The sequence below is a fragment of the Salmo salar genome, chromosome ssa05 (assembly GCF_905237065.1).
Source record: "Salmo salar chromosome ssa05, Ssal_v3.1, whole genome shotgun sequence".
NCBI lineage: Eukaryota > Metazoa > Chordata > Actinopteri > Salmoniformes > Salmonidae > Salmo > Salmo salar.
Window position 1 is genome coordinate 61,945,672 of NC_059446.1, and position 51,009 is coordinate 61,996,680.

The 51,009-nt window shown below is 42.9% G+C and overlaps 2 protein-coding genes across 4 annotated transcripts; one reads left to right on the forward strand and one right to left on the reverse strand.

The window, feature by feature from the left end:
• Positions 1 to 889: 889 nt before the first annotated feature.
• On the reverse strand, positions 890 to 22,688 carry LOC106605449 (ankyrin repeat domain-containing protein 34A-like). Its single transcript, XM_014201119.1, has 2 exons — positions 22,410 to 22,688; positions 890 to 4,280 (listed from the first exon to the last, which is right to left on the reverse strand). The coding sequence occupies exon 2, from the start codon at positions 4,184 to 4,186 to the stop codon at positions 2,588 to 2,590; it is 1,599 nt and encodes a 532-aa protein (XP_014056594.1). The 5' UTR covers positions 4,187 to 4,280; positions 22,410 to 22,688; the 3' UTR covers positions 890 to 2,587.
• A 5,153-nt stretch (positions 22,689 to 27,841) lies between these two features.
• polr3gl (polymerase (RNA) III (DNA directed) polypeptide G like) lies at positions 27,842 to 37,679 on the forward strand. 3 transcript variants are annotated; one of them, XM_014200931.2, is made up of 8 exons: positions 27,842 to 28,344; positions 34,090 to 34,251; positions 34,552 to 34,681; positions 35,038 to 35,106; positions 35,564 to 35,620; positions 36,181 to 36,278; positions 36,503 to 36,619; positions 36,982 to 37,676. In XM_014200931.2, the coding sequence occupies exons 2-8, from the start codon at positions 34,126 to 34,128 to the stop codon at positions 37,066 to 37,068; spliced, it is 684 nt and encodes a 227-aa protein (XP_014056406.1). In that variant the 5' UTR covers positions 27,842 to 28,344; positions 34,090 to 34,125; the 3' UTR covers positions 37,069 to 37,676.
• Positions 37,680 to 51,009: the final 13,330 nt, after the last annotated feature.

The following is a 51,009-nucleotide window of genomic DNA, read 5'->3' on the forward strand; positions in this document are numbered from 1 at the left end:
CAATTCAAACCACAGGTTTTCAATGGGATTCAAGTCCGGAGACAGAGATGGCCAAAACAGGGGATCCAAAAATGTTGACCACTTTCTTTTTAGATTTTTTTAAATTACTTGTTAAACAAAATCGCTTTCTTTCTCTGAGCAATTGTATTAGTATAAAATAATATACTTTTGCCATTTATATGAGCATACAATATAACTCAGTATTGTATTATTATTATTTTTGTATTTTTTTGCTATTCTTTATCAAGGGATCCATTGACTTTGGACCCCACTGTAGTAGAACGTTTGTCACTTTCACAAAACATACTTTATTAATCTATTAACCATGTCCAAAGTTATGCTTTTATGGAGATTAAGTCTACCTCACCAAATGACTCCTTCTTTATCCATTGCAGTGTTAGTGTATGTTATCTCATGCTTAGCCTATGATGACGCAATCTAAAGTCCCTTCTCCAAGCCTTTGCCAAAGAAGACATCTTCCACCTGTGCTGCATCTTGTTTAACAGATGAATGTGTGGTGGTCCCTTCTGGCTAAAATAAATACTTTGTCTTCCCGCAATAGGCAGCAGAGTCAGGCAGGCTTCTAATCAATATTGGTCGTGGTGGATATTTTACTAAATTAAGAGATGATTTTGTCATTCAGGCTGGCTAATAATCTCAAACCTGTACTGAACACCCAATACCTAAGACTAGTATGGAAAATATGTTGCACCCTGTGGTTCTTGCCATCACAGAAAATTAAGCATATCATTTTTTTGAACAAATATGCAAATTAATGGAGATTGGTTGATTCTTGATACTGAAAGTACAGTATTATCAATTTTATGAATACATTTCTTATATCAAATTGACATGACAAATCTCATATTAAAGACACATGACAAATAAAGGTTGTTATAATTCACTTACGAACATTTAACAAATATTTATTTCACAATCAAATTACAATCCAGTTCAAACGTGAAAATAGATTACATATTAGAATTGACTTTGCTATTTCCTAACAGGCATACAAAAATATGTATTTTTTGTTTGTATTTCTCTTAAACTTCAAGTAACCTACATACAGTTCAATCAACAGGAGGTCAATATTAAACCTTGTAGCACATAAACATTATTTCTTTAAAGACAGAAATATTTCAAATGGAAGCGGGACAAGCGGTCACATTGTAAGCTTGGTAAACATTTTTTTCTCTTAAATCTCACAATATACAAATGGGAATTATTTATAAGTGACAATCTAAATGTGTAAGTAACTGTAAATGTTAGTTCTGTGAGCGTTAAAGTCTCCCTTTCGGCAAATCTGTGTACAGTAAATGTTAAGAAGTGCTTCAGATTGCTTTCAATGTACAATTTGTAAAGACAACTTCACATCCACCATAGATGAAGGAAATCCATTGACATTACAGTACAACATATTTCACATGGACATATTTCATAAGCAAATTAGGTTTGTCTTATCTTTACATTATTTACAGTTAATATGTGCTAGGAGCTCTTTCCATATGGAAAGGCATAGCACCAATGTACAATTATTTTAGGTTAATTCTTCTAAAAGCCATCTTACAGTATTCACACACTCTAATGTAAACAAACATGCATTCATGGGATTTCTTTGGAATTTTGTATGAAATTAATTGCACTTCAATTGACTTTTTTTTAAATCAATTGATAATAACATTATTACAGTGTGATACTCATAAAGGGTCCCACATGTTGATAGTTGTCAGGGTAAGTCAGGCGTGTGGTTAGACCATATAGCCAAATAGCTCTCGAAAACACAAAATCTCAAGTGATTAAAAGGTAAAGGCAAATAAATACAGTGAAAGTAGATAACAGCAACAATACAATGACAGTGAAATCTTCAAGAAATATGTCTTGAAAGCTATTTCATGGAATGCAGCATCATTCTCCCCCAAACAAACCCATCAACATGAGAGCATTTTAGGGTTGAAGTTTGACGTTTTAAAGCAGCTAACGCAATAATTGAAAATCGGGAAGACAGGGCATTCAGAATGACAATTCAGGGTAAGCTGTTGCTAGCATCTCTACTGTAAGTCGCTCTGGATAAGAGCGTCTGCTAAATGACTTAAATGTAATGTAAATGTACTGTTGATTTCTTCTTTCGACTTAAAGTGTCATAGATAGATAGGGTGACTGATTTCAGAGGGGACAAAAATGTATTCAGCACACTTAACAATAGTCATGACATTGGTGCACATTTTGCAGTGTGTAAACATCTAAAAACACAGAAACACGTTTCTATTTCTGTTGACTGCAAATAGTATATTAATAAATCATTTGAGGAGAAATGAAAAGAACATCTGCTGTAAACCATATTACTCAATCAACCAGCTTTCTGTGACAGCACAGAAAGGAAACAACAAATTAAAATAGGTCACCTAAAAATAAAAATAACCATCTGCACTCGACACAGAACAAGGATGGGACTGAGGTCTCACTCTGAATGAGCCAAATTCCTGTTAGTAGTCCTGGTTTAAGCACTGGTTGAGGATAATGATGGACTAATTAGATAGATGTGATCCACCACTGTACCCCAACTTGCCCTCATATGTCCTTTTAAGTCTCAGTCCCCATTGGACTCAATGACCTTCTCTGTCAGGATCTCCTGGAAGGTGGAGAGCTGCTTCATCTGTTCCGTCTGCATGGAGTGCCTCCTCATCAGTTTCTTCTTCATCTTGAAGTCTGGGCCTCTCTTGGGTGAGGCAGGGGCAACTGGAACCAGGATCTTGGGACCAGAGTGGACAGGGGAAGTGGGCTTGCCATTGGCCCGGATATCTGGGATGGGCCGGTGGGGGTTGACATTGAGTGGGGGCAAGAACCCGGGGCGGGTGTGGGAGATGTGGTCCAAGAGGAGGGTGCCTGAGCCTCTGCGCTCCAGGAGGCCGGGGGGCCGTCTGCGCATGGTGATGGGGGAGACAGAATTGGGGATGCTCTCAAGGGACTCCCGGGAGGAGGTGGTGAGCAGAGAGAGGGGCGAGGCGTTGTACTTCCTCCGCTCCACCGACATGCGCCCCGAGTCTGGAGATCCAGGGATGGACTCAGGACACAGGTGTGTGTCTGACTCATAGTGCTCCATACGTGTAAGTTTGGGGTGAGCCAGGGTGTGTGAAGCCACCGCCCCTGGTCCGCCTGTATTTTCCTGAGACTCCGGCGCGGTGTTCCTGCGGTACAGGATCTGGTGCTGTTGGACCTTGTCGGCCCAGGAGGAGCTACAAAGGGCTGCGCAGTCCTCTGAGCAGGATCGGTCAATGAGTTTGGGCGAGCAGGGGTCATGTGTTTCGATGCTGTGCCGACGAGACAGGAGAGGCCTGCCAGGACCCGAGATTGACAGACCATTCATCTCAGTGATGATCCTACCCCCACCTTCCTCTTCCAGTCCACCATCAACCCCCTCCTGTGGGACCCTGCTGAGCACTGAGGGTGCTACCAGCCCCCAAGGCTCAGAGTTGAGCCTCTTCAGGAGTTTGCGGGGAGGCGGCCTTTTCTCCCCTAGGGTTCTAGTGGAGGGTAGGGGTAAGGCTGATGTCAGCGCAAAGCTGAAGATACTGTCCTCCTCCTCAACCTTCTCTGCTGCTGGGGAATTGGAGGTCCGGATTGCCACCTCTGAGGGCGACATGCAGGCCACGGGCGAGAGCTTGTCCACCACCCCTGGTGATGGGGGGGAGTTGAGGTACTGCTTGGTCTTCTTGGTGCCCGAGGGTGACGTGTCGGTGGTGATGATGATCACCTCCTTGCCCTTGGCCTTGCAGGCATCCAGCAGGACCTGGAGGGTGTCTCGGTCACCTCTGTTGATGGCATGGACCAGGGCGGAGGAGCCTGTGTAGTCCTTGAGGCTGGGGTCAGCTCCATTCTCTAGGAGCAGGGACACCACCTCTTTGCCCGCCTGCTCGAGACAGGCATGCATCAGGGCGGTCCGCCCAGACTTGTCTGGGATGTTGGGATCGGCTCCTTTCTCCAGGAGGTAGCGCACCATCCTCTGGCGGCTCTGGGGGTCCTCGTAGCCAGCCAGGCAGGCAGCAGAGATGGGGGTCTCGCCCCGCTCGTTGCCTTCGTTGATGTAGGCACCCCCTTCCAGGAGGAGCCGGGTCAGTCGCAGCTTGCCCTGGAAGACGGCTTTGAGGAGGGCGTTCCCCTCCGTATGGAGGGCTCCTCCATCTCCCATGGTGCCTCTGGCACCTCTTCCTCCAGTCAAATCTGGTACACCCAGCTAGTTAGCTTAGCGCTGACTGGCCATCTTGAAGAGGAAGCTGGTGAACCTGTGATGAAAAAGAAAGTGATGTCATAGAATTCTAAACGTACAGTACAGACAGGCAGTGCTAAAAGGTGGTTAAGATGGTTAGTTTGGTTGGTCTACGCATCTAATGCCTAGTATGCAGCGGTACAACAGTTATACTGCATTACCAATGCAATCTCAGAGTGACTGCAATTGAAGCCTTTGATATGAAGTGTGGCTGTAAGAGCAAGACAGGGAGTGTCTGGATAGCCATCTCATGAGGTGAAATGACAAAAAGATGCAGGTCCCATCTGGTGTAACAAAAAACATTTTAGACAGTCTTTTTCAAAGGGAAAGCGTTTTTTCTCCTTCAAGATTGACAAGATCTCTGCCATGATTGGTGAATGCATGGTACTGGTCCTTGACCACACTATGCTAAAATTGGATTATTTTACTAACTTTCCTAGTATTCCTAAACTATAACTATGCAGAGTTGAATAAAGTTTGACTTTGCAGAGAATTAACTATGCATGACTTGGACTTTTTTGCCTTCCCATCAGCAAAAGAGCAACTTCCTGCTGCAGTAATATGGTAATATGTTAAACATAGTGAATAATTAATAATTTGGTGCTTGAAAGTGAGATTATCTCAAAATCTGCAAGTGTGAGATACAGAAAGATGAGGCAATGACTCAAAAATGTTTTTGCTGATATCCAACAGGATGTGATAAGGTGAATTGACTTGTCTAAACTTTTAAATGACTACTCATACTGATTTAATTATTATTATATTTTTTTCTGTGACTGAAAATCAACATAATGATGTTCATGGAATATTAATTCTACCAAACCTTCCTCTAAGTAATCTATTTGAATGATCTCAAACAATTGATTATTATCCATCAAATAGACAACAACAACAAAAAATCCATCCACAGCTTTCACCGTGACCCAAGAGGAGGAGGGACTGGCTGCCTGTGGCTCACCAGTGGGTCCCGACCCACCTTATGGGATCTAGTGATCTATTTGGATGGAGAGAAGGAGATGCATCTTGTGCAGAGAGAAATAAACAGCTGTCTTGCTATGAATGAGCTTCCCCCATATGTCAACTGGGATATTTACTTCTATGCTAAGGTGATTCAACGTGCCCTGTTCAGGGTAATAAACAACTGTATTTCATAACACAGGTGAACAACGAGCATGGGGACAGACAGTGGCTATACAAACTGAAACACAGAGTGTAATCATCTAGGTATAGTAGAGAAGTAGTTAGTGGTGGTTGTGGGGAAGGGAGTTGGGGAGCCAGAATGAAGAGGGAAGATATTATTTGTCTATTTCTGTTCTTCATTCCCCCTGAGTGTAGCAATATATCCAACAACCTCACATGAAATAGGTTGAGAGACTCGTGACTTCTGTTACAACAATATTATAAGCCAGAGTCTTTCTTTGGCTGTGTTGAAACACATATTGAGATTTCTAACTAACCATCCCTAAGCATGCATATTATAATACACACTGTAAAAATAGAATGTCTCAAAACACCATGATTGTGTAATGAAACCATGAAAAGTAATGCACCTAAGCTGAGATCAGGTGTTTGAAAGGGTGTTTGAATGTAAACCCAATGTAAGTGTTTCAATACACAGAATGTGTTTGACACATTGTTTTAGAGAGAGGAAACGGCACCAAAAGAGAAGGTATCTAATTCTGCACTAAACAGGACTCGAAACAAAAAAATAGTGTTTTCAATCTTTTCTGTTAGGGCTCCCAGTCCCTGGCAAAGTGTTGCACAACACTTGATTAAGTGGTGTTACAACACACCATGTTATGTTTCAAAACATCTCAGGATGATGTGTTTCAATACTCCTGCAAAGTTAAGGTTTCGTGTCCTTCAAGTTGGTGGCAGCTCAGTTGCCACTAGTTTTGGTGTTACAAAGCACTTCATTTTAATAGTGCTGCATTTACAAACACAGCTTAATTTGAGTGAGTCGGAGGAAGTCCTTACAATGGCTATGGCTCTGTCTTTCTTTCATTTAGACTGTGATCAATACACTCAATTACATTTAATCCATCCACCCCTTTTTATTATTGCCTATTTGCATAAATAATTCTGTTGGGAATCAATGGCAGTTTAATAACAGTTGTTACTTTGTCATTACTGGCTCGCTGCCAGGGGACTCCGTGGGTGGAGTGGGAAGCAGTTGACAGGTGCTGAGTTGAGATGGGCTGAGGGAGAGGCTCTCTATCCTGAGAATGTGGCTACGAGGCTGCCACGTACAGCTCTCTCTCTCTCTGTGTGTGTGTGTGTGTGTGTGTGTGTGTGTGTGTGTGTGTGTGTGTGTGTGTGTGTGTGTGCGTGCGCACGTGCGCACGTGCGTGGGCATCGGTGGGTCTGACACTAGTCTGCCCATGCTAAAGACCCAATCTGTCGACTGGGGCAGAAGGCAACTTTACGATCCACAATGATCTGCATCAAAGTGGATGACGATCCACAATGATCTGCATCAAAGTGGATGACGATCCACAATGATCTGCATCAAAGTGGATTGATGCCTTTGAAACAATGTAGTAAAGTATTATTACAGTTACTGGATTAACCACCATTATAGATTATTAGTGTTTCAGAATTACAGAGAGAGAGACTCTCCTTTCTCTATATATTGTTCCTTTACAATACCAAATAAATACATCAATAAATTGCTGAAGACTCCAGCCACCCAGGTCATAGACTGTTCTCTCGGCTATCGCATGGCAAGCGGTACCGACGCACCAAGTCTGGAACCAACAGAACCCTGAACAGCTTCTACCTCCAAGCCATAATACTGATTAATAGTTAGTCTATCACATACGCTGCTGCTACTGTTTACTATCTGTCACTTTAGTCTTTGTTATATGTGCATATCTACCTCAATTACCTCGTACCCCTGCACATTAACGGGTACTGGTAGTCCTTGTACAGCCAAGTTATTATTACTCATTATGTATATATCTACCTCAATTACCTCATACCCCTGCACATTAACTGGTACTGGTAGTCCTTGTACAGCCAAGTTATTATTACTCATTGTGTATATATTATTACTTTTATTATTACATGTTTTACTTTTCTAGTATTTAGCTATTTTCTTTCTCTCTGCTTTGTTGGGAAGTAAGCATTTTACTGTTAGTCCACCCCTGTTGTTTACAAAGCATGTGACGAGTAAAATGTGATTTGATTTGATACTACTGTATACATACAGATGTAGGATGTTAATTTGAGCCAGTTTGCTACCGCAGTAAAATAATCCTGCAGCAATAGGAAATGTTAATTATTATGCAGATTATAATTAATGGACATTTTTGTGGGGGTTGATACATTTTTCGTTAAGGCAAATCACGTTTGAAATTTCAAAGTGGAAATTACAAACGTTAGAAGCCTTTTTAATACTCAAATACATTACAAGTTTGCATATTTTCTGAGTAACCTAAATATTGAGTGGCTTTCGTCAAGCTGTCCACTCAAGAAAATGCTTCAAACTGTAACCAGTGTCTGCAACCTGGTTCAGGTTATCAGTCAACCTATCAGAGTATTCACAAACAGAACAGGAACTAAATCATCCACTTGTATTGATCACATCTAATGCTGCAGAAATCTGCTCGAAGGCAGTATCCACACCCATCGGATGTAATGATCATAATATAATAGCCATATCTAGGAAAAACAAAGTTTCAAAGATCACCTAAAATAGTGTATAAGTGATCATACAAGAGGTTTTGCAATGATTCCTATGTTGAAAATGTGAAATATATTTGTTGGTCTGATGTGTGTAATGAGGAACATCCTGATTCAGCACATAAATAATTTACGAAATTGCTTATTCCAGTTACTAATAAGCAAGCACTCATTAAGAAAATTATTGTAAAAACTGTTAAATACCTGTGAATTGATGAGGAATTGTGGTTGAGGGGGATGAGGCAAAAGGAATGGCAAAATGTCTGGCTGCACAGACGAGTGGCAAACGTACTGTAAATTGGGAAATCACGTGACTGAACTTAACAAAAAGAAGAAAAAATTACTATGAAACAAAAATAAATTATATAAAGAATGATACCAAAAAGCACCTTAAATAAAATGTTGGGCAAAAAGGCAAACTCAGCTTCATCATTCATTGAATCAGATGGCTCATTCCTCAAAAAACCCATTGATATTGCCAACTACTTGAAAGATTTTTTCATTGAAAATTCAGAAATGACATAACAACAACAAATTATGAACCTACACCTCCATGCACCTCCTGACCAGATTATGAAAGGCAAGTATTATCATTTTGAATTCTGTAAAGTAAGTGTGGAAGAGGTGAAATAAATATTGTTTTCTATCAACAATGGCAAGCACCCTGGGTCTGAAAACTTGGATGGAAAATTACTGAGGATGATAGTGACTATATTGCCACTCCTATCTGCCATCTATTCAATCTAAGCCTACAGGAACATTTGTGCCCTCAGGCCTGGAGGGAAGCAAAAGTAATTTCGCTACCCAAGAATAGCAAAGCACCTTTTACTGGCTCAAACAGCCGACCAGAGTAAGTCTGTTAACATCCCGTAGTAAACTTTTAGAAAAAAATGTGTTTGACCAGATACAATGCTATTTACCAGAAAAAAAACAACAACAGACTTGAAGCATGCTTACAGGGAAGGGCATTCAACATGTACAGACGGCACTTACACAAATGACTGATGATTGGCTGAGAGAAATTGTTAATAAGAATCTGCTGCTGGAAAAACGTATATGTTATGGCTTTACATCCCCTGCTATATTGTGGATCGAGACTTACCTGTCTACTCTCTCCTCTTCCATCCTATCATCTCTTCCCTCTGCTCAAACCTTCTCCAACCTATCTCCTGATTCTGCCTCCTCAACCCTCCTCTCCTCCCTTTCTGCATCCTTTGATTTTCTCTGTCCCCTATCCTCCAGGCCGGCTCGGTCCTCCCCTCCTGCTCCGTGGCTCGACGACTCACTACGAGCTCACAGAACAAGGCTCCGGGCAGCCGAGCGGAAATGGAGGAAAACTCGCCTCCCTGCGGACCTGGCATCCTTTCACTCACTCCTCTCTACATTCTCCTCTTCTGTCTCTGCTGCTAAAGCCACTTTCTACCACTCTAAATTCCAAGCATCTGCCTCTAACCCTAGGGAAGCTCTTTGCTACCTTCTCCTCCCTCCTGAATCCTCCTTCCCCCCCCCCCTCCTCCCTCTCTGCGGATGACTTCGTCAACCATTTTGAAAAGAAGGTTGACGATATCCGATCCTCGTTTGCTAAGTCAAACGACACCGCTGGTCCTGCTCACACTGCCCTACCCTGTGCTTTGACCTCTTTCTCCCCTCTCTCTCCAGATGAAATCTCGCGTCTTGTGACGGCCGGCCGCCCAACAACCTGCCCACTTGACCCTATCCCCTCCTCTCTTCTCCAGACCATTTCCGGAGACCTTCTCCCCTTCCTCACCTCGCTCATCAACTCATCCTTGACCGCTGGCTACGTCCCTTCCGTCTTCAAGAGAGCGAGAGTTGCACCCCTTCTGAAAAAACCTACACTCGATCCCTCCGATGTCAACAACTACAGACCAGTATCCCTTCTTTCTTTTCTCTCCAAAACTCTTGAACGTGCCGTGCTTGGCCAGCTCTCCTGCTATCTCTCTCAGAATGACCTTCTTGATCCTAATCAGTCAGGTTTCAAGACTGGGCATTCAACTGAGACTGCTCTTCTCTGTGTCACGGAGGCTCTCCGCACTGCTAAAGCTAACTCTCTCTCCTCTGCTCTCATCCTTCTAGACCTATCTGCTGCCTTTGATACTGTGAACCATCAGATCCTCCTCTCCACCCTCTCCGAGTTGGGCATCTCCGGCGCGGCCCACGCTTGGATTGCGTCCTACCTGACAGGTCGCTCCTACCAGGTGGCGTGGCGAGAATCTGTCTCCGCACCATGCGCTCTCACCACTGGTGTCCCCCAGGGCTCTGTTCTAGGCCCTCTCCTATTCTCGCTATACACCAAGTCACTTGGCTCTGTCATATCCTCACATGGTCTCTCCTATCATTGCTATGCAGACGACACACAATTAATCTTCTCCTTTCCCCCCTTCTGATAACCAGGCGGCGAATCGCATCTCTGCATGTCTGTCAGACATATCAGTGTGGATGACGGATCACCAGCTCAAGCTGAACCTCGGCAAGACGGAGCTGCTCTTCCTCCCGGGGAAGGACTGCCCGTTCCATGATCTCGCCATCATGGTTGACAACTCCCTTGTGTCCTCCTCCCAGAGTGCTAAGAACCTTGGCGTGATCCTGGACAACACCCTGTCGTTCTCCACTAACATCAAGGCGGTGACCCGATCCTGTAGGTTCATGCTCTACAACATTCGCAGAGTACGACCCTGCCTCACACAGGAAGCGGCGCAGGTCCTAATCCAGGCACTTGTCATCTCCCGTCTGGATTACTGCAACTCGCTGTTGGCTGGGCTCCCTGCCTGTGCCATTAAACCCCTACAACTCATCCAGAACGCCGCAGCCCGTCTGGTGTTCAACCTTCCCAAGTTCTCTCACGTCACCCCGCTCCTCCGCTCTCTCCACTGGCTTCCAGTTGAAGCTCGCATCCGCTACAAGACCATGGTGATTGCCTACGGAGCTGTGAAGGGAACGGCACCTCCATACCTTCAGGCTCTGATCAGGCCCTACACCCAAACAAGGGCACTGCGTTCATCCACCACTGGCCTGCTGGCCCCCCTACCTCTGAGGAAGCACAGTTCCCGCTCAGCCCAGTCAAAACTGTTCGCTGCTCTGGCACCCCAATGGTGGAACAAGCTCTCTCACGACGCCAGGACAGCGGAGTCAATCACCACCTTCCGGAGACACCTGAAACCCCACCTCTTTAAGGAATACCTAGGATAGGATAAAGTAATCCTTCTAACCCCCCCCCTTAAAAGATTTAGATGCACTATTGTAAAGTGGTTGTTCCACTGGATATCATAAGGTGAATGCGCCATTTTGTAAGTCGCTCTGGATAAGAGCGTCTGCTAAATGACTTAAATGTAATGTAATGTAACAGAACACATAGGGTGTTCTTTAATGGAAGCATCTCCAACATAATCCAGGTAGAGTCAGGCATTCCCCAGGGCAGCTGTCTAGGCACATACTTTTTAAAATCTTTACCAATGACCTGCCACTGGCACTAAGTAAAGCCTGTGTGTCAGCTACCACAGCAAGTGAAATCACTGCAACACTTAACAAAGAGCTGCAGTCAGTTTCAGAATGGGTGTCAAGAAATAAGCTGGTCCTAAATATTTCAAAAACTAAAAGCATTGTATTTAGGACAAATCATTCACTAAATCCTAAACCTCAACATAATCTTGTAATGAATAATGTGGATATTGAGCAAGTTAAGGAGACTAAACTGCTTGGTGTGACCATGGATTGTAAACTGTCATGGTCAAAACATATTGATGCAACGGTAGCTAAGATGGGGAGAGGTCTGTCCATAAAGCACTGCTATGCTTTCTTGACATCGCTATCAACAAAATAACTACTATAGGCCCTTGTTTTGTCGCACCTGGACCACTGGCCAGTCATATGGTCAAGTGCCACAAAGAGAGACATAGGCAAATTACAATTGGCCCAGAACAGAGCAGCACGGCTGGCCCTTAGAGGTACACGGAGGGCCAGCATGGCAATCTCTCCTGGTTCAGGGTGGAGGATAGATTGACTGCATTACTGCATGTCTTTGTGAGAGGTATTGACATGTTGAAATCACAGAGCTATCTGTTTAAGCAACTAGCGCACAGCTCAGACACCTACGCATACCTCACAAGACATGCCACCAGAGGTCTCTTCACTGTCCCCAAGTCCAGAACAGACTACGGGAAATGCACAGTACTACATAGAGCCATTACTACATGGAACTCTATTCCACATCATGTAACTCAGTCAAGTCGTAAAATCTGATTTAGAAAACTGATAAAACTACACTTTATGGAACAGTGTGGACTGTGCAGGCACACACACAGCATTCACAAACATGTGCTAACACACGCACTCTACACACACATACATTTTAATATTGTTATTTTGCTGTATTATTAAATCAAATCAAATGTTATCTGTCACATGCGCCAAATACAGCATGTGTAGACCTTACAGTGAAATGCTTACTTACAAGCCCTTAACCAACAATGCAGTTTTAAGGAAAAATAAGTGTTAAGTAAAAAATAGATAAGTAAAATTTTTTAATAACAAATAATTAAAGAGCAGCAATAAAATAACAGTAGCGAGGCTATATACAGGGGGTACCGGTACAGAGTCAATGTGCAGGGGGAACAGGTTAGTCGAGGTAATTGAGGTAATATGTACATGTAGATAGAGTTAAAGTGACTATGGATAGATAATAAACAGACAGTAGCAGCAGCGTAAAAGAAGGGTTGCGGGGGTGGACAATGCAAATAGTCTGGGTAGCCATTTGATTAGCTGTTCAGGAGTCTTATGGCTTGGGGGTAGAAGCTGTTAAGAAGCCTTTTGGACCTAGACTTGTCACTCCGGTACCGCTTGCCGTGCGGTAGCAGAGAGAACAGTTTATGACTGGGGTGGCTGTAGTCTTTGACAATTTTTAGGGCCTTCCTCTGACACCGCCTGGTATAGAGGTCCTGGATGGCAGGATGCTTGCCCCCAGTGATGTACGTTCGCACTACCCTCTGTAATGCCTTGCGGTCGTATTGTAGATATGTTATGGTAGAGTAGTGTGTAATAATGTGTTGTGTTATGTAATTGTGATTGAACTCCCGGAAGAGTACCTGCTGCCTTGGCAAATTAAGATCCTACATCTGAATGCAACCTGCGGCTCTACTCAGTATTTCTCCAGTGAATTTATCTGTCAAGCACCTCTGAAGAAGTAATGTGTGACCATAAACATCTCTGTAGTGCTGAAGAAAAGAGGCAGACAGTATGTATCTCCTGGTCCTTGACAGTATGGATTCACTACAACAGGAGATGAGGCAGAGCAGACATGGCCTTTTCCATTTACATCTGGGATACTCTTGACAACTCAAGGATACAATCGTAGAGGTACTGTTGATGATCCGTCGTCATTATTGTGAAATAATTATAATGTTATTAAGGTGAGATTTTAATAGAGAAAGCTGACCCGAGAGCAGAGCTCACTTTCTTTCGATCTTATCAGTGTCGACACATGCTCCAACGACACACTCTGCGTGGTGTTTTGGGAAACGCATGTTACATATTTGGCTGCATCATTAAAACACTCATAAAACTAAATTCCATCGCTGTTGGTAAACTGGGCCCAGGTGTATTGTGTGGGTCTGAGCAGAGTTTTTCCCACAGCAGATGAGGGAGAGAGAGCTGTCTTGTCTAAGATCTATGGAGTCCAGCTCAGAGGCACTAGTCATTTCTGCCAAGATGGACCAGGAAAACAGGCGCAGTGTGAGTGCTCCAGTCCAGTGTTGCCAACTTAGCGACTTTGTCGCTATATTTAGCGAGTATTCAGACCCCTCTAGCGACACATTTTTTTTAAAGCGACTAGCGACAAAACTAGCAACTTTTTCTGGTGTTATTGGAGACTTTTGGTGACTCTGACGTGAAAGCACGTATCGTTCTTACTCTTCTCAACGAGCAGCGGGTGCTGCCGTGGGCCCCACCCCGTCCCAAAGCACTCACAGGAGGCTCAGTCCTCTCGCAGCAGTCCCTCCCAGCTGCAGTCAGAGCAGGAGATGTTCACCCTTCCGCGTCCAGACTGCAAATGAATCGCGCATGTGGGAAGCCGCTGGCTGATCCCGCCCTGGCTTACATAAAAAAAGCAATTAACCTGAATTAGGGCCAGACTAGTTACCATAATTTTCTCACATTGCCATTGACAGTTTTTTCTATTGTCTCTTTTTGGTCCATTTAGATTGTTAATGTAGATTGTATACTACATTTTTGTGGACCATAAGGTTAAAAACCAAACCAAATTAAGAAAACTAAACTAAAAAACAAAAAACAAAAAAATAACAAATAATAAAATAAAAAACGAAGTAACTTCGCCAGAGTGTCTCTTTTGGGTCACTTTTGCAGGACCCAAGCCCGGATAAAGGAGGTGGGTTGGAAAAGTGAAATAAAAAAAAAACAAGAATCGACAGAAGAAAGTTAATTTATAGTTCTAAACATATTTAGGGTGTTTTTTTACTCACTTTTTGTCTCTCCCACGACATTATTCCTCTCTCCTACAGCATCCATCACAATTACATGCACATGGCCAATTATGCAAATTAGGTGATGACGTCATTTAGCAACTTTTAGGACAGCCAATAGCTACTTTCCTTACTGAGGAGTTGACAACACTGCTCCAGTCAGATAACGATGCTCAGCGGCCTTCATGGAGCTGCTAATCCAATATAGTTGCAGCATACGAATCCCGACACAGATTCCTTCCCTGAGATCTCTCAATGATTCACACCAAATGTTTTCTTCCCTGTCATACTGTGTTTATCTAGCCATGTCAAATGAGAAGTTTTCATTTTTCCAACCAAATCAACAACAAAAAATTGTGTAAATGATATATTGCAGAAGGATCCAGACAATTTTTTCTTGATTTCATATGTTTTAGAGTCATTTACCCCAAACAGCAAATCACTTCCTCATCCTTGATGTGTAGTATTGGGCCCCCCCAAAAAAACATGAATGGCTCCAAAAACGCCCAAATACGTCAAACTGCAAAGCGCTCAGTCTAGTGATGCAGGTCTTTAGATGTCATACACATGAAATTGTGTCATTTCGAATTTTATCCGCAACGTTAGGCTATATTCCATTTTGTTGCGACTCGAGCAATACCTCCAAAGTCAATTTGGCCTAACTGCCTAAATAAAGTAAACACTTGAGTAAATGAGGGATACAATTTATATTGAAAGCATGGGGTGGTCGCCCAAAAATTAAGACACTATATGTTAGTACAGTAGTACAGTATTTCCTTTTTTTGGAAGTTACCTGTAGCAGCAGGCTACACGGAAAATGGAACTGCTTGAGAAGGCTTGAGTCACAAAAAACGGAATATAACATTGCGGATACATTTCGGAATGACACAACTTCAGGTGTACAACATCTAAAGACTTGCATTACTATACTGAGAGCTTTGCTGTTTCTAAAATGATGTATTTGGGTGTTTTGATCATTTTTTCAGGGCCCCCAAAATACACGAGGATGAGAAAGTGATTTGCAGTTTGGGTTAAATTCCTCTAAAACATGTGAAATCACAAAAGAAATTGTATGGACCCTTCCATAACATTCCATTTTCCTAAAATATAGAGATTTGGTTGTGAAAAAATTATTCAGGTAGTACCTGCTGCAGCTGCAAACACACAAACGCCAACTCACACAGTGGTGTCATGATTGTCGCCGCCTCTGAGCGTCCCAGTTTGACCCCTTGCTCTGGGCTGTGGAAAGGACAGGAGCGACAGAGGGGTTGACATCGATCCACCCGCAATTTTCCAACCAGACTCCCACTCTGATAAGGGAGGCAGTAGAAGCTATTTCTGGCTGGGTAGTTTCAGCTATAGAATGACATTTATCATCCTAGCTGCTATCTATCACTGCAGTTTCAACTGACATAATGACTTAATCTAGGTAGATAGCGCATCCACTAATCCACTAAAACCTCATATTGTTAGCGCGTTAAATCTTGATCATCTATTGGCAAAAACAACATATTTCATGCATAGCACAACAGCAAAAGGTAATTGATAAGCAGTTGATTTATTTTTTATTTCATACTGTTGTTGTATTGAGTACCAACAATAGGTCTGCAGTAACTGTTTATTGATATCCCTCTTAAAACATATTTCAGGCTACTCAGTCTGTTGAGTAGATTGCTATCCTTTGTGTCCAAGGACAAGTCTTTAGTCCCTAATATATCAGAGTCTGTGCTTTTCCATACCAATTTCTTTCCCCATCTCTCGACAGGTCTCTTCATTATTGCTCTTCCTCTCTGACTTTCCGTTTATAACATCTCTGTTGTTTGGTTTACACACATTATCTGTGTGACTCTGGAAAAAAGGTAACCTCTCAAGGCTGGGTCTGTCTGGGTTTCTAAAACAGAGTGTGCATCTGACTGCCTTTGGAAAGTATTCAGATCACTTGACTTTTTCCACATTTTGTTACGTTACAGCCTTATTCTAAAATTGATTAAATAGTTTTTTTCCCCTCATCAATCTACACACAAAACCCCATAATGACAAAGCAAAAACCTTTTTTTTTTTTAAATGTTTGCCAATTTATAAAACATTAAATATCACATTTACATAAGTATTCAGACCCTTTAGACAGTACTTTGTTGAATCACCTTTGGCAGTGAATACAGCCTTGATTCTTCTTGGGTATGATGCTTGGCATACCTGTATTTGGGGAGTTGTTTCTATTCTTCACTGCAGATTCTCTCAAGCTCTGTTAGGTTGAATGGGGAGTGTCACTGCACAGCTATTTCCAGGTCTCTCCAGAGATGTTTGATTGGGTTGAAGTCCAGGCTCTGGCTGGGCCACTCAAGGACATTCAAAGACTTGTCCCAAAGCCACTACTGCGTTGTCTTGGATGTGTGCTTAGTGTTGTTGTCCTGTTGTAAGGTGAACCTTCGCCCCAGTCTGAGGACCTGAGCTCTCATTCATCTTTCCCTCGATCCTGACTAGTCTCACAGTCCCTGCCGGTGAAAAACATCCCCATAGCATGATGCTGCCACCACCATGCTTCACCGTAGGGATGCTGCTAGGTTTCCTCCAGACGTTACGCTTGGCATTCAGACCAAATAGCTCAGTCTTGGTTTCATCAGACCAGAAATGTTGTTTCTCATGGTCTGACAGTCTTTAGATGCCTTTTGGCAAACTCCACGCAGGCTGTCATGTGCCTTTTACTGAAGAGTGGCTTCCATCTGGCCATTCTACCATAAAGGCCTGATTGGTGGAGTGCTGCAGAGATGGTTGTCCTTCTGGAAGGTTCTCCCATCGCCACAGAGGAACTCTAGAGCTCTGTCAGAGTGACCATCGGAATCTTGGTCACCTCCCTGACCAAGGCCCTTCTCCTCCGATTGCTCAGTTTGGCCGCGCGGCCAGCTCTAGGAAGAGTCTTGGTGGTTCCAAACTTCTTCCATTTAAGAATGATGGAGGCCACTGTGTTCTTGGGGACCTTCAGTGCTGCAGAAATGTTTTCGTACCCTTCCCCAGATCTGCGCCTCAACACAATTGTCACGTCCTGGCCAGTATAAGGGTTAATTGGTATTGTAGTTTGGTCAGGACGTGGCAGAGGGTATTTGTTTTATGTGGTTCAGGGTGGTGTTTTGGGAGAAGGGCGTTTGATTTAGTATTTCCCGGGTTTTTGGGTTATGATCTATGTTTAGGTAATTCTATGTCTAGTCTAGGTAGTCTGTGTTTCTATGTTTGATTAATTGGGGTTGGGACTCTCAATTGAAGGCAGGTGTTTTCTCTTTGCCTTTGATTGAGAGTCCCATATATTAGGGTGTGTTTGTGTTTGGGATTGGTGGGAGATTGTTTTTGCATTGCGTGTTTTGTAGCCTGTAAAACTGTTGCACTATCGTTGTTTATTGTTTTTTTGTATCGTGTTCACGTTAGAGATTTATTAAATTCAAAGATGAACACGACCTCCGCTGCGTATTGGTCTACCTTTTCTGACGAGGACTTTTCCATTTCTTCTGAAGACGATGAATGCTGTGACAGAATCTCCCACCACTCCAGGACCAAGCAGCAGAGGAAGGAGCAGAGGGACTTCGAGTTGGACTGGCGGGAGAAGTGGACCTGGGAGGAAGTGCTGGACGGGGCCGGACCTTGGCACCAGGCTGGGGATTATCGCCGCCCGCAGTGGGAAATTGAGGCAGCCAAGGCAGAGAGGCGGAGGTACAAGGCCATGGACGTGCTGAGGGTGAAGCACGAGAGGCACCCCCAAGAATTTTTTTTTTGGGGGGGGCACACGGGTAGTTTGGCTAGGCATAGGAAGAGCCGGAATCCAGCTACCCGTGGTTATATGGAGGAGCGTATGGGGTGGAGAGCGCCATGTTTCGCTGAGGAGCGCACTATCTCACCCATACGCACGCACAGTCCGGTGCGCGTTGTTCCAGCCCCTCGCAGGTGCCGTGCTAGAGCGGGCATCCAGCCTGGTAGGAGGATGCCTGCGCAGCGCATCTGGTCGCCGGTACGCCTCCGAGAACCAGGCTACCCAACTCCCGCTCTACGCACGGCTACCATCAGGCCCCTGCACAGCCCAGTCTGCCCTGTACCAGCACCCCGCTCGTACAGGGCTACTAGTTCCATCCAGCCAAGACGGGTTGTGCAGGAGGTAAAATCAAGACCGACTGTGCGCCTCCATAGCCCTGGGTTTCCAGCTGTCTCTCGTGCGGACCCGGAGGTGCGTCAACCCAGTCCGACTCGTCCTGTTCCCGCTCCCCGCACTAGCCTTCAAGTGCGTAAACCCAGCCACGCCAGTCAACAGTCGTCGGAGCTGCCCGCCAGTCAACAGTCGTCGGAGCTGCCCGCCAGTCAACAGTCGTCGGGGCTGCCCGCCAGTCAACAGTCGTCGGAGCTGCCCGCCAGTCAACAGTCGTCGGGGCTGCCCGCCAGTCAACAATCGTCGGGGCTGCCCGCCAGTCAACAGTCGTCGGAGCTGCCCGCCAGTCAACAGTCGTCGGAGCTGCCCGCCAGTCAACAGTCGTCAGAGCTGCCCGCCAGTCAACAGTCGTCGGAACTGCCGGAGTGGCCAGACTGCTCTGAACTGCCGGAGTGGCCAGACTGCCCTGAACTGCCAGAGTGGCCAGACTGCCCTGAACTGCCGGAGTGGCCAGACTGCCCTGAACTGCCGGAGTGGCCAGACTGCCCTGAACTGCCGGAGTGGCCAGACTGCCCTGAACTGCCGGAGTGGCCAAACTGCCGGAGTGGCCAGACTGCCCTGAACTGCCGGAGTGGCCAGACTGCCCTGAACTGCCGGAGTGGCCAGACTGCCCCGAACTGCCGGAGTGGCCAGACTGCCCCGAACTCCGAACTGCCGGAGTGGCCAGACTGCCCCGAACTGCCGGAGTGGCCAGACTGCCCCGAACTGCCAGAGTGGCCAGACTGCCCCAAACTGCCAGAGTGGCCAGACTGCCCCGAACTGCCGGAGTGGCCAGACTGCCCCGAACTGCCGGAGTGGCCAGACTGCCCCGAGTTGCCAGACTGATTTAGTATTTCCGGGTTTTTGGGTTATGATCTATGTTTAGGTAATTCTATGTCTAGTCTAGGTAGTCTGTGTTTCTATGTTTGATTAATTGGGGTTGGGACTCTCAATTAAAGGCAGGTGTTTTCTCTTTGCCTTTGATTGAGAGTCCCATATATTAGGGTGTGTTTGTGTTTGGGATTGGTGGGAGATTGTTTTTGCATTGCGTGTTTTGTAGCCTGTAAAACTGTTGCACTATCGTTGTTTGTTGTTTTTTTGTATCGTGTTCACGTTAGAGATTTATTAAAAAAGATGAACACGACCTCCGCTGCGTATTGGTCTACCTTTTCTGACGAGGACTTTTCCATTTCTTCTGAAGACGATGAATGCTGTGACAACAATCCTGTCTCGGAGCTTTCTGCACAATTCTTTCGACCTCATGGCTTGGTTTCTTCTCTGACATGCACTGTCAACTGTGGGACCTTATATAGACAGATGTTTTCCTTTCCAAATCATGTCCAATCAATTGAATTTACCACAGGTGGACTCCAATCAAGTTGTAGAAACATCTCAAGGATGATCAATGGAAACAAGATGCACCTAAGCTCAACTTTGAGTCTCATAGCAAAGGGTCTGAATACTTATGTAAATAAGGTATTTCAAAATTTCTAACAACCTGTTTTCGCTTTGTCATTATAGGGCATTGTGTGTAGATTGCTGAGGATGTTTTTTTTCATCCATTGTAGAATAAGGCTGTAATGTAACAAAATGTGGAAAAGGTCTTGGGGTCTGAATACTTTCCAAATGCACTGTATGAGTGTCTTAGTTAGTGTGTAAAAGCTTGTGTGAGTACATGTACATCAATCTGTGTGTGTGTGTGTATTTGTACGTGTAGGCGGGCAACATTATTAAAATCCCCCCACCCCCATCCCAAAGAGCTTATCGTTCATCATCAGACCTCTTTCTCACACTCTCTCTTTCCCTCTCTTTCTCTTTCTCTTTCTCTCTCGCTCTCTTTCTCTCTCTCTCTCTCTCTCTCTCTTTCTCTCTCTCTCTCTCTCTCTCTTTCCTTCACTATCAGCTCACTGACTCCTTATCAGCTAAAGTCATGCATTTCCATCTGCTCTCTAGAGTGGAATAGAATATTCCTTCTATGACATGTCTGTCCCCTGGTGTACAGCTGCACCGTGTCAAGAACTGACATCACCCCAACACCCATTACTATAATTGGCCCTGTTGTACCCCCTGATCTGCCATCCTGGTATTCCACCTCGGGTGAGCTGTGCACGTCAGAGTGTGCCACACTTCCTGTTGGAAAGATGGATGTGATGGCACACAGCACTGACAGTGCCCTCCATTGGCCCTCTAGACAGATTATTCATAATTCCAGGTCTGTGGGGGTGGATGTGACCTACACCTAACCTTTCCTCCATAGGATGCCTGTGAGAAGCTATCCACGTGTCATAGTTGTCTTATGCCCTTGACCCTTAGTGAACCTGTTGTTTCTGAGTAGAAACTGCTGTGCTCTCTTTAACATTTACAAAACCCATAGTTCAGTACCTATACATCTAATTGCTACAGTACATATGCTATTAATCAATATCTCTATGTGAAATAGATTTAAAGATATACATATAATGCAGAAGTATAATGATTATTCTCGGGAACATGAATTACAAGGGAAGTTTCTGCATATAATGTAAATTCGTAATACAAGCAAACATCGTTCCCAAACGTTTCATATTATTGTTTCAAAGAAACTTAATCAAGTGTATATATGTATACAATTCTACAATATCATGCAGGCCTAATAGCAAAAGATTCAGCGAAACTATTATGTGAAATGTTGCAAGAAATGTTGCAAGAAAATGAAATCCATTCCAAACTACGGTCGCTATCCACGGTGCTGATTTGGTCGTTCTGCCGGACGCCAACCTTCCGAGAACTGAGAAAAGCAATGTAAAGGAATTCATGCTTTCAATTCAAATTCGTGATGGGGTGTTGGTAATATTGAATGAAACCGAGACGCAGCATCAGTGTTATCATATCGGCTCCAAGAAAATCTAATTCAAAACCTGTTTCGGTGACCAATCACTACGTCAATTGGTTTTCTGACGTACTACTTCTAATATTAAACTAGCAGGGAAGTTATACTATTCCAGGTTATTGGGACAAAAACAGTAACTGCGCCAGTAAAAAGAAACAGCCGTTTCAACAGTCGGTTGATAGAAAACATGTTCCTCCACACTGAATGTAGCCTAGCCTATGCATTAGCAGAGATAATAAAATACGACCTAAGTTACATCCCTGCATGTATTGCCTTTCTCACACACATAAAATGTAACTGACTGTTTGCTTCTCTTTTTGCCACATTCCATCATACGGCTGCATCTGATCTTATTGGACCGCAATAAGCCAAGTGACAGAATTTCATGACAATGCAGATTGGTTCATGATTTAGGTTACAGGGGTTGCCTCTCAGGCAAGAAATGTGCTGCTTATAAGATGGGAAAATTTGTGACAGCAAATCTGAATCAGCTGAATCTATTTGCTTTTTGTAGCAGTTTATTGATTAGTCTTTGCATATAGCAAGGCTCAACAAATCTGATTACAACTGCCAAACGAATCGCGTTCGTTGGTCTGCGGGATTTTAGGCTATAGAGCATCTTTTACCTCTTACACAAATATGGTAAGAAACAATGAATTGGAAAATCTGAATAAGTTCAGTTGAATTGCATTTTTTTTAAATTGTTGGTCTTTCATCAAATTCAACTTGTTTTATTTTTTTCACATGGACTACCTAAACACTGTTCTCAGTTCATGTCGATATTGCTTTGTCAAGCCATTTGGCCATTACATTAACCACTCATAAGGAATAATTTAATGGCAACAAATATTTATGTAATCTACAATATACAAATGTAGCCTTCTATTACCATGCGCTGCAAACACGATTTAATGAGGAAACATAAATCCTTACCATGGATGAAACGCGTTTAATTCAGATCCATTTGGCATATGTTTTTTTTTCTGATATAAAAGCCAGACTTCAGTCTCTGTAATATTCCCCAGATATTGTGATAACGTCGAGCCTATCTCCCCCTCCCCCTCTTCACCCGTATCTCCCCCGCAACCACTAGTTTAGAAGACGCGGAGCGTCGCAGCGGGGGTGGGGAGTGGGTCGCGTGGTGGGAGTGAATACGAACGCCGTGGATATGTTGCGCGCAGACGATGCGCTATGATGATCCCTGCGCTTGACAGACAGGTAAAGAAACACGAGAGAGAGAGAGAGAGAGAGAGAGACCTGCTGTGTATAGACATCATGTGCAGGAACGATATGACTGTTCTTCATTAAAACAGTAGCCTATACAATGTCTTTGGTGTCTTGATAGGCATACAAGTTTCCACACAGCCTGTTATAAGAAATATCAACAAAGGATAGGTTATATTTAAACCTGATTGAGCTGTAAGTATGGGCCCAATATTGTCTGTTCTGTGCGTATGACACTATTCCCGTCCTGTAACCTCAAGGGAAAATAAAGAATGTATACACGGCTCAATGGCTTGGTTGGTATAGATGTCGCTACACCCGCAATAACATCTGCTAAATCTATGTATGTGACCAATAACATGTGATTTGATTTAGATGTATATAGACTGATTCTGTAGTCCTCTATGTCTTTTCGCACCTCTGTAGTAAGGGATTTTACACCTCTGCAGTAAGCACATCTAATTTTTCCACTTCTGATCACAGCTAAGACTAATCTGCACCAGTGCCACATCTCGTTGCCATATGAGTTCCTGGTTCTTAAATAAGGTCATAAGAATTCAGTCATTGCAAATTTGCAGAGGAAGGAAGTGGCCCACATATCCTTGGTGGTAGCCCATAATTAGTCACCTGCTGTATAGATTAGATATTGTTTCAATGCAAAGTCAGATGTATACAACAGGTAGGCCTACCTAATGTTGAATGTGAGAGCGTTGTGAACATATAGCCTCATACACACAATTGAAGAAGTAGCCTAACTGTTCTGCTTCAACTGAATTTTTTTTCACAAGTCTGGTCCCACTTGGTGTTATAAATAGTATATTAAACTGAAACACACATTAAAAGCTCAAAATAAATGAGAAACTTGCATTACTAAAGATGGAGAGGAGGAAATACGTGTACTCCCCCGAATGCATAAAATACTTATTCAGCGACTGTTGCTATTATGGAACACAGTTGCTATGGCAACTGATTTGCTGGATTCCTACAGAAATGTTCCCACGGTGACACACTCACCGAGGCAGGCACGCACACATCCATGCTCGCAAGTACACAGACACACGCCGCATGCACGCAGGCACACAGATATAGACACACAGACAGACAGACTGACACACGCACACACACGCACACGCACACACACACACACACACACACACACACACACACACACACACACACACACACACACACACACACACACACACACAGCTGTAAGGTTCTATGAAAGTGATGGTGTTCCTATCCAACAATCCCCCAGATGGGAGGGGAATCATCACCAAGTGCTTTGAGATTGTCACTCTCTGACCTAGGAGAGCTGTGCTTTCTCTGTTTAGTTAGGTCAGGGTGTGATAGGTGGGTGGGCATTTTTGTTTTTCTATGTTTTGGCCGGGTATGGTTTCCAATCAGAGGCAGCTGTCTATTGTTGTCTCTGATTGGAAGCCATACTTAGGCAGCCTGTTTTTCCCTTTGTTTTCGTGGGTAGTTGCTTTCTGTTTAGTTTGTATAACCTGACGGAACTGTTGGCTGTCATTTTGTTTAGTGTTCGTTTTCATTAAAATAATAACGATGAGCACTCAACACGCTGCGCCTTGGTCTCCTCTATATGACGCCCGTTACAGAGATTGTAGTTGGCTTAGGGTGACTTGGCCAAAAGCTTATTTATCCTCCTTAAGTTGAGGATAGACGTTCCGCTAGCGGAACGCCTAGCCAACATCCAATGGAACAGCAGGGTGCGAAATACAAAACATCAAAAATCTAATAATTTCAATTTCTCAAACATACGACTATTTTACACCATTTTAAAGATACACTTCTCCTTAATGTAACCACATTGTCCAATTTCAAAAAGGCTTTACAGCGAAAGCAAAACATTAGATTATGTTAGGAGAGTACATAGACAAAAATAACCACACAGCCATTTTCCAAGCAAGGAGATATGTCACAAAAACCCAAAACACAGCTAAATGAAGCACTAACCTTTGACGATCTTCATCAGATGACACTTCTAGGACATCATGTTACACAATACATGTATGTTTTGTTCGATAAAGTTCATATTTATATCAAAAACAGCATTTTACATTGGCGCGTGATGTTCAGAAAATGTATTCCCACCAAAACTTCCCGTGAATGAGCACATCAATTTACAAAAATACTCATCATAAACGTTGACAAAATACATAACAATTATTTTAAGAATTATAGATACAGTACTCCTTTATGCAACCGCTGTGTCAGATTTTAAAATAGCTTTTCAGCGAAAGCACAATTTTCAATATTCTGAGTACATAGCTCGCCATCAAAGCAAACTATACAGACACCCGCCAAGTTCTGGGGTCACTTAAACTCAGAATTAGTATTATAAATATTCTCTTACCTTTGCTGATCTTCGTCAGAATGCACTCCCAGGACTGCTACTTCCATAAGAAATGTTGTTATTGTTCAAAATAATCCATATTTATGTCCAAATACCTCCGTTTTGTTCGTGCGTTCAGGTCACTATCCAAAGGCATAATGCGCGAGTGCAATTCAAGACACAAAAAGTCAAAATGTTCCCTTACCGTTCTTAGAAGCATGTCAAACGTTGTTTACGATCAAGCTTTATGGTATTTTTAATGTAAAAATGCGATAATATTCCAACCGGACAATAGCATATTCATTCAAGAAGAAAAAGAAGGAACAGCGGGATCGCGCATCATCAATCCCTTTGTCCCCAGGCAGTCCACTCATTGACTGAGCTCCTTTTCTCTGCCCGGTTAAAAGGAGACGGATGAAAAAACTTTCTGAAGGATTTTGACAGCCAATTGAAGCCTTAGGAAGTGCAACGTGACCCCACAGACACTGTAGTTTCGATAGGGATTAGAAAGAAGAACTACAATTCTCAGATCTCCCACTTCCTGGTTGAATTTTTCTCAGGTTTTTGCCTGCCATATGAGTTCTGTTATACTCACAGACACCATTCAGACACCAACAGTTTTAGAAACTTCAGAGTGTTTTCTATCCAAATCTACTAATAATATGCATATTCTAGTTTCTGGGCTAGAGTAGTAACCAGTTTAATTTGGGTACGTTTTTCATCCGGCCGTGAAAATACTGCCCCCTACACCTATACAGTTGAAGTTGGAAATTTACATACACTTAGGTTGGAGTCATTAAAACTCGTTTTTCAACCACTCCACAAATTTCTTGTTAACAAATTATAGTTTTTGCAAGTTGGTTAGGACATCTATTTTGTGCATGACACAAGTAATTTTTCAAACAATTGTTTCCAGACAGATTATTTCACTTATAATTCACTATATCACAATTCCAGTGGGTCAGAAGTTTACATACACTAAGTTGACTGTGCCTTTAAACAGCTCTGGAAAATTCCAGAAAATGATGTCATGGCTTTAGAGGTTTCTGATAGGCTAATTGACATCATTTGAGTCATTTGGAGGTGTACCTGTGGATATATTTCGAAGACCTACCTTCAAACTCAGTGCCTCTTTGCTTGACATCATGGGAAAATCTAAAGAAATCAGCCAAGACCTCAGAAAATAAATTGTAGACCTCCACAAGTCTGGTTCATCCTTGGGAGCAATTTCCAAACGCCTGAAGGTACCACGTTCATCTGTACAAACAATAGTACGCAAGTATAAACACCATGGGACCACGCAGCCGTCATACCGCTCAGGAAGGAGACGCATTCTGTCTCCTAGAGATGAACATACTTTGGTGCGAAAAGTTCAAATCAATCCCAGAACAACAGCAAAAGACCTTGTGAAGATGTTGGAAGAAACCGGTACAAAAGTATCTATATCCACAGTAAAAGGAGTCCTATATATCGACATAACCTGAAAGGCTGCTCAGCAAGGAAGAAGCCACTGCTCCAAAACAGCTATAAAAAAGCCAGACTATGGTATGCAACTGCACATGGGGACAAAGATTGTACTTTTTGGAGAAATGTCCTCTGGTCTGATGAAACAAAAATTGCCATAATGGCCATCAAGACCATCGTTATGTTTGGAGGAAAAAGGGGGAGGCTTGCAAGCTGAAAATCACCATCCCAACCGTGAAGCACGGGTGTGGCAGCATCATGTTGTGGGGGTGCTTTGCTGCAGGAGGGACTGGTGCACTTCACAAAATAGATGGCATCATGAGGGAGGAAAATGATGTGGATATATTGAAGCAACATCTCAAGACATCAGTCAGGAAGTTAAAGCTTGGTTGCAAATGGGTCTTCCAAATGGACAATGACCCCAAGCATTCCAAAGTTGTGGCAAAATGGCTTAAGGACAACATAGTCAAGGTATTTCAGTGGCCATCACAAAGCCCTGACCTCAATCCTATAGAAAATGTCTGGGCAGAACTGAAAAAGCGTGTGCGAGCAAGGAGGCCTACAAACCTGACTCAGTTACACCAGCTCTGTCAGGAGGAATGGTCCAAAATTCCCCCAAGTTATTGTGAGAAGCTTCTGGAAGGCTACCTAAAACGTTTGTCCCAACTTAAACAATTTAAAGGCAATACTACCAAATACTAATTGAGTGTATGTAAATTTCTGACACACTGGGAATGTGATGAAAGAAATAAAAGCTGAAATAAATCCTTCTCTCTACTATTATTCAGACATTTCACATTGATCCTAACTGACCTAAGACTGAGAATTTTTACTAGGATTAAACGTCAGGAATTGTGAAAAACTGAGTTTAAATGTATTTGGCTAAGGTGTATGTACACTTCTGACTTCAACTGTAGAAACAAGAACAGCGATTAATAATAAACATCACCAGGATGTGGTAATATCCAGACCAAGAGAAACCACCTTTACAATGTCAGCAAAATGAAGTATTTTTAGCTTATGCATGCCAACCCAGCTCACACACCAGGGAACAAATCTATCTACTTTATGTTGTATCACACTCACTCCCCTTGGAGGTTCCTACTTGCTGGCTCAAAACTTAATGCTCATTAGATAACATTTCAGCCATGACATTCAGCTAATCGAAATGAATGTATGGTATAGACATATTGATCTCTCAGATGGGAAAAAAAAGTATGTGACCATACTTTTTTGGGGAGATACTGCATCTCTTTTTCGAGGTTCTTGAATGTATTCAACTCCAATACAGCAGGGGGCAGTGTAGCGCAGGGTAGTCGACCCCAAGTCGCCAGAGTTCCGCTAAATGTAAACAACATAGTGTTTGGTAAACAATAACGTATCCCGCGGATTTGTAAACTAGCTAACGTTAACTTGATAATGTTTTAATATTTTTTATATTTGAAGATGAGTAGCTAGCTATGGCTCAGAAGGTGGGAGGTCGTGAATAAGTTGATATGGTTAGTTAGTAAGCACGTTGTCTTGGTGAACGATATTTTGTCGTGATAAATCTGACAGCACTAGCTAACGTCGTTATCTAGGTAGTAACGTTAGGCGCTAGTCGTTTTGCTACAGCTGTCATGTAGCTACTGTGCAACCAAGTTATCTGAGCAAGCAAGTTCATATCACTGAAATCACTAGAAGGTAAGATGGAACAAGTTAGCAAGCCGCACACAACTAGATATAGGTAGCTGTTACAGGGGCGATATGCGATTCAAGCAACAACAAAGCTTTGGGGTCCCTGATGATCTTCTTGGCCTTCCTGCAACACCTGGCGTTGATTTGGTACGCAGCTGGAGGATGGTAGTTTGGTTACCAGAGAGCCCTATTTCTGCCCAAAATCTGTCCACTTAAGCATATCCTTAATTATTAAGCAGGCGAGGAGTTTTTGAATTGGGGCGAAATTATAATGTTGAATTTAGTCAAGATAAATATGAATTGTTATTTTGATACGTGAGGCTTGTTTAATCTAATATACATTTTGTAATGTGTAGGTTGTTATGAGTGTACTGATAAAAGTGTGATACACTTCCCTGTTGAAATTCGACAAGGTCTATGCATATTTATGAAGCTAGCATAGCATCTCAAGCTCCATTGAATACTAGTGGTTGATGTCAACGCCCTTAATCGAATATATTTTTTAAAAATATTCAAATAACAAAATGTATCCACCAATCCAAAGAGTTGACAGCCCACCGTTCCACTCTGGACAACTAATCCTATTGTTAGGTGGAGACAAGCATCTCATTATATCCATATCTGGCGATATTCCACTCTTTTTACTCCGTGTCACATGCCAAAGAAAAGAAAGTGCTAGAGTTCCAGACTGGTACCCAGACCATCCATGAGACTAAAATTATAGTTTTAACCATGTTTTTTGTTTTAAGTCTATACAGTGTTTGTTTACTATTACATTGTTTACAAACAATGGAGTAAAAAAGCTTATAATTTGGATTGGATTGTGATGGGGTATGACAGTTGAATTTAGCTCAGGAGGCATTTATAAGTTACATTCTTCAAGAATCAATGGGTATATATGACTAATTTTACAGTCTGAAATGGATGTAGCAATCACAGATTGCCCCTTTAATGCTCCTCACGCCTCTCTGATTCAGAGGGGTTGTGTTAAATGTGGAAGACACATTTCAGTTGAATGCATTCAGTTGTGCAACTGACTAGGTGTCCCCTTTCCTCTTTCCCTAACACATTACCCATTGCTCCCCTTCACAACGTTTTTTTGTCCTTTTGTTGTGTTGTAGCTATACCTGTTCTTATTTAGCCCTGGCTATGTGACCTCTGTTATTCACTGTTCGTTAGCTAGAGCTAATAGTGTTAGGGTTATTGTCATATTACAGTGAACAGCAATCATAGGTGATCATACAGTGACTTGCGAAAGTATTCACTCCCCTTGGCATTTTTCCTATTTTGTTGCTTTACAACCTGGAATTAAAATAGATTTTTAGGGGATTTGTATCATTTGATTTACACAACATGTCTACCACTTTGAAGATGCAAAATATTTTTTATTGTGAACAAACAAGAAATAAGACAAAAAACAGAACTTGAGCATGCATAACTATTTACCCCCCAAAGTCAATACTTTGTTGAGTCACCTTGTGCAGCAATTACAGCTGCAAGTCTCTTGGGGTATGTCTCTATAAGCTTGGCACATCTAACCACTGGGATTTTTGCCCATTCTTCAAGGCAAAACTGCTCCAGCTCTTTCAAGTTGGATGGGTTCTGCTGTTGTACAGCAATCTTTAAGTTATGCCACAGATTCTCAATTGGATTGAGGTCTGGGCTTTGACTAGGTCATTCCAAGACATTTAATTGTTTCCCTTTAAACCACTCGAGTCTTGCTTTAGCAGTATGCTTAGGATCATTGTCCTGCTGGAAGGTGAACCTCTGTCCCAGTCTCAAATCTCTGGAAGACAAACAGGTTTCCCTCAAGAATTTCCTTGTATTTAGCGCCATCCATCTTTCCTTCAATTCTGACCAGTTTCCCAGTCCCTGCCGATGGAAAAACATCCCCACAGCATGATGCTGCCACCACCATGCTTCACTGTGGGGATGGTGGGCTCGGGGTGATAAGAGGAGTTGGGTTTGCGCCAGACATAGCGCTTTCCTTGATGGCCAAAAAGCTCAATTTTAGTCTCATCTGACCAGAGTACCTTCTTCCATATGTTTGGGGAGTCTCCCACATGCCTTTTTGCGAACACCAAACACGTTTGCAAATGTTTTTCTTTAAGCATTGGCTTTTTTCTGGCCACTCTTCCATAAAACCCAGCTCTGTGGAGTGTACGGCTTAAAGTGGTCCTATGGACAGATACTACAATCTCCGCTGTGGAGCTTTGCAGTTCCTTCAGGGTTATCTTTGGTATCTTTGTTGCCTCTCTGATTAACGCCCTCCTTGCCTGGTCTGTGAGTTTTGGTGGGCGGTCCTCTCTTGGCAGGTTTGTTGTTGTGCCATATTCTTTCCATTTTTAATAATGGATTTAATGGTGCTCTGTGGGATGTTCAAAGTTTCAGATATTTTTTTATAACCCAACCTTGATCTGTACTTCTCCACAACTTTGTCCCTGACCTGTTTGGAGAGCTCCTTCGTCTTCATAGTGCCGCTTGGTTGTGTCCCTTGCTTAGGGGTGTTGCAGACTCTGGGGCCTTTCAGAACAGGTGTATATTTTCTGAGATCATGTGACATTTAGATTGCACGCATGTGGGCTTTATTTAACTAATTATGTGACTTATGAAGATAATTGGTTGCACCAGATCTTATTTAGGGTGCTTCATAGCAAATGGGGTGAATACGTATGCACGCACCACTTTACTGTGTTTTTTTTTTTTTTTTTTTAAACAGTCATTATTTTCATTTCACTTCACCAACTTGGACTATTTTGTGTATGTCCATTACATGAAATCCAAATAAAAATCAATTTAAATTACAGGTTGTGATAAACTCAGCAAAAAATGAAACGCCCCTTTTTCAGGACCCTGTCTTTCAAAGATAATTCGTAAAAATCCAAATAACTTCACAGTTCTCCATTGTAAAGAGTTTAAACACTGTTTCTCATGCTTGTTCAATGAACCATAAACAATTCAGGAACATGCACCTTTGGAACGGTCGTTAAGACACTAACAGCTTGCAGAAGATAGGCAATTAAGGTCACAGTTATGAAAACTTAAGACACTAAAGAGGCCTTTCGACGGACTCTGAAAAACACCAAAAGAAAGATGCCCAGGGTCCCTGCTCGTCTGCGTGAACGTGCCTTAGGCATGCTGCAAGGAGGCATGAGGACTGCAGATGTGGCCGAGGCAATAAATTGCAATGTCTGTACTGTGAGACCCCTAAGACAGCGCTACAAGGAGACAGGACGGACAACTGATCGTCCAGACCACGTGTAACAACACCTGCACAGGATCGGTACATCCAAACATCACACCTGCGGGACAGGTACAGAATGGCAATAGCAACTTCCCGAGTTACACCAGGAATGCACAATCCCTCCATCAGTGCTCAGACTGTCCGCAACAGGCTGAGAGACGCTGGACTGAGGGCTTGTAGGCCTGTTGTAAGGCAGGTCCTCACCAGACATCGCTGGCAACAACGTCGCCTATGGGCACAAACCCACCGTCGCTGGACAAGACAGGACTTGCAAAAAGTGCTCTTCACTGATGAGTTGCGGTTTTGTCTCACCAGGGGTGATGGTCGGATTCGCGGTTATCGTCGAAGGAATGAGCGTTACACAGAGGCCTGTACTCTGGAGCGGGATCGATTTGGAGGTGGAGGGTCCGTCATGGTCTGGGGCGGTGTGTCACATCATCATCGGACTGAGCTTGTTGTCATTGCAGGCAATCTCAATGCAGTGCGTTACAGGGAAGACATCCCCCTCCCTCATGTGGTACCCTTCCTGCAGGCCCATCCTGACATGACCCTCCAGCATGACAATGTCACCAGCCATACTGCTCGTTCTGTGCGTGATTTCCTGCAAGACAGGAATGTCAGTGTTCTGCCATGGCCAGTGAAGAGCCCGGATCTCAATCCCATTGAGCACGGATGGGACCTATTGGATCGGAGGGTGTGGGCTAGGGCCATTCCCCCCAGAATAGTCCGGGAACTTGAAGGTGCCTTGGTGGTAGAGTGGGGTAACATCTCACAGCAAGAACTGGCAAATCTGGTGCAGTCCATTAGGAGGAGATGCACTGCCGTACTTAATGCAGCTGGTGGCCACACCAGATACTGACTGTTACTTTTGATTTTGACCCCCCCTTTGTTCAGGGACACATCATTCCATTTCTGTTAGTCACATGTCTGTGGAACTTGTTCAGTTTATGTCTCAGTTGTTGAATTTTATGTTCATACAAATATTTACATGTTAAGTTTGATGAAAATAAACGCAGATGACAGTGAGACGACGTTTCAACAGTTTACAACAAAATAGGAAAAATGCCAAGGAGGGTGAATACTTTTGCAAGGCACTGTATACTGGCCAGGATAAAAAATAAGCTTATATACAGTTGAAGTCGGAAGTTTACATACCCCTTAGCCAAATACATTTAAACTCAGTTTTTCACAATTCCTGACGTTTAATCCTAGTAAAACTTCCTTGTCTTAGGTCAGTTAGGATCACCACTTTATTTTAAGAATGTGAAATGTCAGAATAATAGTAGAGAGAATGATTTATTTCAGCTTTTATTTCTTTCACGTTCCCAGTGGGTCAGACGTTTACATACACTCAATTAGTATTTGGTAGTATTGCCTTTTAAATTGTTTAACTTGGGAAAAACATTTCGGATAGCCTTCCAGAAGCTTCCCACAATAAGTTGGGAGTCATTGGAGTCATTGTCCATTTGGAAGAAGCATTTGCGACCAAGCTTTAACTTCCTGACTGATGTCTTGAGATGTTGCTTCAATATATCCACAACATTTTCCTTCTTCATGATGCCATCTATTTGTGAAGTGCAACAGTCCCTCCTGCAGCAAAGCACCCCCCAAGATGATACTGCCACCCCCGTGCTTCACGGTTGGGATGGTGTTCTTTGGCTTGCAAGCCTCCCCTTTTTCCTCCAAACATAACGATGGTCATTATGGCCAAACAGTTCTATTTTTGTTTCATCAGACCAGAGGACCAAAAAGTACGATCTTTGTCCCCATGTGCAGTTGCAAACCGTAGTCTGGCTTTTTTATGGCTGTTTTGGAGCAGTGGCTTCTTCTTTGCTGAGCGGCCTTTCAGGTTATGTCGATATAGGACTCGTTTTACTGTGGATATAGATACTTTTGTACCGGTGTTCTCCAGCATCTTCACAAGGTCCTTTGCTGTTGTTCTGGGATTGATTTGCACCAAAGTACGTTAATCTCTAGGAGACAAAACGCCTCTCCTTCCTGAGCAGTACGACAGCTGCGTGGTCCCATGGTGTTTATGCTTGCGTACTATTGTTTGTACAGATGAAGGTGGTACCTTCAGGCGTTTGGAAATTGCTCCCAAGGAGGAACCAGACTTGTGGAGGTCTACAATTTCATCTTTCTGAGGTCTTGGCTGATTTCTTTTGATTTTCCCATAATGTCAAGCAAAGAGGCTCTGAGTTTGAAGGTAGGCCTTGAAATACATCCACAGGTACACCTCCTTATTGTCTCAAATGATGTCAATTAGCCTATCAGAAGCTTCTAAAGCCATGACATAATTTTCTGGAATTTTCCAAGCTGTTTAAAGGCACAGTCAACTTAGTGTATGTAATCTTCTGACCCACTGGAATTGTGATGCAGTGGATTAAAAGTGAAATAATCTGTCTGTAAACAATTGTTGGAAAAATGACTCGTGTCATGCACGAAGTAGATGTCCTAACCGACTTGCCAAAACTATAGTTTGTTAACAAGAAATTGTGGAGTGGTTGAAAACAAGTTTTAATGATTCCAACCTAAGTGTATGTAAACTTCCGACTTCAACTGTAGCTTTACACAGATAGTTTGGGAAAATAGAGGTGCTATTACTCAGTACTCTTTTAGTGCCCATTGCATTCTTCCTCCCTTGACAGATTTACATGTGAACCCCCCCGCGGTGTGCTCGCTCAATGGCTGGCCTGGGCCGCGGCAGAGGTCGCGGCAAGGGGTACATGAGCTTCAGTATCGAGGCAGTCGGGATTGGGAAAGGGGAGAACCTGCCCCCTTCAATTCTCCAGCCTACACCTCTGTTCCCTGTGAGTAAGGGGTGATGTGACTGACCCTGTAGCTGTCATTTTTCATTTTGGATGCACCTCATTGTTGTCAAATATTGGCTTTATTTAGAGGCTATTGTCAGTCTTTTCTCCTGATTTTTCTATTTGTCTAAGCAACATCCAGGGCTGACATAAAAAAAAAAAAAATGTATTGAGACCGTAAGATATGTGTTTGGTTGGGAGCAAATAAGAGCATGCTATTTTGGGAAAGCATGTATTGAGCCTTTTGTTGTTGTTTTAAGGACTAGCCTAATATGTGTTATGTTTTTTGTGCACATGTAGCCCATGGAACACAAGCCTGTCCCCTTGGTGATGGGAGAGGAAGCAGAGTACATGTTGGCACTGAAGCAGGAGTTCAGGGGAAACATGAAGACCCTACCATTTTATGTCCGCCCAGCCGTCTCCAAGAAAGGTACTTAAGCCTGGGAAGACACCATTTATGTGTGTTAGCGATGAAAAGAGTAATTACAGACATCCAAACGTAGCAGAAATTAGACAGTCAATGTCTTGCCACTGTCAGCAGCTCCCAATGGTGTTATTTTATTAAAATGATACAAGGTTTTAGGTGATACAAGGTTTGGCTGACATTACCTAAATCAGGGGTGGAAATATTTTTCAATTATTCAATCAAGCAATTATGCTTCGATAAGAACATTTGCGAGCAGCAAACGAGGTAGACATGATAATACACAGAGGCTTTCTTTTCAAAGACATGTTTGTTCTTGTACCATGTTTAAGAAATGAATGAGCTTCTTGTCTGACTTCCAGATGTGGAGCGGTATTCTGATAAATATCAGAACAGTGAGCCGTCAGACAACACCATTGAGTGGAATCCAGGTGAGTCAGCTGCATCATACCTCCAGTTCAAATAATGTTACTGAAAGGAGATAGAAACTACGGAACATGTATTAGAAGGAGCGCATTGTACGATCTGATTACCAGCATAACACTGTTAAACAGGGATTAATAGAATCAATGATCTAATCCTGAAGCAGTATGAAATCACTCGCTACGCAGCCCCAGAGATGTCAGCCACAATGGAGTGTGAACGGTCCTGATTGAAACTGTCAGGTGACCCAAAGCGTTTCAAATGGGAGAAATTGAGCTGTCGCTCACAATTAGGGTCTGCTGAATAGAGGCTGATTAGGAAAACAATTTGAGGTTTTAGTCCCTCAGCTTTACCAGATGTGAACCAACATTCCATAATTTTGACAAGGTCATTGCTGTGTAAAAACATTATTGTAGCACCTGTGTCTGCTGATTGATTTTGTTTGATTTTTGTTTTTAACGTCAGACTGGAAAAGGCTACCAAAAGAGCTTCGAATCCGTGTCAAGAAGCCCCTAAAAGAGAGTAAGTGGATGATACAGTGTTGTTTTATACCTCACATTTACTGACTGGACATTTTTGTGAGTGATACAGATTCACTATGAAAGCCCACCCACCATGTGATCACAGAAGGCTATTGTAATACAAAAATCCATTCATTTTGCAGTTCTGTTTAGTTTGCTTCCTGCAGGACTTGATGACATGTACGTTGCTGGCGAATGACCTGTCTCTTTCATAGCATATTGCGCCCACGTGATTTTTTTCCTTCCTATTTCCTGGGCGCAGTGCTGAAGAGAGAGGTGTCTTCAGAAGAACATTGTGTCTGACTGCTTATGTCTCCCTAGAGACATGAATGCATCAATTTGCCCTTCTGCTTTGAACAGAAGGATAAGACAAAGTCACTGCTGGTTACTGACAATGACAGTACTGCCTGACTTATACATAAATGATCTGCCATTTTCTATTATGGGATAAATATAGCTTTTGGTTGAATGGCCTTTTAAATGAAAGGAGAGGAGGGGGAATAGATAGAGGGAGTTGGTTTTCACTAATGATTGGCTTTTGTCCCTTTTCGTCTGTTACAGACACCTCTCTTAGTGTGGAGACACCAGTGGACCCCAAACCCAGCAAAAAGACCCGGGTGGATAAAGAGGAGATCATCCATAAACTAGAGGTGCGAATAGTAGGTACTCAGCCAGTACATCAGACATTAACTCCATAGTCTGCATTCTATTGACCTCTTTATCACATCTATAGGCATGTAACACAACTCAATCTCAGCACACTAGATGAGGGAAATGTTTCTTGCTGTTAAACCTCAAACTTAATGTAAGCCTGGTGTATTATTTTACTATCAATGTTCTTTTTCTTTTAGTTTCTTTTGTATTCATTTGTGTCATATTTCAGACATTGGAGAAAAAAGAGGAGGAAGTGACTTCAGATGAAGAGGAAGGGGAGAAGAAGAAGCAGGAGGAAGAGCAGCAAGATGGGGAGGAGCAGTATGATGAAGAAGAGTTTGAAGAGGTAAGCAACGGTAGCCAATGTTAAATGGCTAGCTAGTAAGCGGTGTGCGCTAGTAGCGTTCAATCGGTGACGTCACCCACTCTGAGACCTGAAGTAGTTGTTTCCATTGCTCCGCAGTGACAGGTAACGATGCTTCCTGGGTGACAGTTGTCGTTTCATTCAGATGGTCCCAGGTTAGGGCAAGGAGAGGGACGGATGCAAAACTGTTACACATCCAAGCTCTTTCTTACTTTTTTCCCCCATACATTTTCCATTGACACCAATGCATGATTTAACAGAAAGTGAGCATTGCAAACACAGTTCACAAGGTCGGAATGAGCTCATATGTAGCATTTTTTCCCACTCTGATTGTGTTCCAACAGGAGACAGACTATATCATGTCGTACTTTGACAACGGAGAGGAGTTCGGAGGGGACAGTGATGACAACATGGATGAGGCCATTTACTGATACTTTGAAAAAGAACAACAACAGAGCATTGAGCATGCCTAGGACCCAAGAGTCCTGGGAAAATATATGTGACACTCCAGAACTAAGAGAGACTCCAAAGCTGAAAGAATGTGCTGTTGTTCTTTTGTCCATCTTGTATACATGGCCTGAAATGACCTTAACTCGACACATGAATCTTCAAAATAACCCAGGATTCAGTCAGTTCCTGACTTAAAAAAGAATCTCAAATTGAGAAGCAGGTTGCACAGTTCAAACCTGCAATAGTTTTAAAAGGCTCTTAAGTGTGGTGGTGTTATGGAGAGAGAAGTATGTCATTCTTAGGCCGACATCTTTTCTCCTAACACCAATTATAGTATCATTTCTTAGAGGGTTTTTATCCCATTTTAGAAATGTTAAAGAACTTTGAAAATATAAAATGAAGGTGTTTAATACACCAATTTTAATGTTATGCTGTTGTTTTATGTAGTTTATATGTAGTTCTAAAAAGTTATGTTTTGTAAAACTTTTATATCCATGTAATATCCCAATGTTCTCTGTTAAGTTTGTTATGAAAGAGGATTTTACTTAACTTGAAATTCTGAAAGAATAAATGGCAGCTAATTTGTAAACCAGGTAGTTTTATTTTCTATGCTACACAAACCGTTTTCCTACTAGAAGCTGTACTAGTTCACCAGATGTCGCATGATAATACTTATTTCACACCAATAGGTGGCGTAGTGCTGAAAGTTGAAGCAGCACACACAAAGTTATCAGCAATACACCATGCTTGGTCAATACACATATTTACATAACTGATATTTTCTGACCTTCATTTTCTATTTTCTGACCGATATTTGCTGACCTGTAATCAAAGCTTGTATATTGTACATTCTACATTTTAGTACATCATCTTGCACAGTGATATATGAAAATGTGTCTGAACCAATCAGATTAGCAAGGTGCTCTCTTGCTGCAGACACTGCTACATTCATTTGACTGTTTCCAAGCCTGCTGACATGAAATCCAAAGCTTTCTCATACCATAACAATCTATCACATGCATCTGTCTCTGGCCATCTGCCATTCCTGAATAAAAGAACACTGCATATTTATTGGAACACCAGGCTGGGGGAATGTACTGTATATATTTTGTGTACTAAGTATATATACACTGCTCAAAAAAATAAAGGGAACACTTAAACAACACATCCTAGATCTGAATGAAAGAAATAATCTTATTAAATACTTTTTTCTTTACATAGTTGAATGTGCTGACAACAAAATCACACAAAAATAATCAATGGAAATCCAATTTATCAACCCATGGAGGTCTGGATTTGGAGTCACACTCAAAATTAAAGTGGAAAACCACGCTACAGGCGGATCCAACTTTGATGTAATGTCCTTAAAACAAGTCAAAATGAGGCTCAGTAGTGTGTGTGGCCTCCACGTGCCTGTATGACCTCCCTACAACGCCTGGGCATGCTCCTGATGAGGTGACGGATAGTCTCCTGAGGGATCTCCTCCCAGACCTGGACTAAAGCATCCGCCAACTGGCCTGTCTCCTGGTAGCGCCTCCATGCTCTGGACACTACGCTGACAGACACAGCAAACCTTCTTGCCACAGCTCGCATTGATGTGCCATCCTGGATGAGCCACTTGTGTGGGTTGTAGACTCCGTCTCATGCTACCACTAGAGTGAAAGCACCGCCAGCATTCAAAAGTGACCAAAACATCAGCCAGGAAGCATAGGAACTGAGAAGTGGTCTGTGGTCTCCACCTGCAGAACCACTCCTTTATTGGGGGGTGTCTTGCTTATTGCCTTTAATTTCCACCTGTTGTCTATTCCATTTGCACAACAGCATGTGAAATTTATTGTCAATCAGTGTTGCTTCCTAAGTGGACAGTTTGATTTCACAGAAGTGTGATTGACTTGGAGTTACATTGTGTTGTTTAAGTGTTCCCTTTATTTTTTTGAGCAGGATATATATATACTTCTCAGTTCCGATGCTTCCTGGCTGATGTTTTGGTCACTTTTGAATGCTGGCGGTGCTTTCACTCTAGTGGTAGCATGAGACGGAGTCTACAACCCATACAGGTGGCTCAGGTAGTGCAGCTCATCCAGGATGGCACATCAATGCGAGCTGTGGCAAGAAGATTTGCTGTGTCTGTCAGCGTAGTGTCCAGAGCATGGAGGCGCTACCAGGAGACAGGCCAGTACATCAGGAGACGTGGAGGAAGCCATAGGAGGGCAACAACCCAGCAGCAGGACCGCTACCTCCGCCTTTGTGCAAGGAGGAGCAGAAGGAGCACTCCCAGAGCCCTGCAAAATGACCTTCAGCAGGCCACAAATGTGCATGTGTCTGCTCAAACAGTCAGAAACAGACTCCATGAGGGTGGTATGAGGGCCCGACGTCCACAGGTGGGGGTTGTGCTTACAGCCCAACACCGTGCAGGACGTTTGGCATTTGCCAAAGAACACCAAGATTGGCAAATTCGCCACTGGCGCCCTGTGCTCTTCACAGATGAAAGCAGGTTCACACTGAGCACATGTGACAGACGTGACAGAGTCTGGAGACGCCGTGGAGAACGTTCTGCTGCCTGCAACATCCTCCAGCATGACCGGTTTGGCAGTGGGTCAGTCATGGTGTGGGGTGGCATTTCTTTGGGGGGCCGCACAGCCCTCCATGTGCTCGCCAGAGGTAGCCTGACTGCCATTAGGTACAGAGATGAGATCCTCAGACCCCTTGTGAGACCATATGCTGGTGCGGTTGGCCCTGGGTTCCTCCTAATGCAAGACAATGCTAGACCTCATGTGGCTGGAGTGTGTCAGCAGTTCCTGCAAGAGGAAGGCATTGATGCTATGGACTGGCCCGCCCGTTCCCCAGACCTGAATCCAATTGAGCACATCTGGGACATCATGTCTCGCTCCATCCACCAACGCCACGTTGCACCACAGACTGTCCAGAAGTTGGCGGATGCTTTAGTCCAGGTCTGGGAGGAGATCCCTCAGGAGACCATCCGCCACCTCATCAGGAGCATGCCCAGGCGTTGTAGGGAGGTCATACAGGCACGTGGAGGCCACACACACTACTGAGCCTCATTTTGACTTGTTTTAAGGACATTACATCAAAGTTGGATCAGCCTGTAGTGTGGTTTTCCACTTTAATTTTGAGTGTGACTCCAAATCCAGACCTCCATGGGTTGATAAATTGGATTTCCATTGATTATTTTTGTGTGATTTTGTTGTCAGCACATTCAACTATGTAAAGAAAAAAGTATTTAATAAGATTATTTCTTTCATTCAGATCTAGGATGTGTTGTTTAAGTGTTCCCTTTATTTTTTTGAGCAGTGTATATATACTTAGTACACAAAATATATACAGTACATTCCCCCAGCCTGGTGTTCCAATAAATATGCAGTGTTCTTTTATTCAGGAATGGCAGATGGCCAGAGACAGATGCATGTGATAGATTGTTATGGTATGAGAAAGCTTTGGATTTCATGTCAGCAGGCTTGGAAACAGTCAAATGAATGTAGCAGTGTCTGCAGCAAGAGAGCACCTTGCTAATCTGATTGGTTCAGACACATTTTCATATATCACTGTGCAAGATGATGTACTAAAATGTAGAATTAGCATAAGGCTATAAATGCTCAAAAAAGGGTGCATTTTATTAATTCAATACGATGTAATTTAGAAGGCATGTGGAAGTGAAGAGGACACACACACACATTGCTAAGGTTTGCACTGACCCAGTAGTTTCTAAGGGTTTCACTTTAAAGCCACAGCTATCCTTACTGTAAGTGTACTGTAGTTATACACTCGCCGGACAGTTTATTAGGTACATCCATCTAGTTCCGGGCGGACCCCCCTTTGCCTACAGAACAGCCTGAATTCTTTGGGGCATTCTACAAGGTGTCAGAAATGCAGTTGCTACAGATTGGACGGTGGTACATTCATGCTGGGAACAGGCTTGTTCCATCTCACCCCAAAGATGCTCTATTGGATTGACAATGGGGACTGTGCAGGCCACTCAAGTAAACTGAACTCGCTGTCATGTTCCAGCAGATGTTTTTCCACTCCTCAATTGTCCAGTGTTGGTGATTGCGTGCCCACTGGAACCGCTTCTTGTTTTCATCTGTGGAACCTGGTGTGGTCGTCTGCTGCAATAGCCCATCCATGACAAGGATCGACGAGTTGTGCGTTCTGAGATGCCGTCCTGCACACCACTGTTGTACTGTGTCATTATTTGTCTGTGGCCCGCCTGTTAGCTTGCACGATTCTTGCCATTCTTCTCTGACCTTTCTCCTCAATGAGCTGTTTTTGCCCACAGGACTGCTGCTGCCTGGATGTTTTTTGTTTGTTGTACCATTCTCGGTAAACCCTAGACACTGTCGTGCGTGAAAAGTCCAGGAGGATGGCCGTTTTCAGCGATAATGGGTCCGGCGCGCCTTCCAACGACAATCATGCCACGTTGAAAGTTGATTAGGTCACTTGTTTTGCCCATTCTAATGTTCAATCGAACAGTAACTGAATGCCTCGATGCCTGTGTGCCTGCTTATATAACAGGCCACGGCCACTTGACTCACTGTCTGTAGGAGCAATCCATTTTCATGAACGGGGTGGTCTACCTAATAAACTGTCCGGTGAGTGTATATCTTAGCATTTGCTTTGTAAGTCTATCTTAAGCTTTATTGGTCTGGGTGGCTATACTTGGAGTTTGGGGTAGATACTTCTTTGCTGTGCTACTGTTAGTTGGTTTGTATGTAATTTCACAGGGGCATGGAAATGTTGTGCTTCTGAGGTTGATTGCATCTGTGGCTTTTTTGTGTAAAATACTTAGTATGGAGTCTCCCTGCTGTAGAAACGCCTGAAGTACGTTGTCGTCCCTGTGCAGTAAATCTCTCTCTCTCACACACACACAAAGCTATACAGCAAATGTTCTGGCAAACAAGCAGAGACCTGAAAACACCATCCAACCTGGAGCTGAGTGAGTAATGCTTAGTCTGAAGCTATTTTTTACTTTCAAAAGCCAAGAAGAAAAATACATCACAATGATATATTTCACTTTATAAGGACTGCATGCTCAGGCTACCAAGCTTTCTAGGACAAAGAGATACAACTTCAATTAGCACTGACATGTGAAGCGAGAGGTGTCAAAGCCTTTGAGCCCAACAAATGGCTGGCTACCCCATCCAGATCCAGAGGCCTTGAAGCCCCCTCCTGCTGTTCAGTCCATCCAATGGCATTTTCTACAAGAAATCTGCCTCCAGAAATATAAGCTTCTCCCAAGTGTGACACCTACTCCCGTTGCCTGCTGCACTGCTGCACTGCTGCTTGGATTCCGCCTGGCGATCTGTTCACCGTCTGCCCTTGGTTGTCTCCCCCTGTTTCACTCGCCTCCAGCACACAGGCACTGTTGGAGCGAGTGACTCTGAACTTACAGTGGCTAGCCCCAAGTCGTTATTTATTTGAAAAAATTATTGTGCATTTTCCTATTTGCCTCATGACTCCTGCATGCTTTGTTGACTACGAACTTTCCTTACCCAACCGTGGGACAGACTATGTTTGTTGACTCTGACTCTCTATTGGTTACACAGACTTTTGGCCTCCCATCCCATTCTAACCACCTCTCGCAGGCTTTGTATTCATGTTACCTGATGAAATTGCTGTACAATATGATCTTGTTGCCATCTGATGCACATTCAGATGTCATAAATCAGCACTGCAGAGCTCTCCCTGTCCTATGTCGTGCATTGATTGTATTACTGTTGATGATATCTGGAAATGTGCATGTACACCCTGGCCCATCTACTGTTGCTAGCCCCAATTCTGACTTGTGCTCCAATATCTTCTTCACTGATTTCTGCTCCCGTAAAAGCCTGGGTTTTCTGCACGTTAATACTAGAAGCTTATTACCTAAAATGGATCAATTGAAAGTGTGGGTTCACAGCTCCAATCCAGTTGTGTTGGTCATTACTGAGACGTGGCTAAGGAAGAGTGTTTTGAATACTGATGTTAACCTTTCAGGTTATAACCTTTTTTCGGCAAGACAGATCTTCCAAAGGTGGGGGAGTGGCATTCTTTACCAAGGTTCACCTTCAGTGCTCAGTTGTCTCCACTAAGTCTGTCCCCAAACAATTTGATTTGCTGGTTTTAAGTATTAAACCTTCAAATAGCTTTTTGTTGACTGTTGCTGGGTGCTATCATCCTCCATCAGCACTGGCCTGTACCCTACCTGCCCTAAGCTCTCTCCTGGCCCCTTACACCAAGTCTGAATTTGTCCTGCTGTGACCTAAACTGGGACATGCTTAAACCACCTGACCAAGTCCTAAAGCAATGGGACTACCTAAATATTTCTTAGATTATTACCAATCCCACAAGATATGACTCCAAACACCCAGAAAAGGCTACTCTTCTTGATGTTATCCTCACAAAGAATCCTGATAGATCAGTCTCGTCTTTTCTGTAATTACAGCTTATGTTCGTAATGGCTGCTCAGTGAAACGACTTGTCCTGATTTGTCACAGACGCTTGCTAAAAAGCTTTAATGAGCAGGCCTTCCTTCATGAACTGGCCTCTGTAAAATGGTATAGAATCAGCTTGATCCCCTCTGTCGAAGACGCTTGGACCTTCTTTTTTTATATTTTCAGTGGTATTTTTAACAAACACGCCCCCATAAAGGAAATGAGAATTAAAAACAGGTTCAGCCCCTGGTTCAACAGTGATCTTGCAGAGTTACTCCACCTCAAGAATTGTATTTGGCGAAAGGCTCGGCACACACATACTCAGGCTGACTGGCTCTCATTCAGGCAAATGAGAAATAAGTGCACTCAGGCTATCCGGAAGGCCAAAGATAGTTACTTTAAGAAGCAGTTCTCTCTCTGTGGGTCTAACCCCAAGAAGTTCTTGAAAACGGTTAAAGACCTGGAGAATAAACCCTCCTCCTCACAGCTGCCCATGTCCCTTAAAGTTGATGATGTTTTTGTTACTGACAAGAAGCACATGGCTGAGCTTTTTAATCACCACCTCATTAAGTCAGGATTCCTATTTGACTCAGCTATGCCTCCTTGCCCATCCAACATTTCCTCATCTCCCAGCCCTTCTAATGCGACTATCCCTGATGCTTCTCCCTCTTTTTCCAACTGCCTCGCTACAAAGTTTCACCCTGCAGGCAGTCACTGAATCCGAGGTGCTAAAGGAGCTCCTGAAACTTGACCCCATAAAACCATCTGGGGCAGATGGTTTAGACCCTTTCTTCTTTAAGGTTGCTTCCCCTATCACCGCCAAGACTATCTCCAACCTTTTTAACCCGTCTCTCCTTTCTGGGGAGGTTCCCATTGCTCGGAAGGCAGCCACGGTTCGTCCTTTATTTAAAGGGGGAGTTCAAGCTGATCCTAACTGTTATAGGCCTATTTCTATTTTGCCCTGTTTATCAAAAGTGTTGGAAAAACTTGTCAATAATCAACTGACTGGCTTTCTTGATGTCTATAGTATTCTCTCTGGCATGCAATCTGGTTTCCGCTCAGGTTATGGATGTGTCACTGCAACCTTAAAGGTCCTCAATGATGTCACCATTGCCCTTAATTCTAAGCAATGTTGTGCTGCTATTTTTATTGACTTGGCCAAAGCTTTTGATACGGGTAGACCATTCCATTCTTGTGGGCCGGCTAAGGAGTATTGGTGTCTCTGAAGGGTCTTTGGCATGGTTTGCTAACTACCTCTCTCAAAGAGTGCAGTGTATAAAGCCAGAAAATCTGCTGTCTCAGCCTCTGCCTGTCACCAAGGGGGTACCCCAAGGCTCAATCCTAGGCCCCAAGCTCTTCTCAACAACAACATAGTTCAGGCAGTAGGAAACTCTCACATCCATTTATATGCAGATGATACAGTCTTATACTCAGCTGGCCCCTCCCCAGATTTTGTGTTAAATGCTCTACAACAAAGCTTTCTTAGTGTCCAACAAGATTTCTCTACCCTTAACCTTGTTCTGATCACTTCCAAAACAAAGGTCATGTGGTTTGGTAAGAAGAATGCCTCTCTCCTCACAGGTGTGAATACTACCTCTGCGGGTTCAGAGCTTGAGGTAGTCACCTCATACAAGTACTTGGGAGTATGGCTAGACTGTACACTGTCCTTCTCTCAGCACATATCAAAGCTGCAGGCTAAAGTTAAATCTAGACTTGGTTTCCTCTATCGTGATCGCTCCTCTTTCACCCCAGCTGCCAAACTAACCCTGATTCAGATGACCATCCTACCCATGCTAGATTACGGAGACATAATGTATAGATCGGCAGGTAAGGGTGCTCTCGAGCGGCTAGATGTTCTTTACCATTCAGCCATCAGATTTGCCACCAATGCTCCTCATAGGACACATCACTGCACTCTATACTCCTCTGTAAACTGGTCATCTCTGTATACCCGTCACAAGACCCAGTAGTTGATGCTTATTTATAAAACCCTCTTAGGCCTCACTCCCCCCTATCTGAGATATCTACTGCAGCCCTCATCCTCCATATACAACACCCGTTCTGCCAGTCACATTCTGTTAAAGGTCATCAAAGCACACACATCCCAGAGTCGCTCATCTTTTCAGTTCGCTGCAGACAGCGACTGGAACGAGCTGCAACAAACACTCTAACTGGACAGTTTTATCTCAATCTCTTCATTCAAAGACTCAATCATGGACACTCTTAATTACAGTTGTGGCTACTTTGCGTGATGTATTGTTGTCTCTACCTTCTTGCCCTTTGTGCTGTTGTCTGTGCCCAATAATGTTTGTACCATGTTTTGTGCCGCTACCATGTTGTGTTGCTACCATGTTGTTGTCATGTTGTGTTGCTGCCATGCTGTGTTGTCATATGTTGCTGACTTGACATGTTGTTGTCTTAGGTCTCTCTTTATGTAGTGTTGTCTCTCTTGTTGTGATGTGTGTTTTGTCCTATATTTATATATTTTTTTATTTTTAATCCCTGACCCCGTCCCCGCAGGAGGCCTTTGCCTTTTGGTAGGCCGTCATTGTAAATAAGAATTTGTTCTTAACTGACTTGCCTAGTTAAATAATGGTTAAATAAAAAATAAACCAAAATAAAAATGATTCTGTGTACTGTGCTCAGCTTTCCAAAAGTCAAATGTCTGTTTACCGACTGGTTACTGCACTCTATCTTAAGCTTTGGACAGTGATGAACTTGCTTCACTATGTCTGAACAGAGGCTCAATGTGCAGTAAGAGTATTATTCCTCTTTCATGACTCGCAATTTGTCAGCATCATAACATTTGAGGTTTTATGCCTTCACTGTAAATCTACTGGACCTTGGACATCATCCAGTGGTTAAGGCAGTGCCTCGTCTCCCTATTTGACCTTTACTGTTACACGGCAGGACCAGGTGGTGGGCTTTTCCAGTAGCTTCCTGCCGCTGTGCTCAACAAACATCTAAATTCTGTCTCTCTCATGGCATATGCTATTTTATAGTAATTTCAGGTACTCCTCTATGAATAGTGTGCATCACTGTACAGGCCTTCTTTCTGTGTTCATTTCACAACCAATAATGTTCATATCAAGTTTGTTACACAGAAGCTTAGGTCCCCTGTCTCTTGCTCAGTGCCAATATCAAGGCATTGAAATAAGAAAGATATTCCAATGGCATTTGCATGACATTACAGTGGCACAATTTACTTATCAAGTTTGATGTATTATGATTATTCAAGTCAAATGTTTTGTGTCTAGGGTGCAACTCTAGAATGTTGAGCCCAGGCAAGGTGTAATCTAATCTGCTGTTGAACGTCTCACTCACCCAATCCAGCCTATTCCATAGAGGGGCAAAATGATAAGTGATGTGTGGCGACTGTGCTGCCTATCCTCCAAGGAGCTGGGACTAATATAATCCTTCTCTACAGGAGTACTCATTCAGAAGCACAAATCAATATGATTGTGACCTAGGGAGCTGTCTATCCAATGAAAGATAATTGAGAGTTGTGTTGGTGGATTCCCATCTGAGCAAAGGATATGTAATCAGTCTCTTTCTCTATCGACCCGTTTGAGATTTGGGTCGTGCCATTTGGCCTTTAGCATGCGTCTAGTATTTTATGATTCAGGTTCTTGAAATCTGACAGGAGCTACTTGGTGATGACAGTCATGATACCCTATTCAAAGAGGCCTTTGTCCTGCAGACTGCTTCCTCAAATGGGTTTGGGACATGTTGTAACCTACTTGACTGGGCTCAAGGAGTCAGCACTCGGCAGAAACAGTGCGATCACTCTGCCGTTGGAGTGGGTTCTGAGAAAGGACTGTTGCTTTGATGTGAAGGCTGAAGGATGCTTCTGATGAAAGCGCTATTGTAACAGCACAATGCCATTCAGACAGGGGTGTTCAGATCAAGTTATGGCTTGAATGGGTTTACGTCACTAACGGCTAAGGGAGGGCTATTTGAGAACCCTTACAAAAAACATTCCAAGTACCAAGTAGGTCAACAGAAATGGAGAGCAGGAGGAGTGTGAAGTAAAACATCCCAAATGATGGTTACAGCAACCCCTGTTGTCAAAGCTACTTACTTCTGAGAGTTCTGCCTGGAATAGATAGTCTGTAGAATTCATTCCAAGAAACCAAGCTGAGGCTAAGTATTGTGGCAGATTACTCACTGCCACTGAACATGGGCTGAAACCAGAGCTGATGAGAGGGTCCAGGGAAGAGGGGGGATACAAAGGTTACTGTATACATACATCTGGGGGGGTTAACAGTACCCTTGAGTTTTAGACACTTATCAGGACTTTCCAGAAGCCATTTCAAAGGTTCTCTGTGGCTCTTCCTGGAAAGTGAACTGACATTTTACTCAATCATTCTCATATTTTTTAAACCTGACCATAGTATCATCATGAGTCAAGTCAAACTAGATGATAGGTGATGCCTAGTCCATTTAACATATTTCATGGCTAGCATCATCCTTTTTAGAAACCAAACAAATGTTTCTTTACTAGGAAGAAAAAAGGCACTACAACTTTTTTAAAACTTAGAGCTGATAACAATAGACAGATGGGTTTGACAACGTCCCGACAAAAGTTGCGCTCAACCCTGAGGCAAAAGGCTTTGTGTTGTCATTATCGTAGGTCAGATAGCTAGCAACAATGACTAGAAGCTGCTGTCCAGTGAATGTAGATGGCTTGTTTCAGTTAGTTGTATTTTCTTCTTGATACCATCTCTGGTTTGACGTGTTTTGACGCTTGTCACGTCTATGCTAATACGGCTAGGGTTAGCTAGATAACTAACAACTGTAACAATGTATTTGAAAAACAAACGTGCTTAATTGGGCTTTATTTTTTTTTTCAATAAACATTTGCAGATAAAAAAAACATGAGCTGGCGGACACCCAGAATAATAGTTAGTGTGGAGGTGCTGACTAACGGCGAATAAACTATAAATTATCAAAATAAAGAAAGTCGCACACTCCATGTGTTCCTGTTATTCATGTCGTCGTTCAGCCACGACATAATATTACAGTTTTTAATGTCCTGTTGGTAGGATATACGTGCTCATAGTTCGTCTATTGTATTATCCAATGATTGTCCATTGGCTAATAGGACCGATGGTAAAGGCACTCGCAGTCGGATCCTTACAAGGCACCCAGACCTACATCCCGATACCTCTGTCTCTTTCTCCTGCGAATAACGAGGATGAGGGCCTTGTCGTGTGTCTGAAGTAAATCTTCTTCCAGTACGGGGTGAGTAATCACTGTCCTGATATCTAGAAGCTCTTTTCCGTCATAAGAGACAGTGGCAAAAACATTATGTACAAAATAAGTTACAAATAACACGAAAAAACAAATGCAATAGCACAATTGGTTAGGGGACTGTAAAACGGCAGCCATCTCTACTGGCACTATTATCAAACACCTCACTTGTCTATTGAGGTATTCTTTCAATCCTTAGTGGTGATGGTGAATGTGCCGTGTTAAGAACGTGTTGCCCATATGAGACAGATGCTAGAGCCCCAGTTCCATGGCACGAACTGTGTGTTATATGAACTCATGACTAGTACATTTGGGACTTAAATATGGCATATAGACTGAGTGTCTCAGTTTCACTGCTTATAAGAGGTCAGACTCAAGTATTGTTTTCACCGTTTGGCTTTTCCAGACAAAGTCACTTCTCAACAACCCCACAAAGGACAAAAACTCCACTATTTCCTGATATCTCTGACTTACCAACTGCCCAATATCATTTCACCACTATCAGCAAAACTGCTGTTGACATAATAACCCTGTTGACATTAGCAGGATAATAGAAATACCATGTACAACAGGATAAGCTGAAGAGTATGTTTAACAAATAGTTTTTTTTGTCATGGATTTTAATTAAACCAGACTAACTTTATGAGGATATAATGTTGTGGATGGTGTAAATTGCAATAAATGTTCACATAGTCAAGTAACAACATTGTAAATGTGTACACGTAGATTGAGCACATCTTGCATTCTGTCTATCCTGACCTTGCAAGTCTGCAATTTGTTCTGGTCTTGGCACTCACAATTCAGTTTTTATTCCAGACTTCAAGGCTTCCCTGATGTCCTCAGTGTGTTATGTGTGTCATTCTTGATATCCTGTTTTGACTGAGATTGTACAAAACCAGTTAGTTTCTTGCAATGTGTTGTCATTTCAGGGGGAGGGGGGGAGTTGGTTATTAACTTTGTCTCATAAAATGTTCTAAAAGGAGTATACAGCAGAGAGGGTCACTGCCATCTGTCACTGTCAAATGTGTACAGCATGCAGCAGTGTGAAGAGTAGCCAGGATGTAGAGAATGTACGGAATACACCCTCAACCATACAAAAATCAACACACATGTCCCAATGACTGTACTAATGAACACTATGGCACATCCAATGGCAGTAGAGGTCAACTTGTGAAGAATCTTGACTGAGTGGTTGTAATATTCCTGAAAACATGAGATGAGTGCATGTTCAGTCATGGGTGAAAATGAAAAGTGGGCCAACTTGAAGACAGGAGGGGGGGGGTGTTTATCCCTAGTTGAGTAGCTTTGTATCCTTTATCACTATTACTGCATTGTAGTTATTGTTTTACTGAACTCAGTATTATGACATATTTCAGTGCTGTTCACAAATATCACCTAGGTCATAGCCATTCTGAGGTACCACCAATCATCATACAACATGTTTTTCCTCTGGTGTTGAATTCAAGCTGAATAAATCTGGGCTCAGGAAGGACTGGTGGGGCGGGATAGTCAGCGACCCCCAACATGGATAGGTAGATAATACTGAATTGCAAAGCAAGAGTGACTATGTCATTCAGTGGTGATTGCGTCACTTCATTATAAGTGATATTGCAAATCTATTATAGTTGACAGTATATAGCTCCATTGATTATGTTGTGACTTGCAATGATTGTGGTAAGTGGTTGTTTCATTGTCCATTCTGTTAAATTATTTCAATGTCAAATTTTTTAAAGAGAAACCTGGGGCTGTGTAATATTTGCTAATGGTACATACATATCTTGCTCTTATCAAAATGAATGCTAAAAAAAACGACCAGGTACATTATTACATTAATATCTGTGAATATATATATATATATATATATATATATATATATCGTTGAAGTCGGAAGTTTACATACACCTTAGCCAAATACATTTAAACTCAGTTTTTCACAATTCCTGACATTTAATCCAAGTAAAGATTCCGTGTTTTAGGTCAGTTAGGATCACCACTTTATTTTAAGAATGTGAAATGTCAGAATAAAAGTAGAGAGAATGATTTATTTCAGCTTTTATTTATTTCATCACATTCCCAGTAGGTCAGACGTTTACATACACTCAATTAGTATTTGGTAGCATTGCCTTTAAATAGTTTAACTTGTGTCAAACTTTTCGGGTAGCCTTCCAACAAGCTTCCCACAATATGTCTCATCCATGGCCAGAAGGAGGGTGGCACTCTCATGGGGAAAGCGATCGTACA

Bases quoted from the DNA above. Each gene is read 5' to 3' on its own strand.
- polr3gl (XM_014200931.2), top strand. From the start codon at position 34,126: ATGGCTGGCCTGGGCCGCGGCAGAGGTCGCGGCAAGGGGTACATGAGC. The intron at 34,682-35,037 runs GTACTTAAGCCT...TCTGACTTCCAG, and splicing joins CCCAGCCGTCTCCAAGAAAG to ATGTGGAGCGGTATTCTGAT. The intron at 36,620-36,981 runs GTAAGCAACGGT...GTGTTCCAACAG, and splicing joins ATGAAGAAGAGTTTGAAGAG to GAGACAGACTATATCATGTC.
- LOC106605449 (XM_014201119.1), bottom strand. From the start codon at position 4,186: ATGGGAGATGGAGGAGCCCTCCATACGGAGGGGAACGCCCTCCTCAAA.